The sequence below is a fragment of the Callorhinchus milii genome, unplaced genomic scaffold, assembly GCF_018977255.1.
Source record: "Callorhinchus milii isolate IMCB2004 unplaced genomic scaffold, IMCB_Cmil_1.0 Scaffold2, whole genome shotgun sequence".
Taxonomy (NCBI): Eukaryota; Metazoa; Chordata; class Chondrichthyes; order Chimaeriformes; family Callorhinchidae; genus Callorhinchus; species Callorhinchus milii.
Genome location: NW_024704743.1, coordinates 78,374,747 through 78,440,706, shown reverse-complemented (window position 1 = coordinate 78,440,706; position 65,960 = coordinate 78,374,747). Strand labels below are relative to the sequence as shown.

The window sequence follows — 65,960 nt, the reverse complement described above, 5'->3', positions numbered from 1 at the left end:
AATCTTACAGTCCACCCTGAAATGGGTTAAGGTTACAAACTTAAACCCAATTTTATTACTGTAATTGATGTAAAATTGATACAATTCTCCATCTACTTCACTGCATTCGATCTTCAACCTATTTTAACATTTTTATGATTCTTAATTGTTCATAAAAAAACATTTTACATCGTTTTTTTTATCGGACGCATAATCCAACAATTACAGTAAATCGTTAATAATTATATAAATAAAAATAAACTAACAAGGTCATACTTAAATTGTATTACCACAAAAATTAAAATATTACTTCAGTCCATTTTCCCATTTATCTACCTTTTCCCATTATCCCTCAAATCACTCATTTTCAGATATCTATTATATTCCCTCCTGAAAACTAATGTGGATTCTGCCTCAACCAACACTTCTGCAAACCCAAACAACTTTGCAAAACAATTTCTCCTAATCTCCCCTTTGCTTCCATTTGTTATAATTAAATTTGGCAATTTAGCTCAGTAATGACATAATCATCAAATCAGAAGAAGTTTTCAATTTAGAAAAGTACTTATCTCCTCTTTCCCCATCTTCACATCGCACCTGAAGACCTTCCTCTTCGACCGTGCTTACGGTCATCTCCCACCTCCTCCCGGCTCCGCCACTGTCAAATGTGCTGTGATGCTACCCTGGTGAGGGGTGTTATATAAATCAAGTTGTTGTTATAGATTTCAAAGTTTCTAAAATAATAAATACTTTCATCAAGCATAATGGCTTAAGTCACAATATCTTCAAGCACTTAATGACAACAACAATTTATACGTCAGGAGAATCTCAAAGCGTTTCACACCACAATACCAACAACTTGCATTTATATAGCGCCCTTCATGCCGGAAGGCATCCCGGAGTGCTTAACAGTGGCGGAGCCCGATGCGAGCCGGGGGAAGGTGAATGTCAATGTCATGGTCAAAAAGGATGGTCTTGAAGAGCGATATGAAATTGGGGAGAGAAGAGGCAAAGCAAAGGGACTGAGGGAGCTTTGGGGCACAGTGGCTGAAAGCACTGCCACCGATAATGGGGCAGAGGGTCTGGGGGATAAGGAGGAGGCCGGAGCCAGTCGAGTGGAGGCAGCGGGTAGTACAGAGAGAGAGCAGGTTGGAGAGATAGCGGGATGCCAGGGCATGAAGAGATTTAAATGCAAGAGTGAGGATCTTGAAATCGACCCAATGGAGTTTGACAAGGACTGGGGTAATGGAGGTACGGAGTTTAGCACGGGTGAAATTGTGGGTGATGGAGTTTTGAATTGGTTGAATTTTGTGGATAGTGGAGCAGGGGAGACCAGCAAGGAGGGCGTTTAAGTAGTTGAGGCGGGAGGTGCCGAAGGCGTGGATGAGGGAAACGGGCTTCGCTTCACTCGGAGACCCCACTGTTATGATTGTCTGTGTCTCTCTCTCTATGTGTTTGACTGTCTATGTGAGTGTGTCTCCTCTGTATGCTATTGTTAGTGTCTGTGTGAGTGTCTCTATGTGAGTGTATCTGTGTCTCTCGTTCTTTTGTATGTATGTGTGTGTTTGTTTGTGAGTGTGGCTGAGTGTGTCTCCTCTATATGTGTGTTTATGAGGTGTCTGTGTGAATGTATGTGTGTCTCTCTCTGGGATGTTTGGGGATTTTGGGACGTTCTCCCGACGTGAAAGGCGCTCTATAAATGTAATTTTTAATAAATGTAATGCGTGGAGTCCTGTAGCTCAGTGGTTAGAGCACTCGCTTTGCAAGTGAGAGACCTGAGTTCAATTCCAGGCAGGGCGAAACCTTGGGCAAGTTTCCTTACTCCACACGCCTAATAATAATCCCTCCAAAACTAAAAACAATAATTAAATTGGTCATTTTCAATCTACGACTGTTTGTGGGACATTGCTGTGCGCAATTGGCTGCCGCGTTCGCCCACAAATATACAGTCAATTCACTTTACAGTGTGTTCTGTGAAGCGCTTTGGGACGTCCTCCCGACGTGAAAAGCGCTATATCAAATGCAAGGATTATTATTATTATTATTATTTTGTTGTTGTTGTAATAGTTGCTCTCTGTGTGTATGTCTCTTTGTGTTTATGAGTGTGTGTCTCTCTCTGAGAATGTGTGTCTCTATCTGTCTGTGAGTGTGTGTGTGTCTCTCTCTGGATCTGTGTCTGTGTATGGTGCCAGACCTTGAGAGGCAGGAGGTGGTGAGCTCCTATAGCCCAGCAGTTTCCTCAATGTCTTTTTTCAGCGATCTCCAGGCCCTTTGATGTGTGCACCCCACCATGGGCCACCCAGTTTTTGTCAAAGAATTTTTTTTTATTTTTTTGCAGCAATCTGATATATTATTTCCTCATGTTTAATTTTTATCAATAAAGTGAAAAAATGTAGGTTGGCAGTAAAATATATCCAAGTGCTGGAAAGTGTTATTGCCTCCCAGCAGCCCTTCAGGATAGTGTCCTAGAGCTCCCAGTTACACTACCACATTCCCGAGACCTTTCGGATTTCACTTTCTCTTGAATATTAACCATCTCTGTCCCAATTTTACTCCCAGTGCTGAAATCCTCACTCACTACTTTGTCACACATAGACTTGATTTTTCAAATGGTTTCCTCACTGCCCTCCTTAGCTTTACATTTCATAAACTACAATTCATCCAGAATTCCATACACAATCTTCTCTCCTGGTTTTCATACCTCCATCCTTGCCAGACTCCACTTCTTCCCTGTCCCCCAGCAATAAGTTATAGAAGAAACAAAGATAGATGCTGTATCTAAATAGCAATGAAGACCCAACTCAAGATTACATGAGGTTGAGAAAATAGGCATTTTTAAAAAAAGTGTTTCCGAGACTTGTACTTTCTATAAAATTGAGAATACTTTGAACAATAAATACTCTCTTTTTCTTTTAAAGGTCAGAACAAACACCAGTTATAATTTGCATAAACACTGAAAAAATAACTTAGTTCCCTCTTCTTTTCACTTGCTAGACTCCCAAAACTGTTATTCATACTAAAAGGCCATTATCACTGGCATGGATCATGCATGGGTTTCACATTGCTATTCTGACTGACTGCTTGTCAAGACACCAAGCCCTTGATGTGTGTTAATTTTCTTCAACTGAATGCTATCAAAACTGAAACAATCTTTTTTTTTAGCTCTTGACAGTGCCTTCTTTCCTTTGGTTTGAACTCTGTTCGTCTCTCTGGCTACTCACTCCAGCTAATCAAGCCAATGTGTTCTCTCCATCCTCGCCTCCAACTCCAAATACGAGATGATGTACTTCCTTGGGTCTACAATCAAGCAGATTCACTCAGCTGCCTCTGCCACCACCACCCCTTCTCCAAATCTTCCCTCAAAACACGACTCACCCCTCTTTCCACACCTTCAACCCCGTTGTCCCCTCATCCCTCTTCTTCCTTACGAAACCCACCACTTTCTCCCTTGACCTCTCCCCAGTTTCTGGCAAACCAGAACCTTGCTTTCCTGCTGGCCAACCTCTTCAACCGCCACAATACTGCCTAGTACCACCCACTTTCATAACTACCGTTACCACCCATCTCCTCAGGAAGCCCTTACTTGACCCTACCATGCTCTCCAGGTACTGACCCACTTCTAACCTGCCCTTCTTTTCCAAGATGAAAAATACTGCAGATGCTGCAAATCTGAAGTAAAAACAGAAGTTGCTGGTAACATGCAGCAGATCAGGCAGCATCTACGGAGAGAGGCAAATGAGTTAATGTTTCAGGTCTATGACCTTTTACAAGATTCTGGAATGAATCTTACTTCCCAGTTTCTCTCCTTCTCTCAGTTCTCCCTCAAGTCACTCCAATCTGATTTCCGCATAACCCCTGTTCGAGTTCCCAATCCTGTGTGGGAAGCACACTGAAATGTCCTCTCTTGTGAAAGGCACGATATTGGTATCTGATTTATGCGTGTTATGAATTTGCCTTCATGACACTCTATGGATGGATGTATTTTGATGTTCATGTATTTTTTCCTGCAAGCTTAGAGACGCTTTTCTGTTCAATGTGAAAACAATTTAAAAACAGAGACACAAAGGATGTGTACGTATTTGGTGACATTCATTCCTATTATCTGGAACTCAAGAAACTTACTGCATGTTTGTCATAAACTTATTATAATAATTATTCTTTCATTTGATGTAGCGCCTTATTACATCGTTGAGATGTCTAAAGCGCTTCACAGAATATAATACTGTAAAGTGTAGTGACTGTGTATTTTGTGGGTGAAATACGTTTGACCTAAAAGCTGTTTTTCTTTCTTGCAACCAAATAACAAATCTTAGTGATAAAGAAAATTGACATCAATTATTTTTATTAAAGCAATTGATCAATGGCTAAATGGAATGGGAATATTAGTCCTTTGATTACCAGGAATGGAATTAAAATGGAACAATAGATCCTACAAATTGCTCTTGGACTGAATGGTATTAAGAGATCATCAATCAAAATTTGCGTAGCCGTTGTCGCCATATACTTCTACACAAGTATACTCTTTGATAACTTATTTATGTGTATGTAAAAATTCAGTTTCAGCATCCGTTAACATGTAATTTTTATTTAGTAACAGTAAAATCTGGCTGTGCATTAAAACTGATGTGAAACCCCTTTGCTACTATATTTAATCTACTTTGTGGTTTAAGGCATTATGTAAAAATCCTTAGTAATCTGCAGTTAAAATTGATATCATTCAGCTCTTCTGCCCCCACTGTTTGGAACTCCATCACAGTCCTTCCGTCTTGCTCCCTCCCTTGCCTTCTTCAAAACAGATCTCAACCTTCCTCTTCACTTTGGCTATTTTAATTGCTTCTCCTCCTCCCAGTCAACAAGAGTCAACAACAACAATACATTTGTATAGCGCCTTTCACGTCGGGAGGACGTCCCAAATCAGTGTTCCTCAGAGCTCTATTGTAAATTCCCTCTTTTTCATCATTTATATGCTCCCCTCGCATCATCTGTAGAAACGGGGCTCGATTCCACATTTACAGATAACACATGACTCTATTTCTCTGCCCCTACCCAATTCCTGAGGAGTCCTGTAGCTTAGAGCACTCGCCTCGCAAGCAAGAGACCTGAGTTTGATTCCCAGCAGGGTGAAACCTTGGGCAAATTTCCTTACTCCACACGCCTCCACAAAAACAATAAATTGGTCACTGCAATCCACAACTGTTTGTGGGACACTGCTGTGCGCAATTGGCTGCTACATTTTGCCCACAAATATACGGTCAATTCACTTTACAGTATATTCTGTGAAGTGCTTTGAGACGTCCAGAAGATGTGAAAAGCGCTATATCAAATGCAAAGATTATTATTATTCCGTGATCACTGCTGTTCTGCTCATTGCCGAGTCCTCGATGAGTTCTAACTTTCACCAGCGAGTTGTCAGCAATACTCTCTCTGTGGTGTCTCTCTCTTTCTCTCTCGGGGAGTGGCGGGGTCTCACTCTACCTGGGGGTGGGGGTTCTCTCTGGGGAAGGGTTCTCTCGGGAAGGTGGGGGGTCTCTCGAGTCTGGGAGGGAGGTCTCTCTCTGGGGGGGCTCTCTCTCTCTAGGGGGGTCTTTCTCTCTGGCGGGGCTCTCTCTCTGGGGGCTCACTCTCGGGGGGGTCTCTCTGGGGTGTTCTCTCTCTCTGGGGGGTGGTCTCTTTCTCTAGGAAGTTCTCTCTGGGGGGGGGTCTCTCTCCAGGGGGGAGGGGGGTCTCTTTCTCTGGGAGGGGTCTCTCTCAAGGGGGGTCTCTCCCTCAGGCGGGTTCTCTCTCTCTCAAGGAGGGGTCTCTCTCTTGGGGGGGGGGGGAGTGGTCTGTCTATCTCTCTTTCTCGGGGGGGGGTTGTCTTTCTTTCACTCGGGGTGGGGGTCTGTTGGTCTCTCTCTCTGGGGGGTGGTCTCTCTTGCTCTCTCGGTGGGGGTGGGTGAGTCTGTTGGTCTGTCTCTCTCTCGGGGGGGGGGGGTCTGTCTCTCGGGGGGGGGGGGTTCTGTCTCTCTCTCATAGGGGGGGTCTCCCTCTCTCTGAGCGGGAGTCTCTCTCTTGGGGGGGGGGGGGAGTGGTCTGTCTATCTCTCTTTCTCGGGGGGGGTGGTCTCTCTTTCTCTCGGGGTGGGGGTCTGTTGGTCTCTCTCTCTGGGGGGTGGTCTCTCTTGCTCTCTCGGTGGGGGTGGGTGAGTCTGTTGGTCTGTCTCTCTTGGGGGGGGGGGTCTGTCTCTCTCTCGGGGGGGTGCTGTCTCTCTCTCGGGGGGTACTGTCTCTCTCTCGGGGGGGGCGGTCTGTCTCTCTCTCGGGGGGGGGGTTGTCTCTCTCTCGGGGGGGTCTGTCTCTCTCTCGGGGGGGGGGGGGGGTTGTCTCTCTCTCGGGGGGGTACTGTCTCTCTCTCGGGGGGGTACTGTCTCTCTCTCGGGGGGGGGTCTGTCTCTCTCTCGGGGGGGGGTCTGTCTCTCTCTCGGGGGGGGGTTTGTCTCTCTCGGGGGGGGGTCTGTCTCTCTCGGGGGGGGGGGTCTGTCTCTCTCGGGGGGGGGGTCTGTCTCTCTCTCGGGGGGGGGGGTCTGTCTCTCTCGGGGGGGTGTTCTGTCTCTCTCGGGGGGGGGGTCTGTCTCTCTCGGGGGGGGGGGTCTGTCTCTCTCGGGGGGGGGGTCTGTCTCTCTCGGGGGGGGGGTGTTCTGTCTCTCTCGGGGGGGGTCTGTCTCTCTCGGGGGGGGGGGGTCTGTCTCTCTCGGGGGGGGGGGGTCTGTCTCTCTCGGGGGGGGGGGTCTGTCTCTCTCGGGGGGGGGTGTTCTGTCTCTCTGGGGGGGGGGTCTGTCTCTCGGGGGGGGGTGTTCTGTCTCTCTCGGGGGGGGGGTCTGTCTCTCGGGGGGGGGGTGTTCTGTCTCTCTCGGGGGGGGGGGGTGTTCTGTCTCTCTCGGGGGGGGGGGTGTTCTGTCTCTCTCGGGGGGGGGGGGGGTCTGTCTCTCGGGGGGGGGGTGTTCTGTCTCTCTCGGGGGGGGGGGTCTGTCTCTCGGGGGGGGGTGTTCTGTCTCTCTCGGGGGGGGGGGTGTTCTGTCTCTCTCGGGGGGGGGTGTTCTGTCTCTCTCGGGGGGGGTGTTCTGTCTCTCTCGGGGGGGTGTCTGTCTCTCGGGGCGGGGGGTGTTCTGTCTCTCTCGGGGCGGGGGGTGTTCTGTCACTCTGGGGGGGGGGGGTCTGTCTCTCTCTCGGGGGGGGGGGCTCACGCTCTCTCTGTGGCTGTGACCCGGAAGCTGTTGTGTTCAGTCTGCCTTTCCCGGCTGGTGAGGCCGAGGCTGTGGCTGAGGCCTGGTGTCTCGGGGTGAGGCTGTGGCTGAGGCCTGGTGTCTCGGGGGGGGGGGGCTGTGGCTGAGGCCTGGTGTCTCGGGGTGAGGGCGGGGCTGTGGCTGAGGCCTGGTGTCTCGGGGTGAGGGCGGGGCTGTGGCTGAGGCCTGGTGTCTCGGGGTGAGGGCGGGGCTGTGGCTGAGGCCTGGTGTCTCGGGGTGAGGGCGGGGCTGTGGCTGAGGCCTGGTGTCTCGGGGTGAGGGCGGGGCTGAGGCTGAGGCCTGGTGTCTCGGGGTGAGGGCGGGGCTGACAGTGTTATACACAGTGACGGGCCCTGGACCCCGGGCCCCAAACCCTCAGCTCCAGTATAAACCCGCTCGCCCACTGTGAGCGTCTGTCCCCGCCGCCGGGCCCCGGGAAAGTTCTGGTGTGGGGCCGGGGGGTGTGAGTGTAACCCGAGGCCGGGGCTGTGCGGTTTGTGCCCGGGACAGATGGCGGCGATGGAAGCCAACATAGAATATTCCAGACAGTTGCAGAGCCGCTGGGAGCGGGTTACGGAGTTGGCGGAGTTCACCGAGCGCTGCGCGGCCTCGGTCCAGGATCTCCTCACTCGGCTGGGCTGGAGCCTGGGCCTGGGCCTGGACCTGGACCCCAGCAACCCCGAGCCGCCGGCCGGGGGCCCGGTGAGAGCTACACGACAACTCGCTTAAACAGCGGTGTGTTTCAACACCGAGTTGGGGGAGGGGGCACAGGCCCGGATTGGAGACGGGGCAAAGCGGGGGGTCAAGATGGAGGGGTTCGGGCAGAGAGTCGCACAGACGAAAGTCTGGGAGGAGGGAAGGGAGGGAGGGAGGGAGGGATGGTGGACACCACAGCACGAGAGGATATTCCTCACTCACCCAGTGAGCTGGAAGCTGTGGGGGGAGGGAGGGAGGGAGATGGCCGAGGAGGGCAGGGCCAAGAGAAATCCAGTGCCGAGGTGACGAGGCCGCGGTTGGGGTGAGGGCCGGGGATGGAGGCCGGGCCTGGCCATGCAGCACACCTGCAGGTACAGACAGGGGGGGGGACAGCCTGGAACACAGCCTGAAACACAGCTGATGATTGAACAAACTCCCAGGCTGGAGCACCGGCCGAGTGACTGCAGAGAGCAGCCCGAGAGTGACACATGTTAACATGACGATATTATTATTATTATTATTATTCATTAAACTGAATAGTTGTGTAACTATTTTTTGAACTTTCCCAGCTTGAGCCAATGGCTATTTGCCCACTTGATGCAGGTCATAGAGTTCCTAAATCATCTCTAGAAAAACACGTTACGTCCTGCAGACTAAGAAAACTGGGATATTCCAAAGAAGAGGAGGTTTGTATACAAGTGCGAGGCGTTCATTTAACTGAGCTACTGGCCCAGGAAGTCATTGTAAGATATTTGACTTAAGATCAGTTTCTGTATCATGACCACAAACGGCTATTCTGATGTACACAGTTAGACATGTGTTCACTTTCTGAGAAAAAGAATGTAGATATATGACAAAGACAATCTTTGCATTTGATATAGCGCCTTATCACATTGGCAAGATGTCTCGGAGCACCTCACACAAAAATTGAGACTCAGTCTTACAAAGAATTACGTAGAATGATATAACACGAAAACAGGCTATTCAGCCCAATTAGTCTGAACCTATGTTCATATTCCACATAAGCCTCCATTCCTCCTTATTCCTTCACACCATCTATTTCTCTCTCCCTCGTGACAAACCTTAGTGTGCTTTTCAAAGACCTATTTCTATTTTGGGACAATAGCAATTTATATTATTTTGTTGAAGTTCATTTAATATGGCTCAGGCTTCTTGATGAATATCACGTAGGTCATAAGTAAAGCATATCTCAATATGCCAAGAGGGAAAAAATTCTTGAGCATGTAAATATTTACCCATTGATTATCCAAATATATTTTAGTTTATAATTGTGCATTTGAAAATCATACTTTCATGGTTCTGGTATAGTATGCTGACTAATATTCAGACACTTGGAGCATTTGAATTGCATAATATTGATGTTATAGTGAAATGTTTGTTTAATCCCCCCCAAAATCTTATATTTTAGTTCTCTCTCCGTGCATGCAAAATATTATGAAATTGATAGCATTTAGTGATCTGTGAAGAAGCTCAATACATTTTTTTAAAAAAAATTTGAAATGTAAATTCTGGGTAGTAGGGAAGGGTTTTTAAAAGAAATGTTAATAGATTTTTTAAAATAATTATCATACATTTTCATGCCCTTTTAGGATAAAATGTACGATTCCTCATTTTTCTACGAGAAATTTCTGCTGCCCACTCTGAAAGTTGGTAAGTTCATTGTATCTGAACCATTCACTGAAATTACAGCTTTGGAAAGGGACATTTCATATTTTCCTAAATTAGTTTAACATTAGAGATTATTGACATTTGTTTAGTGTGAGTAACAATTTGAAGTATGAAGCAAATTACTATTTTAAACCAATCAATCACATCGAGTAATTTCTCAAACGGATCCCCCAAAATACCCAATGAGTCAAATGTATTATTTTTCCAAGGCCATTAACTTATGACAATAACTGTTTTAATAGCAAAACACAGTAAATGTTCTATTAGCACTAAATATATTGGAAGGTGACCCTGTTATTAAGTGTCACTGTGTTACAACTAAATTGCCCAAAACTTAAAACTTGAATTATTTTGAATACATTTTCCAGCTCACATGTGTGTATTATAATTTATCATGCTTATTTCTCAATGATGAATACAGTGATTGCTTGTTGAAACTAATTAAGTTGTTTTTTGTACAGCATTCCTTAAAACTTTTAATATTTTTGTCCCAGTGACCCATCATGTCACAACTACATGTTGCTGAGACAAGAGCCACAGGTTGTGTACTATTGTTTAAGATTATGAGACTAATTTGGAAGTATTTGAAACTGACAGTTTATTTTGTTTAGATAAAGAACTACAGGCTCAGATAATTCAGAAGGCTAGAAATGATGCTCCAGTTGGAAAAGAGGAAAGGCTGTTCTGCCAAAGTGAGTAAAATCCAAATTAGAATTTATATTACTTTTAAGTCGGATTATATGTGTAAATAGAATTTAATACAAGGAGCTAACATTGGCTGACTATTCATATCTGTGTTTCCTATTTTACAATAACAATGTTATCAGTGTTCATTAATACATCTGAGGCATTGGTTATACCTTTACTATATCTTTATAACATCTATATGTTCTGTAAGAGCCACTTAAGTTAGCGTATGTATAACAATAATAGCATGGTAGATAAATACAGATGAAACTATTATAATTACATAGAACAGGAGTAAGCTGTTTAACCAATGAAGCTTATTCCACCTGTTTATTAGATCTGGATAGACTTTTAATCACAATATCTCTTCATTTTCCAATATACCTTAAAGCTTCTACTACCCCAATATCTGTTTACCTCTTTGATGAGGTAGCTGAAAAGCTTATACAGTGCCAGTAATGATGTGCTCTAATTGGATCTATGATTCACCTACTTGCTTAGGGAGTGGTTTTAGTGACAACTCACCACAAAAGTTAAAATGTAAAGTCTAATTGGAATTGAAAGTTTAGAATTTACTTTTTTTTAATTACAGTGATTCTTAAAGCTTTAGTACTTTATACCCCCGTGTTGCTATTAAAAAGCTTTGACATGAGTTAAATATTCTGGGTACCAGTTTTCCTCGTGATGCAGTGCAAATTATCTTTTTGTCCAATTGTGGAACTTTGTTCTTGCTTCCCAGTAGTAGAGGTAGACAGCCGATGGACAGGTAGAAAGAGCAGTATTAAAAAGGTGGTTGTACCTGAAAGGTATCAGATGAAAACGCCCTTCTAGTACAGAAATAGCTAAAACAACTGGCAATAATTGTTGAGAGAGAAAAAAAATATGAATGCTTGAAGTACCCAGAAAGTCATTCAGCATATGAAAGCGAAATATAGATCCTGCATTTGAAATGCTCTTTCTTGAACCTCTCCAGCAAGATTCTGAAAAAAAAATCGTTGTCATTCTTGTGCGCACACACATACACTATCATTCAGATTTTAATGGGGCTTTGTGTACATTTTCTGATATTATTTTGGAAATAATTGTTATATATATTGTTTGTGGTTCAGCGATGGTAATGAACAGGAGAATTGCTACCTCATTCTAATTAATCCCTGTCATTACTAGATTGCTGCACAACTAGACATGGTGGTCTATTTTAAAAAAATCAGAAAAGCTATTTAGAAGAAATACATGAGATTATAACTTTGCCTGGTCAAATAAAGTTGGTGACTTTGTGAAATGTAGCAAGCTAAACTCTGAAGGCTGCAGTCTTGTTATTTACAGGCAGCTGGTCATTCTGTTTGTTTAGATATCAACTATTTTTGTGTGTGTGCATTTAATTATTTCTTAAATGGAAATAGTATTGTCACTGAAATCAGTTTGGATGGAGGGGAGAATTGTTCCAATGAAATTCAGTAGAAGTGATTCATATTATTATTTTCCATAGATATTTACTACAAACTCCAGGTGTAATTTCATCTTGTATTTCTACATAGAATGTAAAAGATCTGAACTTTACTTATTTATCATCAGCTTGTGATTGTTTTGGAGTACTTTCTGAAATCTTACTTAACAAAGGTAAATTCACCTGATGCTTTTGAACAGATTTTCAGAAACAATCAATCTTTACATAATTTAAATTGTGTTGGTGCAGATTTCACTCAGTATTAAATTTCTTTTGAATGTGATAATTTAAACTTTGGTTTTTCTTTTTCAGTAACAGGGGTGAGTATATTTGACAGAGGAATGATGAACATGAAAGAATGTTCTCCTCATGTACAGATTTGCACAGACTTTTACTTGATGTCTGAAATACAGTATCCTTTCAAAATTATATCCTTTAAATATGAACCTCAAAATAATGGAATGGTTAACTATCTTAATAAAATTCCTTTCAATTCTGAAATTGAAGATCTGTGCTTGATTTCTACTAAGTAGACCTATTGCCAGATTAATATATGGACAGTTACTTGCGGGTCTGAAATATAATTGAGGTTTTATTTTCTGGGGTAGCAGATGTCTCTGACAATTACATTTACCCACTTGTGCTGCATTTATATGACACCTTAGGAAGTGATATGCACAAATATTCAATATAGGTAGTGGTTACTTCCTGACACCTGAAGGAGGGCATTCGGGAGTGTTGATTCTCACCTACTGCAATTTGTAGATGGTGGATATACACTGGACGGAGTTTGGACCTAATGGCTGCCCTAATAACCTTCAACAGGCTGATTTCTAATGCGATTAAAGAGCCGGATGGGAGATTGATTCCTTAATGTTATTGAAAAATTAATATCTGAGGTGCAGAATTCTGAAATAGTTTGTGTTTATACTACTCCGATTCAACACTGAACAGTGTAGCTATGTTATAATGTGCATCTATTTGATTTAGTTATTACAGGGTTGCACTGCACTGTGGACCCTATTCACTGTGAATTTGCATAGCTGGCCGTTTCCTACTTGCCAGCCATCTTTTGCGCTAAAATGACCACATTCTACATCATTAGATCACCCTTGACATTACTTCCTAGGGATCTTATGACCTGGAGTGAGGTTTTTTTTAGTGTGGGAACAAGCCGGCAGGGAACAAGGCAACTGTCCAGCCAGCTGACTACATGCACATTGAAACCAGCTATCACGCCTCACTATACAGTATGAGATTTTAGCAACCCTGTTATGAGGCTCTACTGAATAAACTTAAGTTCCAACTCCGTAATGCTTTATGGCTGAGACTAATGCATAAATGCAGCATTAATCAAAACTACAAATATAGATTTTGGATTAATGTCTAAAAACTCATTTGCATTCTGGGAAGAAATGCGATAGTAATGAAGAGAACATTATCCTATTTAACTAGTCATGAAAACATCAAAAGGAATTGTAAATTAGAGGAATTCCTTCCTGTCTTTGTTTAATTTTTACTGGTTTATTGGTGCTGTAAATTCAGCACCTGGTGTAAGATGTAAATCTTCACTTGTCTTATTTGTAACACATTGTCAGCTGCTGCATATGGTGTACAACCTCTGGCTGGTATGGTTGCTTCAGCTAAAGGTGTTCTGCGACTTTTTTTGGGTGAGGAAGAGGGGGAGAATTATTAATTGAGATGAAAATACCTCCTATTTTGGGTGATTTACTTTGTTTGCTGCTCTTCTGCTTAGTGCTATAACCGAACCTGCAATATGAATATCCTCAAGAAATTCTCATGTTCCTGTTTTTTCAGACTGAAACAATTAATTGAGTTTTTTTAACTCTGTATAATACACTTTTGTGATCTATAAATCAAAAGAAGTTTATTTTTGTTAGAGGAAAGCTTGGTATATGGTTTGCAAACAATCACGTTGTTCTCCATAATTTCCCCTTGCCGTTAGCCCATTCCGCCAGTTGGTGGGATAGATCAGTAAACACTGCTGACTTCACAAGCATTTCAGTGTGTCAGTATGTAATGTAAGACATTTGTTGTGGAGTAAGGTAGAAGAGGCTTCAGTAACAGTGTTCGAGAAGGTACAGTATCACAAGAGCTTCACCGAGTGGTCTGGCAAATAAATGACAACCTTCATCATCAAGGCTGGCAGATTGGAACAGTGCTGTGTGGATTGTGAATTCACTACTCGTATAGTTATAACAATGAACTGCTTACAAGTGCTAACATGCAAATCTGTTGAACTCTTATTTGAAAATGTGTTACTGGTTGGTGTGCACAAACTAAACTGTCCAGTCTTTCCTTATGAAGAAATGCATTGAGAAAGAAAACAGGCATGAATGCTTTTTATTTTCTTGGAGAAAATGCATATGATGGTTCATTTTCCTATACTTAACTGGGAATAGGACCATTGCACTACGATTTTAAATTATTCACAAATAACTGAACAAACTGTTAATATATTTAGGTGATTATTCATCAGCACCTTGTGAGGTTCCTCAGAATCATAAGCGTTTCGTCTGTGACCTAACTCCAGCGGATCGTCTCGCTATCTATGAATATGTTGTGCAAGAAACCAATCAGCAGAAAACTCGAGCTTGCTCTGTTGAAAATGACAGTGATTTGTACGTGGACCTAGCTGCAAAACTCAGTCGAGGTTTGTATTGAAATTTGTGTTTTACTTGGGACAAAATTGTTTGGATCACTGCACCACATGTTAGTGTGTTACAACTTTAATATTGAGTCCTGTAGAGTATAAATTAGAGCACTCGCCTCGCAAGCGAGAGGACCTAGGTTTGATTTCCAGGCAGGGCGAACTTTTAGTAAAGTTTCCTTACTCCACACGCCTCTACATAGCAGTAAGTAGTTGATTGGTGGATCGCTTTCCGGGGGTAATAATCCTTTCAAATAAATGAATACATAAAATTATTTGGTCACTGAATCCACGACTGTTTGTGGGACACTGCTGTGGACAGTTGGCTGCCATGTTTCGCCCACAAAATATACAGTCAATTCACTTTACAATATATTCTGCAAAGTGCTTTAAGATATCTCAACGACATGTTAAGATGCTATATCAAATGCAAGGATTGTTATTAATAATATTCGGTGAAAGATTTTGAGAGCATTAGCAATCTCTATACTAGTGAAATATAACCCTTAATCTCATCATATTTCCAACATTCTGACCATTATCTCTCTTTTCTCACCGTAACCTGCAGATGAAGAACAGAAGGAGCCTAAGTCTCACCTGGAAATTCTTGCTGAAATGAGAGATTACAAACGTCGTCGCCAATCTTACAGAGCCAAAAATGTTCATATAACAAAGAAATCGTACACAGAGGTGATTAATTCAACCAAGTTATATTGTGATACTGCACTGTTTAAAACTGCTGTGCTTTATTTGTTTTGAATATTGTGCCCAGTTTGATAGAAATATTTTGGCAGGAGCCCCTCCCCAAACTTTCATTATTCTTTCTTTCGTAAAGCTGTATATTGATGTGTTTGGCCAAGCTTGTAAATGTACAAGTGCTTTCAAGTCTGGTGTAGCATGGGTTGTATACAGGATAAGTCTTCCTTCATGATGTACTTTCATCCCAACTTCATACCCTCCTATGTGGAAGCTTATAAATGTATATTTTAGGGATCTGCTACACAGTATTCTCTCCAGCAAATGAACATCTCTGATCATAGCCTTTTTCTCTACATAGACTATTATGCAATACCTTTAATTGATGCTACTTTAATACCTTCCTCACCAGTCATTCCAGGCCCAGTGCCCACAATCTACAAATGATTCAGAATTCCACCAGCTGTATTCTCACCGATACTAAACCTTGTTCCCCCATCACAGCAGACCTCGCCACAGGCTCCCTATCACTGAACGGATCGATTTCAAGATCCACTCACTCATCTACCAATCCCTTTGTGCCCTGTCACCTCCCTACCTTTCTGACCTGCTTTCTCCCCACTGCACTACCCACTGCCTCCTCCCAGCTGGATCTGGCCGCCTGTTTGTCCTTTGCCTCCTCTGCTCCATTATTGGCGGCTGCACTTTCAGCCACTGTATACAAACAGGAGTAGGCTGTTCAGCCCCTCGAGCTTATTCCACCATTCTATAAGATCATGGCTGATTAACTCCAATTACCTGCCCATAACCCTTATCCCTTGATACCCTGACTTAACAAATATCTATCCACCTCACTCTTTAAATGTGAATAGATCCAGCATCCACAGCCTTTTGGGGGAGAGAGTTCCAAATTTCTACTAAGTAACGAAAATACCACTAACCTAAATTTAACTGAGCTATTGTGGGTTATTCATTGAATGAGCAGTTCACTTGGTTTCAGTAGATAATTAGTGTAGCCTGCAAAAAACAAGCAGAAACCTGTAAATAGGTGTGGTGTAAACTGATTCACTCTACACTACTCCAGTAGAGCCTTTTTACTAAAATGGGTTTGAGTCATAAATGGGAATTTTAGCCACACCAGTGGATTAGGTCAGAATGGAGTTGCACAAGATTTAGGTGGGAATAGAGCACCCATTTCTTTTACTTGTCTTTACATCAAATTCTTTAATTTGTTTTCTATAGTTCTTCTATTTTTGTCTTGAATGAATTTGCACTTTCTGATTCTATTCAATATAAGAAATTTTCTTACAATTAAGTACAGTAACAGAGTTCTACTATGCACTATTTAAAAAAAATCAGTTGCCTTTTCCTTGTCTTCATAAAAACTGATCTCTATAAGGAACCTTGTTCCCTTCCAGTACTTGATGTGATTTAAATTATTTTTTGATTTGTGGTTTACATTTTAGAATTGTATAGGTATAGTGTTCTTTTTAAATTATGCCCTGTTTTACTGTGCCCAAATAATTTACAGATTATTAGGGATGTTATTAATGTACATATGGACGAACTCTCCAAATACTGGAAAAACCAGAATGAATCTGATCACTCTGAAGAACATGAAGAACCCAGCCCTTCCATATCATCAAAAACTTCAACTTCTCGACGGTAGGCATGCTACTAATATCACTATCTGGATTTGGCCGAGAAATCGCAGGTGAAATCCAGGTAGTTTACGGTAAATTTCAGAGTAGAAGGAAATTGAGACATTTGGCCGCTCTAACCTTTTAAGGTTTTCTGTTTTGCTCCAGTCAAAATTGACATTTAAAGTGACTGGAAGCTTAGTGAAGTTGACTAAAACAGCACCTTGCACATACAAAGCGCTTTTTACTGAGCAACCCACTCATTGCCAATCCAATATTGAACAAAAAAACACTTTCTTCATTCATTAAATTGTGAGCATTAGTACAGTTGGAAATGCGGCAGCCAATTGCGCACAGCAGTGTCCCACAAACAGTCGTGGATTGAGTGACCAAATTATTGTTTTTTTATTGTATTTTTGGTGATGTGTGTGCTCAAGGGCACCACACTGATACCAGTAATGCAGTATAAGAGTAATGTAACTTGCTTAATATATAAATTGGAATCTTAAATGGTAGCTGTGGATTGAAGAGATGGGCTACTCTGCTACACAAGCCCACAAATTGGCCTGATAGGAGAATAGCCATTATTTTGCAATGTTTTTCTGGAAATATTTTTCTTTTTTCTAGAAAAAGATCTGACGATCGAAGGTCGCCGTCAGTGGAATCTCGACTGTCTACTGGGAGCAGTAAAGCTGTAGATCGTGTCACCCGCAGAAAAAATCGAAGCAGAAGTCCACATGATCAGAGAAATCCAGAACGGGGGAGAGAAAGAGATGGACGAAAAAAACGAGAGAGGTATATTTAATGGAGGAATCACTTAGCTTTTGGATTACTTTAAATTTTTTCTAACAATGGAATTCTCATTCAATTAAAAACAGTAAAGTATTTTTCATGCGCAATTTCAGGAAGCATCACTCTCGAGATGAAGATCGGAATCACAGTCATAAACGACGGAAATGAAGTACAATGGAATGGATAACTGAAGTAAAAGTTATGGAAAAAAGTGTTTTGCATATAATGTGATGACTGTCTCAAACAAGTATTCTTTAAATTTGTAGTATTTAAACCTGGCTATTAACTTGTCAAGCATCAACTGGAATACATGGCACAATTCTAAGGCAGTAATCTTATCTTGGGCTTCAAATAATGTATACAATCTGCCTGTATCATTCTTATTCTCTGTTGCCTCTATCATATGCTTTACAATAACTAACGCACCAACAGTCTCTGTCTGAGCCTCGGAATCCTCAGTCTTAGCACTGACTTGAGCATTACTGCAGAGTAGACTGGATGTTCCTCTGACACTTGCAATTACGGAGTCCTGCAGCTCAGTGGTTAGAGCACTCGCTTTGCAAGCGAGAGACCCGAGTTCAATTCCAGGCAGGGCGAAACCTTGGACAAGTTTCCTTACTCCACACGCCTAATAATAATCCCTCCAAAAACCAAAACAATAATAAATTGGTCATTTTCAATCTACGACTGTTTGTGGGACATTGCTGTGTGCAATTGGCTGCTGCGTTCGCCCACAAATATACAGTCAATTCACTTTACAGTGTGTTCTGTGAAGCGCTTTGGGACGTCCTCCCGACGTGAAAAGCGCTGTATCAAATGCAAGGATTATTATTATTATCATTCTTATTCTCTGTTGCCTCATCTGAGGACCTTGATATTATTGCTTCTGGCTATCATATTGTAATTCCTTTAGTTCTTAATAGTATTTCTACTGGTTTGTGGTTTTGTCATTGCCTCCCCTCTCCCTGAGCCACTAGTTGAACCATAAATTTTGCATGAGGATAAAAACTGACACAGATTTTGAATGGTTTGGTTTAAACACGAGCATTAGCAGAAAACATAAATGTTAAGTTTGTGACCCGAAAAAAGGAAATTGTGTCTTCATTTGAGATGAACATGAATGTTCATTATCTGCATTGCAGTAGCTTGTAGATGTATTGCATTCCATTCAGAGATTGACCTTTTAACTACATATGTACTGTAATCTCAAAAAGCAAACATAATAAATTGGTCATTTCAATCCATGACTGTTTGTGGGACACTGCTGTGCGCAATTGGTTGCTGCATTTTGCTCACAAATATACAGTCAATTCACTTTACAGTCTATTCTGTGAAGTGCTTTGAGAAGTCGAGCAGATGTGAAAAGTGTCATATCAAATGCAAGGATTATTATTAAGATAAGCTGCTCTTGCATTAAACACACTATTATGTTAGAGGGATAATTACAGTATTTTTCTATCCCTACTTTTTGCTGCACTCGCCTTTGTTTTTACCTTCCAATATTTGACTGCCTCGGTTTGAACCAACTATCTATTTTGATTTAAGAATCTTCACTATATTTCATATATTGTGGAGTCCTGTAGCTCAGTGGTTAGAGCACTCGCTTTGCAAGTGAGAGACCTGAGTTCAATTCCAGGCAGAGGGCGAAACTGTGGGCAAGTATCCTTACTCCACACAGAGCCTAATAATAATCCCTCCAAAAAACAATAATAAATTGGTCATTTTCAATCTACGACTGTTTGTGGGACACTGCTGTGCGCAATTGGCTGCTGCGTTCGCCCACAAATGTACAGTCAATTCACTTTACAGTGTATTCTGTGAAGCACTTTGAGACGTCTAGAAGACGTGAAAAGCGCTATATCAACTGCAAGGATTATTATTATTATTATGGGTTTACAAGTTTATATCTAGGGCTTGGAATCCACCTTGATTGGTGTGTGGAGTTGCTGTACTTCTAACTGGTGCAACTTGCTTAATAGGTAGGGATGCGTATCTGAGCTGTGGGCAGGAAAATAATGGAACACTCCAATGCATTTCATGCTGAGTTTTCCTGTTCACCTTTATGCTCTCAGGGAATTCCTGGTATTTGCCTCTCACCTAGTGAGAGGTCAAACTGCGCTGAACTAGCTCCAAGATAATGTGTTTGGCATTGGAATTGGATCAGTCCTCTGTGGCAATCTTAGTAATCTGGTTCTTGAGTCAGTGGGGTCTGCAGTATTCCAGGGCACCGCTGAATGTCAGCTCCTTGGGACATCTTTCTGACATGAAAGGTGCTGTATAAATGTAATTTTGTTTTTGTTGAAGGCAGACCAGCCATTGCTGGACATTGGCAGGACCTGGAGAGGGATTTGGGGCAGGGATTTTTTCAACTCTTCCTGTTAACCCTGCAAGCCAAAGCCCTAACAGGTATCCCAGCTGGCCAAGCAGGACATTGTTTTCAATGGCAAGCTATACAGTTTTAGCTGGTTAAACTGCAGCAGACCCCAACCACACTGGGGTCCCCAAGCCTTGGCTCTTGCCAACCTGAACCAAATACTCTCCAGAACTGGGTAAGCAGGGTGAGTCTTCTGGGGAATATTCCACTCCAAACCCGGGGATTTCCATCTGTAGGTGGCATGCGTAGAACTCATACTTGGTTTGAATGCTCCTAAGCTTGGCGCTAGGTTTATGCATGTGTCAGACACTTGCCTGACCACAAAATAGATTAATTAAAGAAACAAAAAAAACCTTCAGAACATACTTCTCACATTTTACATTTTTGGTTTGTAAGAACAAAAGAAATGCCAAATGAAAAAAGACAAGGTCCATCTAGTTCACCTTCCACCTTCCTGGTGTTTGCATGCACATATATCCCAAACTACCTATGTACTATATCCATTAATATAAATTATAAAATGAGTTTATAAATTATTTAGTTTCTAATTATTCGAATTAATGTCCAAACATACATAAAGATACTTGAATCCAAATTAAAATGAATATAATTGGTTGTGAAGGACACAAAATACTAATTGACCAAACAAAATAATTAATGTTTGTGAATTCAAGATTATCTAAATATAACTAGAAGAAGCAGCTAGAATTTTCTTAAACCAAGTTTGAAAGTTTTATCCTTTTGAATCGAAGGAATGGTTTGGAATTTTTAAACGCTTATGTGGTAGTGAACCTATAAATCATGACTTTAAACATTGGAAGTTAAAAATGACGCAAGCTGAATGTTTGCATTTAAGAGCTGAAGTATTTCACACGTCTTGATCGATGGCCCTCTGAAATGAGTCTGTGTGGAATGACATAGTAAAAGGCAGATAAAACTTGCATTGAATCACTGGCACACCAGAAACCTGGCTGATGGTTGGTCTTGAATGGAGGTTTGACAGAAAGAAGATTTTGATTAATTATGAAAGAGAACTTTTAAACTTTTAACGTGGAAGTCAGTGTTTTTTGTGTCGACAAACGTATCCTGCACATTTGAAATAATGGCAGCTTCAAAAGCAAAGGTAAGAATGACATTTACTGATATTTAACAGTGCCAAGTCTTGAGATTTCTTAGTTAAAATGTTGGATTAAGACCACCTTCCTGACAATTAAAATACTTGTTTCCTTTAAAGTGCCTGTTTGTGTTTATGGACAAGAGTATGTTTAGCTTATGAAGAACACCACAGCTTGTATTATATGTACTTGGCATTAAATGCAATAAACAATATCATCATAGGTCCTAGATCAATTGTTGTACATAACAGCCAAGGCTGGCCCGCAACATAGCGATGTGGAATAGAGTTAAGCTTTTTTTCCATTATTTGACAGTACAATGAATTAAAGTAAATGAATTGAGATGAGCACAATTTTTAGTGATAGAACCTACAATTTCCAAATGCAGAAAACTACATATGGAAGAAAAGATTCCAGATTGTCTGAGCTCACCCAATCACTTTGGTGAAGAGACCCATATTATATTCTTTATAAAATTACAAGTGGGAGTTTGGTAATGTATTGTGGCATATTATGAATGTTAATGTATCTTATTAAAATATATAGAATATATCACAAAAAATATGAATGCATTTGTTTTTGGGAAGCCAGATGTCTTGATACACTGATACCCATCACCATACTTAACAGTATCCAAGCATAGCTCCAAATTAATTGAACAATATGTGTACATGTATATTTATGTATTCCATGGCTAAAATCTTTCCAGTAAAGTCAACTTATATAGCTCTATTTAGAAGAATATGTTTACGTCTCAGCAGTTTTGGTTAATATTAGCATTGATATTTTAAAACCATAAATATTTTGTTGAATATCAAATGAGAAGATAAAAGTTTTAAAATCTTTTGTTTACTTTGAAGCTCGTAATGATGTGAAAATAAAAGGCTTTTAACTATTTAGGACGATCAAAATGTTCTTTGTGACTGATATTGAGCATAGTATGAATTTGTAGGTTTTTATAATACTATTTCTAGCAGTCAATTTCTTGGGGGGAGTGATTTTTAAAAATATATACTATGTATGTGTGTGTGTGTATATATATATATATCTATGTGTATATATATATCTATTGTATATATATATATAGAGTACTTTCACCATTATGAAATTTTAATAAAAATGAATGAAATTGGAAGAGAAGAGCTTGAATATTCTCGTTTCACAAATCTTCCTGTCTGTATTGTTAAAATCTTAAGGATGTTTGTCAGATTGTTGGTTTATTGAAAACCAAAGTGTTTTAGTACAGGAGAGATGTTAAGAAGCAAAGCGAACAATTTGGTCTTCATTCAGCGACAAACATGTTTCTTTTTTTTTGTACTAAAAGTTTATGAATATTTTTCTATAATGAGTCTAGGTTTATATTATTTATAACTTTCAAAAAAGCTATAATATATATAAGATCTTTATATAAGCTATTTAACTTTAAAAAATCCTAAGGAGGTTTATTGGTAATATCTGAGTCAAATTAGAGATTTTGTATTTAGGTATTGAGTTTGTAAATAAGTTTTTCCAGTTTCTATTGTCATATATTCAGGATATCTTGATGGACAGTGTTATTTGAATACATGCATGGAAATTTATGTTAATATAGGGAAAGTTAGACCGTTACCCTAACAAAGAATGTGCTTTGTGACATTTAACCACAATTTTAAATTGGGTGTGGAGTCCATAGAAGAAAGACCTGTCTATATTGGAACTAATAGAGGCTTTGTTTGTTTCACAAGGTGGAGTGAGCAAACTTTAACCTAAACAGTCAAAGCAATGCTGAAACAGCTTCTTTGGTCCTCATCGATGAAGGTCAATTTTTGTTAAGTGTGAAATGTTAATCCTGCATGTGAAATGTTTCCAGTGGTACAAGTTTTGCCATTATTGCTTAAACTGAATGATAAAGAATTCCATTTGCAGCTTTCCACCCAAGTCACCTGCAAACATTTACAAATACCTAAAATCTTTCATTCATCTAGTTAAGTTATACAGCATTTGTTTTCATGAAGGAATATTGATTGAGGTTTCTCTAGTTTTAAAAGCTGTAAGAAGGAGCATTAAGAACTGTCAGTGGAAGTGATCATTTTTCATTTTGGTTTGACATCAACACAATGTATTGCAGTGGGTTTGCAATCTTGAACTCATACAATATCACTCCCTATGGCTGTGATTTAAGTAGTTGTTTGCCCTTCTAGCATGTATTTGGTCGGTTTTGAGAATTTAAAAATGTACTTCTCCTATAGCCACCACACTGTCTCATGTGGAGTTCCTCAGGGCTCTGTCCTTGGTCCCCTCCTTTTCAATATCTCTATGCTCCCTCTTGGTGACATTATCCGCAGACATGGGATCAATTTCCACATGTATGCGGATGACACCCAACTTACCTCTCCGCCTCCATCCTCGACTCCAGGACCACTGTTGTCCCGAGAGCCAACTTTCTTCAGTTGAACGTCAACAAGACCGAGGCTCTCCTGATTGGCTCCTGTCAGCGCCTCCTCACCTTAGGCGCTGACAGCATCATTATCCTTGGTTGCACACTCCACCTTACTAAGCCAATCTGGAACCCCCATCCCCGCCCGACTCCACTGGCTTCCCATCACACAGAAAATACACTTCCAGATCCTGGTTTTCACCTTCAAAGACCTCCATGGCCTTGCTCCCACCTACCCCTGCGACCTCCTAACCCCAAACCATTGGCATCCTCTGCTCAGTGAGCTCCAGCCTGCGTCACGTCCCCCACCTTGCCTGCCCCACCATTGGCGAGTGGGCCTTCTGCCACTTGCCCAACTCTGGAACTCCATCCCGCAGTCCCTCCGCATCGACTCCTACCTTGCCTCCTTCAAGAACCATCTCAAGACCCTCCTCTTCGGCCATGCCTTCAGTCACCCTCCTTACCCCCCCCCCCCCCCCCCCCCGATCCTCCCTATTCTCGACCCCGAGGTCAGGTCCAAAACACTGACTGTCCAGCGCTTTAGGACTTCACAAAGTGAAAGGAGCTATACAAATGACGCCATGGCACATCTGCATGGTGCTTTCAATTGAATCATTTGGAATCATGTAAAATGCATAGTAATTTAGTAGCAACATAGAAAGAGAAGTACATGCATTGTACAGTTACAATAAAAAGTATAGATATGAAAATAGTTGAATGAATAACTATAGTATTTGAAGACAATGACTTTTTCTAGACTGACATTCCGGGTGTGCTGCATTGTTTTCATGTTCAAATCCATTCACTCCCTGGCACCTCCCTACCTCTTCAACCTCCTCACTCCCCTCAACTGGCACCAATCACTTGACTGGCACTGGTCTCCTGCTCGTCCCTCGCACCCACGGCCCCACCATTGGAAGTCATGCTTTCAGCCATTACACCACGAAACACTGGAACACTCACCCTCAATCCCTCCGCCTTGCCCCCTCTCCCCTCTTTCAAGTCCTGCCTGAAAACGTTCTCCTTCATCCGTGCTTACGGCCACCTCTCCCCGGCTCAGAGTCAGGCTCCGCCACTGTTAAGCGCTCTGAGACACTACCCTGCAAGTTGTTGGAGGTGCTGTCTGTCGGATAAGATGTTAAACCAAGTTTGCATCTGCCTGTTCCTGTGGACATTTAGCCATGGCACAATTCAAAACAGAAGGGAATTTCTCCCATTGTGCTGACAAGTATTCAGAGAAAAAATATTCGACAATCACTTTGTGGCTGTATGTGGGACATTGCTGTGTGCAAATTGGTTGCCATGTTTGCCTAAAATACATGGCCACATATTTCACAGTAAATCCTGTGAAGAGTTCGGATGGCATGAAAAGCCTATATCAAATGCTATGATTGATATTGCTGGGTAAGCATCTGAATAGCAATTTTACTTATGATTAACACAAATACTTATATTGTTGCCAAACAGCAGAAATGTTTTTTAAAAAGTCTTGTAATCGATTACATATACTGAAAGAAAGTTATTTTTTTTATTCAGGTGAATGGACCCTGCATGCCAATGAAAAGATATGTAGAATGTACATCCAGATTGTAATATTGTCACATCTATTTTGCTGAGTGGGAATAAAAATCCCCAAACCAAAAAAAGGAGGTTTGTTTTCCCTATAGGATTTAATGTCAATTTATACAAAACTATTTCCTCCCAGAATATCTTATTCACTGCCATGTTCTTTCAATTCTGTGAGAAATCCCCCAGAAGAACACTACAATATAGAAGTATTGGACCTGTGTGTTGGAGGTGGCTTATTTTGGATGAGACTTCAAACTAAACACTGTTCTATCTGTTCAAGTAGACACTAAAGATCCCAGGTCACTATGTGATAGCATACTGTCAAAAGAGAAGGGAATATCATTTGGTGTCCTGGCAATCAAATTAATTGGCTATTCATCTCATTCCTGTTGTTGGATCATTCTGGAACAAATTCCTATCATGTTAACCTGTAAAAATCGTAATGATTTGTTAAGTACTAAAGATGTTTCAACATGATAATACCTATAAAATGCAAGCTCTATCCAGAATTAATAGAGTGGTAAACTGTCCCATATTGTCATCACTGACTTTAAAAGGTCTTCCTTGTGAACACAAAAAAAATTCCCTCTTTGACAGTCTAATTTTGTTTTATACAAAAAGGGCATCTAGAAATATTTAAAAAAAATTAAAACTCAGTGAAATGTGTCAAAAATGAAAATTTCAGCCGAATTAGCAAAATTATATACAATTGAGAGAATTTCCTATTTTCAACTTTTAAGATGGTATGTAAACAAGTGTAAACACCCAAAATTTCCTTTGGATGATTTTTGTTTGGTCAGCCGGGTATCTGGCACATGCAGAAACCTATCATCATGCTTAAGAGTATCCAAACCAAACTGAGATTTCCATATATCCCACCTACACAAGGAAATTCCAGAGATAGATTGTTGGAATGGAATGCGCAATCTCTCCCTGGAGGGACGCATCCTGCTAACCTAATTCAGAAAGTATTGGGCGCAGGTTGACAAGAGCCAAGACCTGGGGACACCAGAGCGTGCATTGGAATCTAACCAGCTAAACTGCATAGTTTGCCATTGATACTGCTGTCTGGCAAGCTTTCCTGCTGCTTGTCTAGCTAGGACCACCCTACACATTAGGGCTTTGGCTTGCAGGGTTAATAGGAGCTGAGGATGACTCCCTACCTTGACTGGTCTGCCCTTCCAGGTCCTGCTGATGAGCCAGGCTGGCTGTACTGTGAACCCGCCTGACTCAGGAACTGGACTACCAAGCCAGCCACAGAGGGCTGGCTCGAATCTAACATCCCATTGCCAAGAATGTCACCTTGGAGCGAATTCAGTTCCAAGGAGACCCCGTTGGTCATTCGACATCTGACAAGCGTGGGTTTGAGCCCTCACTAGGTGGGTGGTAGGTACAAGGAACTCCCTGCGAGCTTCCCAGTGAGCAACACAGCTCAGCATGAAATGAGCATTGCCACTATCTTCATGTCTGCAACTCGGGCACCCATGCCTTCCCATTGAGAAATGGTTCCACCAATTGTAGGTGCGGAGTTTAAGCAACAGCTGCTTGCCTCGCTGCAGCCCAGTCAAGGTGGATTCCAGGCACGGAGTTAGTTAGCTGTAAGAGAATAAAAACAATATTATTAATGTTAACACATTAATTTTAAGATATCACTGCTGCTGTATCAGGATGGTTATTTTCCGGCCTGTCTCCAGCAAGCTGTTCAGATTCACACATTTTAAATGTTTTGTTTTACACCTAATAGAAACTCCTGCGTCTCCCTATGTTCTGCACTATCTATAGCTAAATGGGAGGGCAGACAAGTTCCTCCCATCAGACTGCCACTGTAACTGGCAGCTAGGAGATATGGAAGAACAGCTGGTGGTAGTACTTTTCTCACCCTTTTGTGAGTGCTGGGCATTCACTTGGTTTCTTCCCATTAGAGTACATTTGAGTTCAGTAACTCCAGTATAATATGGAAGATATGCTCCACCATTACAGTAATGTTGTTCCTTGGTGACTATTTTAAAAAAAGGAGCTTGTGATTCCAAGTCATAAAACAGATGGAAAGTTTAGGGATGTTTGTAAGAAAACACTACACTTTGATCCACTGCTGAGCAAAGGAATGCTACCTGTCAAATGCAATAGATTGAATAATGTTAGATTGCTGTCCTCAGCTTCACTTGATTGCATTCATAGTCAGGAAGAATTTCACAATTTTCTTTCTGTTGCATCCCTTAAGAAACTCAGTAATGTAGGATTTCATATTATTCATAGGTTTAAAAAAAGGTTTTTATGATGATAAATAATTTACAACTGTAATAATTCTCAATCTGGCATCAAGAAATGTATAATTAAAATATCTCTCGTCAATAGAGAAAATGATTAGTTCACAAATGACTTGAGGATGGAAGAGCACTTTGCTCTTTAAAAGAAAATTTGTGCAAGAATCAATCTCAAACCTAGCTCTTCCTTTATCTTAAAACAATACAAAACACCTGTAATTGTGATCAATTATGCCAATCCATTCAATTACACACAAAAGATATATGTGCTGAACACGTAAATTATGGATGTTTTTGAACCAACTGTTTGTTCAGCGCCTTGTTGATTGCCAATGGTTATTATTTCATCCATATTATCCAGACACCCTTCAAAGAAGCTGTTTGATTCGTTGTCATTAACTAAGATATATTATTGATCAGTTGATTTCAATATTATAATTGAATGTAGTCATGCTAGATTGAAAGAAAGGCTGGATGATTCACTGACCAGGCTTGTGGAAGTTGGGCAAATTACAAAATGCAACCATGTCCCAGAGATGGAAGCACAATATTATAATTTAGTGTGTCAAACCAATTATCTAATTCTTATATCGTTTTTAACCCAAACTTGCAGATTTTTACCATACCTGGGAGGATACGTGAACTGTGTCTAATTATTTATTTCCTCATTGTTCTGCATTCACTTCATGTTAGTTGTGAAGAGTATTCCGGCTATGTTTCTGGTGAGTAAAGATTGAACAGCTTACATTTATTATCAATTAATTTAAAGTTCGTTGTTTCTCTTATGTGTCCTATTTGTTTTTATTGTTCCCTGGAATTACATTTTATTTCTATTAAAATATAGTAATTCGAAATCACTTGAGATTGATCACCTGAGCACATACCCAATCATTACTGGGGCAACTTTTCCATGTCTGAAACCTGAAAGATTTTTATTATCTAACACATATAAAGCATTAACACACTATTTTGGTGATCTATTTTGCAGAAATGTGGCTACTTTTGACAACCCTGTCTTCCTAATATCAATGATACCTTTGTTTTCCACTCAAATGCATGTGGAGGCGAATGACGGAATTTATCTTTCTGCTAATGTCACAATTAGGTGGTTACAAAACAATTGATTTAAATATTAAGCCTAAAGATTTTAAGTACTTAAATTTAACTGTGTTCAATTTAATGCCTGCAGCATGCAACTAACAGCCCAATTTCCAGATTTTCTCTAAATGTTTTCTATTTTGCTAAATCAGGTAAAGCTATAACAAATGTATTGATATTTGTTTTATGATCACGTGGAGATAATATAGAGCATGTTAAATGCATAGAAAGTGTTTTGCATTATATTTAATGATATTTTTCTGATGTTTTGCAGTTTATTGTAGGAGATATTGTTTTATAATTTTATTAAGTTTCTAGCTCAGTCTATATCAAACACACATATTGCTTAACATCAAGACTGTTGCATCATATTGGTCCATTAAGAAACTGGAAGACAGATGGTGGAAAAATACTTGCAGTCTGCCTGAAGGCATTCTCTGGTAGATGGTCAATGTTGAAGATTTTTGTGGTACAGTACTGAGGTTGTCTGTGTTCATTTATTTTTCAACATCTCATTTTCTCATTTCTTTCCATTGAGCTGAACTTGTGAAAAATTCACAAGTACACCCACATATCCTGTACAGTATAATTCAGAAATGCTTTTACGCTCATTTTAGATTGCTGTCTTGGGTTGGCTGGGCTTCTCATAACTAACCAGTCCACAGTGCAAACATCCTGATAATACATGTGAATTTCAAGGGAAACATTTATTCTGTTTGTCTATATCAAACAGCTTCCTGCGTAATAGAAGTTAGAGAAATGACAGAAGATGTAATATATTTTGAAAGTGATGTGTAGATCTTATGAATAATTAGATCCTTCATTAACATTTTTCCTATCAAAAACATATTACTGAGTATGTTTTCTATTTTTAAAATATATTTTTAAAACGTTTGAGCAAAATCATACAGATGGGAGTGGAATGTGGTAAGGATAAAAAGGGGATTTTTCTAATGCCAAATATCATTAGATTTGTGTCCTGCAGGTTTAGATTGATAGCTGAAGGGATTTATTGTCACAGTAGTAGGTCATCATGCAGTTATTTTTCTTTGAGATTACTATAAAAATATGAGGTATAGTTTGGTACTGAAATCTTTAATATAATGACCAATGTAATATTCATAATATTCAAACTTGGAGTAAAAACAAGTATCTAAATCAAAATGTGGACAATTGGTAAACCATTAGAGGCTGTGTGAATATGTTAAACGTTTATTGAAAATGACAACTGGAAAAACAGACAGAAAAGTTGGAGATTTTGAGAAACCTTAATGTTGCTGGTCTCCTTTGGCATCAATGTTGTACAAAGATTATTCTGTAATGGAATATTACATTGCTGTTTGGACTGCAGAGAAGCCTCATCTCTTGCTTCTGGACTACGTGCAGTCAATCCAAAACCATAAAGACCATTGGATTGGATAAGATTAACCTACTCATTACCAGAGCCTATATTCTGTAATCCTGGAATCCGGCCTGCCAGCCTTTTACAGGACTCACAGATTGGAGTAACATCGCATGAGTTGCTAGCACTTATGCTAGACCGCTACTAGGAACACAAGAGCTATTGCATTTGAATCCCAGCCTGTTGCATCAATTGAAAATCACTACTGCATATCGGCAGTGAAGCTTTACACAGCGCTTCCCCTGGCAGGCAATGTTGCCACCCAAATCGTCACCTTTGTATGTAGAGTACTAGGCTAATTCAGTTATAATCACTATCTGCTTAATTTGTATTGTTGGAGTGAACAGTGGCCAGCATGAACTCTCTTGGCCTTTCACACTTTAACAAACCATCGGGGTGAAGTTCCTGAGACTTCCGGCCTCAATACAGTTGCCTCTGGTTGAACTCCATTTTAAATATCCTCATTAAATGCCCTGTAACTCCTCAAACCCAGCTTTACTCAAGGTTGCTGCTGAAGTTAACTATTTTTCCTTTAGGAGATGGTGACAAGCATGCCTTTGAAGGGTCAGTAGCTGGAGACTTACACAGAGAGCCATCAGAATTCATCGAGTCAGGAAGCGTTCCCTTTGAGGAAGAAATGTCTGGCGATGACTTTGTAATCACAGCAACACATATCCCAGATATTACTGAAAGTGGATCAGGACTTTATCCTGAAATGTTAGTACCAGATCCTGATGACGTTTACGCCATCGCTTCTGGATATCCAGACATTTCAGAAACTGGTTCCACTGGGCCCGCGGTAGAGATGAGCACAAATAAAGGCTATCCTTACACTACCCCGACAGTTTCTTATACTACTGCCAAAGAGGTCATCACCAGCACAAGAATATTCCCATTCAGCTATTCCAGAGAAATGCCGCAGGTGGAGGAGGAGTTGCTGCCAGTCCCTGATGTGGGACAGAAGGAAGGTACGTGACAAGGCTGACAGGGGCTGCCACCAGTGCATGCAATAAAACAGAAAATATGTGTTTGCGTTAGTAAAATGAAGAAGGAAGCGTTGGAATGAACCTTGGTCTTCAAACCAAACACACCTTGCAGCCGAAAATAATTCAGTCGCCTAATATTTTAATGTGTTCTGTAATCAACAGCTTTTAGATATGGAGGGACAAGGAGCAGGAGAAAGGCATAATTTCAATGATCCCATGTTTCTCTTCTGTTCTCCCTTTGGTAATTTTATTTGACTTTGTGTCTTGTGCCACACACCATTCTCATTAAGAGACAGATGGATAATCTGTGAGTCGTGCACTACCAGTTGCCTCTTGATCCAATTGCTAGGCCTATCAAGAAAAGCCCAAGACAAACCCACCCACCAAATTTTGACACTTCACCAATGCTCACCTTGCCTTGTGATAATATGACTTGGTTTAGGAACCCATGGGCCCCTCATCATTATGCAGTTCAACATACATGACCATCAACACATTGCTCTTCTACACCATCTTCTCTTTGCTACTCTTCAGGAGGAGTGAAGATATATTTCTTAATGCTCAAATCTGTTTGGCACATCGAAAAGAAAATGCACTTCATATTTAAACTATTCTTGAGCTAACATTGAAACTTATTTAAGACCAATTCAGAATAGATGACCACCATTGAACAACATCTGGAATGTTAAACTGATTAAATAATTGTAGTAGAGACTTAATGGTTGAATTTCAACCCTTTGATTTTTCTCATCAATTAAGACTAATGTTCATTTTAAATTGCCAGTGATGCTCTATACTTGCTTGTGTGGAAACATAAACATTTACACCTGATTTTAAAAACCTTTGAACCTATAATTTTTTGTTCTTTGAAAAATTTGGAACAATATGCCTTTACACATTGATTTGAACTACTTTACTAAAACCCAGGATTCACATTGAAGGGCACATTGCCACAATCAGTTCGATCACAAATTATTTCTGACAGTTTCAACTCTAACAACAATGTTCAAACATTCTGAAGTTCCTAGGATTACAAAAGACTTGTGAATATTGCAGGAATAGGTGATGAATCTGATACATTCTCCTGTTGGTCCTGACAAACTGCTGTGGAAAATCCCTAAGGACAACTGAACTCTTGTTTTGGATGGAATAATGTCAAAATATGAAAAAAAACACAAAATGTGTTTTTAAATGCCAACATTAGATGGGAAGAGGTAGTAATTTATTGATAATCAGAAAGTTAAATAAGCCCCAAAGGACTTGAAACTGAACATTCACAGTACTCAGGAAAAGCAAACACATTTCTAACCTAAAAAATACATAAATATGGAATTTCAAAATTAGAACCGTTTATTTCTATATATTATAATATTTCCATATATTTATATATAAAAACACGTATTGTGAGGCACAATTCTGTCAAACATTACAAAGCGAAAACTGATCCATGTGCAGTCAGTTCACTGAGATATCACCTTACCTAAAATACACTGCAGGATTGGAGCTGTCCAGGTGCAATGTTCCAAGCTGGATTTCTTCATAGCACAGCAACATGTGGTTCAGAACACTTGCCAGAGGATTGTATTTGTGAGTAAACTATTTAAAGTTTACAGTAAAAGAAAACCGAGTTCACTTTCACCTTAAAAGCGATACACTGTATTATCATTCATTCATACTCACCATTAACACTTAGCTCATTGCATCATCGTCACTCATATATCATATTTTTAACTGATCATTATGATTGTTGCTTTTTTTTGTTAGTTTTCATTTGAATTTGCAACAGCTTCTTGCTCACAGCCTGTAAGTACTGCCCATTGCTCATTGCAGACATTGTTCACTGTTCAGTACCAGAAAATGCTGATTAGAACAGTGAATGATGCATTTAAAATATTGAATTATCTTTTATTCCCAGAACAGACTATATTAAGATTTTTTTTGTTATTTATAATAGATGTTATTATGTTATATTTTAAGACTGTCTTTAAAAACTGAAATAACCTTGCAGCCATCAAAGGATTTAGACATCCAAAATCAAGACCTTCCATAACAATTGTGCATTTCCTAACTATAAGCTGTGTTCTGCCTGATATTTCAATATAATAATAATAATTATCCTTGCATTTGATGTAGCGGCATATAATGTTTGAGGTGTATCAAAGCGCTTCACAGAATATACTGTAAAGTGAATTAACTGCACATTTTGTGGATGAAGTGCGGTAGGCAATTGCGCACAGTGATATACTCAGAGTACTAAATAATATCCATCTGTCAATTTTGTTTACATTAAAATACTGGTTGATGGAATTTAAAAGAGAATCGTGATTTTGTTAATAGACACATTTACCCTCTGTTCCAGTTACTGATGTGCTAGATACATTAAAAATATTGAGCATACCAGGAATTAATGTAGTGGAAGGATCCAAAATAGGCCTAACAGCCTATCGCCTAGAAAGAAGTATACAGATTGGGAAAGAAACAAGGTATGTGATGTATGAAAGGGCTATCATTTAAAGGTTGAGAGATTTGTAATATAGTGTGTTTGCTTTTTTTATTCATTCCCTTCTATTTAGCATAGGACCTCTTATATCAGAAAGACTTCACAGGATTTAGTGCACAGCACATTCTCCAATGTTTAGTTTCCAACATTCACTAACATTATTTTATTTACCAGTTTTTAAGATGAGTGTTTCCCAATTACCTACTTAAAATGCATACATTGCTTACAAGAAATCAGGAGCAACATTTTAATAATTCTTGTATTTTATACAGCCTGGCAAGACATCACACTCCATGGTGAATTCCTGTGAAATGTAGTTACCATGTGTTTGTAGATAATCCAGGAGCCATTTTAAACAAAGCAAGGTCCCTGTGAAGGGAATGAACAATTTATCTGAAGGATTGTCGACCAGAACATTGGGAGAAACATCCTTCTCATTTTGAATAATATTCTGGGATTTTTAACATACACTTGAACAACAGATGTGACCCTGGTTTAACATCTTATCGAAAGGATGGCACCGCTTACACTATTGTGTTGCACCAACATTGCACTGGAGTGCCTATCAGCATTAGGAGCCATCAAGCTTCAACATAGAGTTTGAACACACACCTTTTTAACTAGAAGCAAAAACGTTGAGCTCATTTTATTACTGCCATGAGAACAATGATGGTACAATGCTTGGTGCTGTTGAGAAAATGTATAATGAAACTGGAAACATCGACTTAGCAACTACAGTTGGACTGTAATTTCCACAAAAAAGAGAACAGATCTCTGTATTTCCATCATTTGCCTTCTCACCTCCAGGTTTGACCTCCTTGGCTTCCTTCAAACTCAACAAACGAGTGTGCAACATTGATATTCAGTTTGATCTTCAGCTGACATTCATTCCCAAACCAATACTACATTTCTTCAACCTCTGCATTATCCATCTTTATCCTATCTCACATCAAATCTGTAGAAACCCTCATTCATGTCTTTGTTATCTCCTGACTAGACTTTTTAAATATATTCCTAAATCCAGCTAATACAAAACTCCACTGGCTGTACCCTCACCCGCACCAAATCCTGCATTCTCATCCAGGGGCCAAGCCAGGGTTTACAATTGTGGTTGCTGGGCGGGATGTCATTAGTGAAGCCACTTTCTTGTTGCTCTCTAAGCTGCTTCATGCTTCCCACTCTGGCTCTCTTCCTGTCGCTCTCCATGCTGCCTCTCAAGAGATTGGTATGAGGCATGAAGCAACGTGAAGAGCAACATAAAGAGAGGCAGAACGGGAGGTATGAGGCAGCGGGTAGAGCAATGGGACCAGGTATGAGGCAGTACGTAGAGTGACAGGAAGAGGGGAGGAGTGGGAGGTATGAGACAACAACAAATTACATTTGTATAGTGCCATATCAGTGTGCCACCAGAATGGAATTTATTATTTCATTGACAAGTTTGAAAAAGCTTCACATTCACCTTTAAAATATGTTTTCAATTGTTCAGCAAAAATATTATTTACATTTTACAGATTTGTTCATCCATATGGATTCCCCAAAGAATTCTCATTGGTCTCGACCTTCAGAATGAGAGAAGACACTCCTGAGATGGTGTGGAATCTATGGGAAGTGACCGATAGAAACGGGGATGAGCAGCTCCGACTTCGCCTGTATGGAGAGACGAATGCAGTTGAAGTCTACAATGTGGCAGCTGTGGGAGAGGAGATCACCATCTTTGAGAACATAGGACAGCTGTTTGATGGGGCCTGGCACAAGCTGTCATTAAGCGCCAAAAGGAACCAGTTAACTTTGCTTGTTGACTGTCAGCAGGTTGGCACAGCCCCCATTAGACAGTATGGATCTATTACTACTGATGGATTTACCTCTCTAGCTACAGCAGCAAAGGCTGATTCTACACTACTAGTAAGTCTTTTTCCGTATATGAAGTCTATTCATTTTATTAACTGTTAAATATATAGGAGAGCTATTCTGGTAGCTCGGTTGGTTCAGCAAGGGGTAGGATTCTTACTGTTTCCACTCAACCCTTTATTCTTTGGAGCCTGACAAAATTTGTATCATATCAAAAATGCCCCCTCTTGAGGAGAAGTAAGCAGGGTCTGCTTGGGGGAGATGCCTCAGAAAATCAGGTGGGTCTGCAGTAATATAATGTAAATGTAGAGGTGACATTATTTTAGCTCACAACCTCCATCAGGGTAACATCCTAGAGAGCTGAGTGGCATTGGAGGAAATGTGTGAAATGACAAATTTAATGATAATAACAGTGCAATGAATCAATAAAACAGCTTCTTCTTTAGTTTTCACACTCACAAAGAGCCAGATTGAGACTGGCCATAACCATTTGATTCACAGATGTCTGGGAGAGGAGATTTTCATGCCATCAGTTTGGTCTGGATATGAAACCTTGATTTGAAGCAATAGTTCACTAACCCACTGAAATGTACCTCCATTCACCCTACAATATTGTTTCTGCTTCAGGTGGATCTACAACAGTTCAAGATTTATAGTAATCCAAATAAAGCAGCTGATGAAAGGTGCTGTGAAATTCCAGGAATTGTAAGTACTGTGCAAAATGCCTGAGAAAGGAAAATCTTCCTATTATATATTTTCTTTCCCATTTGTTGTGTTTCCTTATATCAATGCAAGTTATTATTTATTAGAATAAGAGACTAACATTTGCTTTAATTTTCTTTTAATTTCTTCATGAATTGCACCTTTTTTTTGGAGGATTTACTGCTCTCTTTTTACCTGAATTAGTTTCTGTCATGAGCTTGTCTGTCGGACATCAGGAACTGGATGAGCGCAAATTTCCTGCAGTTGAACGTCAACAAGACGGAAGCCATACTCTTTGGCTCCCGCCGACGTCTTCCGTCCCATGGTTCCGACCTCCTCAACCTACCCGACCTATCTTTAATACTCTCTGAACCTCTGCGCAACTTAGGCATCAGGTTCGATCCACAGTTATCCTTCCTCCCCCACATCTGGTCCCTGACCAGCACTGCTTTCTTCCACCTCCGCCACATTGCCCATCTCTGACAATACCTTACCCCAAAAGCTGCCGAAACCCTTGTCCACCCGCCTTTTTCACCTCTTGGATGGACTACTCTAATGCCCTCCTCGCTGGTCTCCTCTCCTCCACTATTCACAAAATCCAGCTCATTCAAAACTCTGCCGCCCGCATTTTCATTCGCACCAACTTCGTAGCCCGATTACTCCAGTCCTTGCCAAACTCCACGTCTCCTCCGAGTTCCCCGAATCCTCCGCTCCACCATCGGTGGCCATGCCTTCAGCTACTACGCCCCGAAACCTTGGAACTCCCCCCCTCAACCCCTTTGCCTTGCCCCTTCCTTCCCCATCTTCAGGTCGCACCTGAAGACCTTCCTTTTTGACTGCACCTTCGGTCCCCTTCCCCCAGGCTCAGCCTTGGGCTCCACCATCGCTAAGCTCTCTGAGACCCCAGCCGTCTTGGAGGGCACTATATTGTGCAAGTTATTGTTGTTGTAGCATCTAAGACTGACTGCTGTTCTCCTGCTACTGCCAAGCATGCTCTTGAACAACTACTAGGAGGCATGCGAGATTCACCCAGAAAAGAGCATCGATCAGATTATTTCTCACCTGTGCAAGATGTGTATCATAGCCTTTGCAAGGTGCCTTTTGCACCAGTCTAGTTGAGATCAAGAACTCAGTGTAGAGGGGAGAAGGCTGGAATCAGACCTGCACACATCATTGCATGACTCTCCATAACAACGTTGGAACACATAGTAGTACAGAGGGATTGGGTTCTATTATGGCAATTCATAACAGGAATTGTTAATATTGCAGCCACAAGTAATAAATGAAGGATCTGGCTGATAAATGTAAGTGTGTCGTGCCCACTGACGGATAATCTGCTCTGACTGTGATACACTTCATTATACCAGCAGGGTACCCTAGTTTGGGACATGGAGTTGCTATTAATTCCGCTTGTTGCTAATTGTTGCTAACCCTATTATATATTTCATGGCGAAATGTTCTTTTACATTTCATAATTGTTTTTGAACTTTCACAGAAATAAAAATCTTGAAAAAAAAATTCTATAATTCAGCACCTTGGGATGTGCTCCTGACATGAAAGGCACTATATAAATGCAATTTGCTTTTGTTTCGTTTTGGATCGTTTGATTCATTAATTGTTATTCAATGCAGTGTGACGCTCTAGGAATTGAAACCGCCTCAGCAGAATGTGACTGTGTGGCTGCTATGTCTGGTTTCCCCGGTTTCCCTGGTTCAAAGGTAATATACTTCCACCACTTGAAGAATCTTTCCGGAGTTGGTATGCACAAATCAATAATGCTTTTGTCTGACGTATTGAGGTATATGTCTTTGTTATAGGGTTATGAAGGTGAGGAAGGTACCAATGGATTTCCTGGACCTCAGGGCAGAAAGGTATGTAAAACCACATCATGTTAGGTCAGAGTATTAAGGGATAAGGGGTAAGGGCAGGTAATTGGACTTGGTGTACTGACCAGCCAAGATCTTATAAAATGGTGGAATGGGTTCCAGGGGCTGAAGGCCTACTCCTGTTTCTACAACAAAAAGTTACACTTATATAGCGCCCTTGACGCAGGGTAGCATCTCAGAGCACTTAACAGTGGTGGAGCCTGACTCTGAGCCGGGGGGAGAGGTGGGGCATGGGGGTTGGGGGGGGGAGGTGGCCGTATGCATGGTCGAAGAGGAAGGTTTTCAGGCGGGACTAGAAAAAGGGGAGAGAGGGGGCAAGACTAGCGAGAGCCAGAGCAGAATAGCTGAAAGTCCATCTGTTGATGGTTCTGTGGAATTGAATATAATCCAATTTCTTGCAAATAATCCAATTTCTATTCTTTTGCATCTATTTTCCAGCAAGTAGCACTGGAAAATGGGAATGGGCATCAGAGCTGGTTAGATCAGGCACTTCAGCACAGTGCAAGGAATCCAACCTTATGGTTTCTGTGGCTTAGTGTTATGCTATTCGCAAGTACGGTCTTCTCCATGAGCTCACTCAAATGAGGGAAATGCCACCTATATATACATGTTTGAAGCAAACCCTAAATGAATTTATTTTGTTGTAGGGTTACCAAGGTTTTAAAGGTGCCCAGGGGAGAAGGGGTGATCAAGGGGAAAGGGTAAGTTTCATTAACAATAGATATATTACATATATATCCATATATAGAATGCGCACATTACGTGTCTGATATGTGCAGTTAGATACTATTTGTCAGAAGTTAAAAACTTCCAGGGAGGATTCCTCATCTATTTGTGACCTGAAAGGATTTACACTTTTTAGGTTAACTGGAATTTAGGAGTTGTGTTTTCATTACCACTAATACAGTTTATTTTGTTATAATGTAATAAAACTAAACTATTTGTTATCAGTTATTAAATATTTAATACTTAATTAGATTTGCTCATTTTCATTCCTATAACAATAACTTCTCTGTAGAGATTAGTTAGATACCAGTTGAGTTGATCTTTCTAGGTTTATTATAGCGATTGCATTCTATGGTTTTTGCACCAGAAATTATCAGTCTGTGTATCACTGTGTTGAGCAAATCTCTATATATCGTACCACAGAGAACTACCAATCTATAAATAGATTTTAAACCTGAATTTGGATTATTTTAATGACAAACTAGTATTTTATTATTGATTCCAGAGATTTACAGAAATTTGTATCAATAAAAAGGGAAAATTATGAATGTATAAATAAAGGAACAAAGGAAGATGATAAATAGTGAAACGTAAAAGACCTAAAGACAAAGACACTCAAAGTGAAAACAATCTTCAATTCCCTGTCTCTTCCCTTTCTTTTCTGTGCTTCTTCTCGACTTTGTCTTTAGACACTTTCCTTAATTTTTATTATTTATTATCTTCCTTATCCTTTTTATTTAGATGTTGATATTAATTCTGCATTTAACTCAGGACAAATACTGCAGTGCAGCAATGGAAAGAAAGAAGCCAGGTTTGTCCTGAGGTGTCAGAAATACCCAATAATATAATTTTAATGTTGTGAGCATAGAGATTTTAGCACAACCAGCTCTTTAATAGCATTAAAAATAAGTCATTTCAAAGCTGATGAATTGTTCAAGGCTAGGAATGGAACATGGCAGAGTAAATCCGGTGTGAGTTACACCCACCACATTTATACTGTGCAAGTGTGAACCGTGCTGCTTCTGAAACCATTTTTACAACGTGTTGTTGGGAGCAGTGCTCCAGTATGATTGGAACAGCCTATGTGCCTTCACGCTTAAATGTTTGGAAGTGATTTGTTGCCAAATATACTGTATAAATGGCGCATTAATAAGATTTGGAAAGTAGCATTGTTGTGAACTGATGTTAGTGAAACTTGATTAAATTGAGCATTTATTATCTAAAAGCAAGGAATAATTTGTTAGTTCATATTTATTATGTTTACAGCACATGTATTTCTGCAATATACAATAGGTTTATTTTATTATGCTTTTCTTAGGGCGAGGAAGGAATAGAAGGATCTGAAGGGGATCCTGGTTACTCAGGAGCCATAGTAAGTATGAACCCACCTTTGCTGAAAGATATTTAAAATCCTTGAAGAATGCTTTACTATTTCTAATGTGTGAAACACTTAAACTAAGATTGCTTTGCATCCCAGGGACTCCCTGGTCTCCCTGGAGAGAATGGTGTTGCTGGAGAACCTGGGCAAAAGGTACAGCAAATTTTTTGTGCATAAACTGAAGTTTGCAAATGGATAAGAGAATCTACACCTCATGTACATATACTTTGTATCAATTCATCTTCTTCTCACCAATGGATTTATAGAGTATACATAATGTGGAACAGTGGGTATGTGCACTGTATTCAAAGACTGAAGATAGTCTGAAAGATTCCTGAATAAGTAGTGAAGGGTTACTTGTGGTTGGGATAAACTCTGCAACCCTGCATCAATAATTTTCATTTGCTAAGTGTAGCCTGGAGACTACTGAGATAATTTCCTGACATTTAATCTTGTAATTTCGTGAGTACATAAAGCCCGAATCTCATGTATCTTGTAAAAACATTTTGTTTTAAAATGTAAGGTTGCGCAGAATTGTGGAAAATTCTTAAATTTAGACTTGATTTGGAAATCATTGTTTCTTAAAAGGAACTGACTTATGGGTGAAGATGAGATGTGATTTTGCACCGATAACTGTTGACTTAAATACTGGTTTTAAGAGTGAATGGACTAGGCCAGGAACAGCGGTGAAATTTGCTAAATATATTCACTCATGAGAATAGCAACTGTTTGTGAAACATTACTGAGTTAACCAGAGTTCCTAAATGCCTGTTCTTCAGGTGGATATTAAAAATATGGTGATATTATTCAAAAAGATAAAAGGCTTATCCCAATATTTTGCTCAACAATTCTCCAGATTATTTGGTTATTCACCACATTGGCAGTTTCTGGGTCACTAGGTAGTTGCTGATATCATTTCCTGCACATAGTGTGTCTGTGCACAAGCAGGAAATTACATCACGACGCTCTCTGCTTGTTCAATGCACAGGAAGTGATGTCGGCAGTGACCTGACAACCCAGAAGCTAGCCATTTTTAGCATGGAAAGTTGACCAGTCACTGCCAAAAGTCAGGTGTTCTGCGTGTTTCAGTTAGTACAGATTCATTGTTAACTCTCACCCCCCCCCCCCCAAAGCTCAATTTATCCATTTACATAATTTCAAATAAACTCCCTCAAACGACGTTGTCTCTAATTTCCTTTAAAATGCATTTCATTTAAGATGGTGGGGAAGAAGCTGTTGTAATCTCTTCAACAATACAGGAGGCAGACAAATTAAACCCATTCACCAGTTTATTTGGTATATATTTTATGCCCTGAAAGGATTAAAAAGACAGTTTGTCTTTTTTGGGAATCTTTTAAGATATTCAGTGAAGAACCTCAATTATCTAAATGGTTTATGTATATATTGTTAAAAAGACAAGAAAACAAATTTGCAGGAATTAAATACTGTTCTTATCCTTCCAATTGTTGCCACCAACCTGAATGTCTTTTGTAGTGTGTTCAAACGATGTATGTTTTCAGATAAAACTAAGTCAACTTTATGTTAAGAAATATTAAGTAATTGAAAGTACAGTTGCATGAACTAGTTCATTTTTTGCAAAATCCCCACTGTTCCTTCCAGTTTGAAGTAACTTAATGAATGTAAAGATATGAACATAAGCACCTCTAAAGTCACATGCATGAAGGGAATGGATATGGAAAAGGCAATTAAGAGGGTTGGAGGCTCATGTGGTGTATAAACACTGGCCTGGATTACTTGGGCCAATGGCCTGTGTCTGCGCTGAAATATTCTATGTAATTTTATGTAAAGTCTTGCACAAACAGCGTACTTGCCATTATCTTTGTGGAGTCCTGTAGCTCAGTGGTTAGAGCACTCGCTTTGCAAGTGAGAGACCTGAGTTCAATTCCAGGCAGAGCGAAACCTTGGGCAAGTTTCCTTACTCCACACAGAGCCTAATAATAATCCCTCCAAAAAAAACAATAATTAAATTGGTCATTTTCAATCTACGACTGTTTGTGGGACATTGCTGTGCGCAATTAGCTGCCGCGTTCGCCCACAAATATACAGTCAATTCACTTTACAGTGTCTTCTGTGAAGCGCTTTGGGACGTCCTCCCGACGTGAAAAGCGCTATATCAAATGCAAGGATTATTATTATTATTATTATCTTGCAAATTGTTATGTAAGCGCAATAGTTTTCAAACTTCCTAACTAGATTGAGACAGATCAGGCACAAAACTTCAAATATTCTTAGGTTTGCTTTAATAGTAATCTTTTAGTGAAAATCACACGAATAAAATTGGTTATTCACTTCATGGCTATTTGTGGAACACTGCTGTGCATAAATTCGCTGTTGGTTAGCCTACAAAACACAGTCACTCCACTTTACAAAACAAATTTTACAACAAATCCTGTGAAGTGCTTTGAGACATTCTCCTGACATTCTCCTTACATAAAATGCAAGGATTATTATTATTAATAAAATAAATTGGCTTTTGTTTTAAAAGTAGTCCTGCATGTGATCTATAAGAGAGTTATTTTGGGAAGAGCAGAGAACAATTTTCACTTTGACAAAGTGTCCTACTGTTTGTCCAGTTAGAGCCATTCTACCCATTAAAGCTTTGTGTTTGCAGTGGAAGAATCCCTGCCTCAAGTCTTGCTTGTGAGTCTGTCATCCACAACCAAAATTTAAACAGTGAACTGTGTACTACGTTCAGATAATCATTTTAACAACTCCTAACTGTAGGGTTCAGTTGGACTTCCAGGCCCACGAGGGGAACCAGGATCCAAAGGTGAAAATGTAAGTATTCCAGTGTGCACTATTTTATTGCTGTGTCTTGATGTTGCAATGTTTCAGACAGATTGCAATAAATGTTGCATTTATTCTCAGGGTGATATCGGAATAGTTGGTGAAGAAGGCAGACCCGGTCCCTCGGGTGAAAAGGTAAGTGTTTCTTCGGGGAGCGAGTGGCCGATAATCAACAACAGCTGCAGGCGAAAATAAAAAGTTACTATGTTTACTTATTAAAAACTCCACAGTTTTCACTTATTGCTGTGGGCAGTAAGAAGACATTGCCATGATTAAATCAATTTTATTTGCTCTTTATAACAGGGCTCTCGAGGCAAACCAGGTGCAATTGGATCTCCTGGTGCCATGGGACCAAAGGTTTACTACGTATTTATTATTGTTCTGCTTAATGTTTGAACAGGATTCTTAATAATGCAATCTGCACAAAATAATTGTTCACACTGGATTATTATCTTTTCTATGTATATGCGAATATGACAGGGCTTCCCTGGTGAGCTTGGATTCTCAGGAGATGCAGGAGACCACGGCTATATGGTACGTTTGCAGAGTTCAGGCTGGTTTCTTATGATAGATTTAGTTCAAAATGTTAATTATCTGAAGATATTAATTTTCCTGAAGAAGTTAATAATGTGATTTTGTTTTAAAACAAAAACATTGGAAAATTATAAGGAAGGCTTGGATGTAGATGCTGGTTTGGCCCATCTCTACTTTCATCTTTTGCCAGAGTACCAATTCTACTGTCTTCCCATTTTGGCATCACGCCATGTCTTAAATCACTACATTGTCTTGGAATAAACTCCCATCCCCACCATTTCAGCTTTTGAATGCCGTCTGTGTACAGAAATGTATTGATTCCAAAATTAACCTTCATAACCCGAAGCTTATGGCCTCTTTTATTGCTGCTTCAAGCACTTTAAGTTGATCTATTATTTGAAAGGTGCTAAATAAATGCAAGTTATTATTGCTTGGTAGTAATAATAATAATAATCCTTCCAGTTGACATAGTGCCTTATCATATCTTTGAGATGTCTCAAAGCCCTTCACAGAATATACTGTAAAGTGAATTGACTGTATATTTTGGCGAAACATGGCAGCCATTTGCACACAGCAGTGTCCACACATAGTCGTGGATTGAGTGACCAAATTATTATTATATGTATTTTTTGGTATATCTGAAAGTATTGGATTTATTATTTTATATTTATTTATATCCTTTTAGCATCTTATGTACCCCTAGAACATCTTCTCTGAGATGTTTAGTTTCAAAGCTGAATAACCTTAGCTTGTTCAGTCAATCCTAGAATTCATCCCTCTAACACTAGACATATTGCCATATGAAAATAAGCTAAACAATGATTTTACTTGTGGCCTCTCAAGGATATTAAAGAAAAACTATGGGGTTAATTTGTATGCAGAATGTATTACTTTCTTATTGATTATTAACTATTTAGTAGTAGGATTTTAGACAATGAACTATGGATTAGCAATAGCAGTTTTGGACCATAGTTGTGGTGAGTGTATATATTAGATTTTATTGTGTGCTATCATTGGTGATGTGTCTCTTATGACATTAATTTTATTGGTAAATGCAACATCATTTTACTGTTTGTCTTTTATTTCCCATTCCTGTTGAAGGGATATCCAGGATTAATAGGACAGAGGGGACCACAGGGCAGAAAGGTGAAATCAAACAGACATTTCTTTACTGTTATCATTAATAGTTGTATATTGTGGATTTAAATCTAATTTTAGATCTCTCTTCCCTTCAGGGTGCTGTTGGACTCAGTGGAATCTCTGGTATAGATGGGGAGCCAGGCAAAGATGTAAATTGAAATTAATTAAGTAAAATGTTTTAAATCATTTTATCATCTTTTGTTACAAAGAAAGTTCTGATGGAAAGTGTTCAAAACATATTATGTGATCTGACTTCAGGGTCTACTGGGAGTTCCAGGTTTAGCAGGTGAAACAGGACAAATAGGAGCAAAGGTACTTTTTATTCCACACTAATTTGTTATGCTATTAATTCATTGTTACTCTTAGACCATGCATGTGAATAATTTACCTAATGAAGGATGGCTTCTATTTAACCATGTAAATATTAATATTATGTTAATACCTATGTAGGGAAACAGAGGGGACCCAGGGCCAAGAGGGCCACAAGGGCTGCGTGGTTTGCAAGTAAGTTTCTTGTTATTTTCCAATTTAAGTTACTGAGCTGGAAGAGAAAATGTAGCTTTTACATTCATTTATGAAATAATTTTCCAATTTTATATTCATCCCCCATTATGCAGGATCATTTCACAGAGGAGTGCGAATGGGTCATGAACTCCTCCACAAGTTTGGTTTCTACCATATTTATTTTGTAACTGTATGTGTACTCTACTGGAAACCTTTCACCTCCACTTGCCCTGCTCTAGTGGAAGGCTAGGATGGTCCTGTTTCTGGACTTCACTGTCATCAATCTTGCTTTCAGATTATTTCAGAAAGATGCACAACTCAAACAGAATGAAATGGAGAAGGACATCTTTCTGCCTCCCCCAGAAGTGAAATGGAATGACTTGATTCTATGCATTTCTTGATTTCTTTATGCAGTGACTGACAAAATAAAATTCAGTGACTCATGCGTACACTTGGGAGTCCAGTGATAAACTGCTTGAAGAAACCACAAAATTATTGTTCACACAGAGGATAATTAACAACTGGAGGAAGTGTAGTTGAGGCCAGAATGCTGGACTTGTTTAAGAAACTGTTTACTATTATGGGAAGATGATAGTAGGTAATCAGTATTCTGGAAGTGTATATTTTGGTCAGCCTGGTGTCTGACACATACAGAAATGCATCACCCTGCTTAGGAGTATCCAAACCAAACTGAGAATATCACGTATGCATGCCACCTACACGTGGAAAGTCACATGAAAAATTTTACTCTCATTGGAGAGCCCTCTTGCAATTATTTCAGCAGAAGGGGAACTATATTAATGTACCATTTCTTAATTTTCCATGAAATAAAGAAACCAGAGGATCCACATTGCTCAGAAAATCACTCCCAATCTATAATACATCAGAAAACCCTAACCAAGATTCTTTATAAATGCACAAGAGAAGGGAAATGGTCATGGGAGGAGAAAAATATGAGATCTTGCTCTTTGTATTTGGTGAAGTAATAATTTCACTTCTGTAATTTCTGTTCTGTTAAATGACATGAAGTCGCTACTATTTATTTTATTTCTCATACTGACAAAGATAGGGTAAATGAGAAATAACAACAGCAAAAATACATTATAGAGTATCTTCAGAAGGAAATAGAAACATATTTTGAGGGAATTCTGTAAAGTAATTCTTGAATCATTTTGCTTACCATTCTGATCTCAAGAGTACTATCACCAGTATCTCTTTCCCCTCTTACAGAGACTGGGATATCAGCCTATTAAAAAAACTGCAGATGTAGTGTGGATCACTCAAATAGTAGCGTATTGAGCACCAAACCAAAAAGTTGTGAGAACTCCTCCCAGGGTTGCCTGTCACTCAAGTTTATTTACCTTGAATTCAATGAATAATGTTGTAAAAGTGAAATCTTAACACCGATCAGATTGCTTCTTTCCAAACGCAATATCCTTGCGTTTTGATAGTGAAAGGTTACTCTTGACTACTTGTCAGCCAGGTGTCTGATGCAGGTGGAAACTTATCACCATGGTTAAGAGTATCCAAACCGAAATAAGAATTTCATGCATGCTATCTACCCATTGGAAGATCATGAAGAATTCTGTGAATTGAACTTTTCCTTTCTTATAAAATAGATTATAATAGACAAAAAAGTACATAATATATTTTATATATTATGTAGATATATATTATATATAAAATGGAGGATGGTGAGTGACATCAAGGATGAGGTGGAGCAGCAAAATACAGTCACCATGCTTGCTACTCTTTTTAACTTCTTTCCAGAAGAAGACTTTGTTTTTAAATGAATGCACCCCTGGCTAAGAGAATTGTTGGCAACTTGTTTGCAGGCTTCTGTTGTTATTTGTTGTTCTGAAACTGGCCACAAGAAGGTAGAAGAGAGTGGCCTGGCAGACCCTATTCTTCAATTGTCTCTGGTGCCTGCTACAAGGGCATGGAAGATGTCAAGTGTAATCTTGCATCTTATTGCTCCACAGTGTAAAAACAGACAAGGGAAGGATGTACCAGGCTAAGGATTGGTTTGAAAACCGAATTAGATAAATTCTGAAATGTTTTTATTTTTCAAAGCTGTCATATTTAGCTAACAACTGAAAAGTATGAACCGGTGTCAGCGTAACTCAGATGGTAGGAATTTCAGTGTCAGAAGAGTGTGGGCCCCAAATCGGGACTTTGAAGTCGTAGTCTAGTATGACACATTAATGCAGTACTTGGAGAATGCTGCATTGTCAGGGGTAGATGTTAGAGATACCATGGCACTATTTGAAAAGAGGAGGGTCACCTGGTCAAGAATCTCCCAAATAAAATTAGCTATTCACTTCGTGGCTGGTTGTAGGAAATTGGTGTGTGCAAATTTGCTGCCGCAATCACCTACAAATACAGTTACTACACTTCACAGAAAACCCTGCGAAAGACACCATCAGGAATTGTATCAAATGAAAGGATCATTATTTGTATAAATTAGATAAACAGTGCCATTTTTAAAGGTTTTTTTATTTCAAATATGATTTAACTTAACCTCAATTGGCCCTTTTAAATAATCTTTGTATTTGATATAGCGCCTTATCATGTCTTCTAGATGACTCAAAGCGCTTCAAGAATATACTGTAAAGTGACTTAACGTTGTGGGTGAAACATGGCAGCTAATTGCACACCACAAACAGTCGTGCATTGAGTGACCAAATTTTTTTTGAGGGATTATCGGGGAAATGTCTGAGAATCACACATTTTTTTTTGTTTGACTACAGGGACCTAAAGGCAATGCAGGGGAACCTGGAATACCAGGAAAGCCAGGTGCTCAAGGAATAAAAGGTTTACCTGTGAGTAGATTTCACAACAAAACCATGCCAATGTTTTTTTTGTAAACTTGACTTCCAAAAATATATTTTACTACACGTTGTGTTTGCTTTGTAATAGGGTCCACAAGGTGAAACTGGTCCCGATGGTCAAAAGGTGAGCATTTCTTCAGCAATATACAATAAGCGGGTCAACAAGGGAAACCATATAAGAAATTACACAGTACACTTCTTTGTAAGCTCCTGTCTCAGTGGCTCAATAAAATTGAAAGGTTAAGGTGAGGTTAAATTACACATATAGGTCTCATGATATTATTATCAAATGAAAGCAATCCTTCCACCTGAAGTTGTAAACTCACATGACACGTGACCCTTTGTTAGTGTGCAGTGTGCAATGACAAGGACAAAAATATCACATGACTGTTATCCCCAAAAACTGTTTATCCATTACTTTTTTCACTGAATGCAGTACTTCTTTAATTCACTTGTTGTGCCTCATTTGGATCAATATTTCAATTAAAGTACAGCAAATGTCACCCAACTATCTAAATGTTTATTTTAATTATTTTTAATTGAAGCTTTTTACATAGAAAGTTACACACGGGAACAGGCCATTTAGCCTAACTAGACTCTGCCTGTATTCATACTCCACACCAGATTCAGGATCCAGGAGCACTAAGGCAGATCACGTTTGAGGGCCCTTTAAACTATGCACACAAAATATACAGCAATATCTTTTGTGACTTTGTAGTTGCAACGTGAAATCTGAAACAGATTTGGCTGACTTGGCTAAATTGAGCCGAGGGATCTGGGGTCATCAGACGACTAACATTGTGACCTCAAAGCCTATAAGAAGTGCCATCTGTGAGCAGCTCCACCCTTCTGCCACCTCCCAATATTTCTCTGCCTTTGTTTCGTGTCAGACTCAATGAAATTTACTGAGGTCAAAGTGATTAGGGTATCATGAACCCCCTTCCTTGTCCCCAACCGATCCCCTCCACTGGCTCTCAGTATATCCTGTGAAGCGATCTAGGACGTCTCTCTGACGTAAAAGGCACTGTACAACAACAGCTTGCACTTATGCAGGGTAGCATCTCAGAGCACTTTATGTCAAATGTAAGGATGATTATATAGCTTTCATAATCATATTTAAGCGCTCCGAGACACTACCCGTGTGAAGGACGTTATATAAATACAAATTATTGTTGTTATTTTGTGTAAGTTGAGATCAGGTGAAGATATTTGTTATTTGTAAAAATGCTAATTTACAATTCAAATCTTTTTCTAGGGTGAGACCGGCAAAGTTGGTTTAGAAGGCAAACAAGGGTCTCAGGTATTCATATGTTTCAGTCTTGAATCAAATGCCAGTGTTTTTTCACAAATATCCCCACATGTCATCTCTTTTTTTTCCTCTATGTAGGGTGACGAAGGTGACATAGGTGATGAAGGCCAGGTTTGTAATTTTTTGAAACAAATTCCATTAGATACAAAATAAATAATGCACATTATTTACATTATTTGTCAGTCTATATGTGTCAGCCTGGCTCGGTTGGTAGCACTCTAGCCTTTAAGTCAGAATGTTGTAGGTTTAAGACCTAAGACAGGGTCTTTGAACTCACATAGTCTAAGCTGATACTCCAGTGCAGTGCTGGGGGTGGGGAGAGCGAGTTACAATGCTGGAAGTGCCATTCTTCAGATGAGACATTAAATTGAGGTCCCATCAGCCTGTTGAGGTGGGCATTAAAGATCCAGTGGCAGAGAAGGGAATTTCTCCTGGTGTTCTGACCAACAATCTCCCAAAATAAAATTGGTCTTTCAATTCATGGCTATTTTTGGAATTTGCTGCACAAATTGGCTGCCGTGTTTGGCTACAAATACAGTCACGCCACTTTACAAGATATCCTCTGAAGCGCTTTCAAACATCCTCCAGACATGAAAGGCACCACATCAAAAACACGGATTATTATTAATAAATGGAGAATCTCTTGCCTAAGTATTTAACAAGAATATTTCTACACTGTATACATGGCACTGTTACTTTTTATTTAAATGCAAAGGGCATTTATGAATATAAAACAAGTATAATTCACCTTTTAGTGAAATCCCATTTCAGTTAAAATATTCATTGGCAACTAGTTTGACTGTATTAAGAGTTGGACTATAAGTGAAATAAAGGACATACATTAAATTAGTCATACCTTCAAAATAAGGGCAAAAGAGAGCATAAGAACATAACAGAAGAAATACCTTTTTTTAAGAAAAAGAAAAATGTGATAGTGAAGAGAAAACAACCAGCATAGGTAGTGGAAAAAGAAACTATAAAAAGTTTTCAAAAAGGAACTAGATAAATTCTTACCAACTAAAATAATTCATGGTTATACTTCCAGAACAAAAATGTCAGATACATCAAGGTAGTAGAACAAAAGGACACAAGGTAATGGTTGTGAAGCTGATTTTAGGACAGAGCCCAGAAAGTATTTCAGTGGATCAATCAATAGTCAGGATGAGATACCAGGAAGGGCAATTGAGGCCACTGGAACTATTTAAGAATCAGCTTTAAGCGGTAATAGCAAGATTGTAGGAAGGCTATTCTGGAAGGATGAGATCAAAAGGGCAGCAGGGCTTTGTTTATCCATATGTTTGTTGTATTCCTGTGATTCATTAAGTTATACTATATGAAGAGGCAATAGAAAAATGATTTGAATGTAATGGAAATTGAATAAAAATTTTCCTCTGAAGAACATGAAGAACTGGAGAAAACTGAGGAGAAACAGTTGAGATAATAATAATAATAACTGTTGCATTTGATATAGTGCCTTATCACGTCATTGAGACGTCTCAAAGCGCTTCACAGAATATACTATAAACAAAAACAGCAAAATTACATTTGTAAAGTGACTTGACTATATTTTGTGGCTGAAACGTGGCAACCAATTCTACACAGCAGTGTTCCAAAAACAGTCGTGGATTGACTGACTAAATTTTTAAAAATGTTTTATTTATTTTCGTAGGGATTATTACCCCTGGGAAAGCGATCCGCCAATCGACTAATAATCGGGTTCCTACTTACTGCTAGGTAAACAGAGGCGTGTGGAGTAAGGAAACTTGCCTAATATTTCGCCTTGTCTCCGAATTGAACCTGCTTGCGAGGCGAATGCTCTAACCAATACGCTACAGGACTCCATTTAGGCAGCAAACATTCCAAAAAGGATGACAAAATTTGAAAATGATCAAAGAGAGATTGAGACAGTTTCCTGCACATGTTAATAGACCTTATCACCTTGAGTGGATATCAATAGCAGGGCTGCTCAGTAATTTCATCACACCAGCACAATATTTGGAATTGAGATATTGAAGTTGCTTTACTGGAAATTGCTTTGCCATACTTTCTGTTCTCTTTAAGCATATTCCATTAAACACAAAGAAAATGACTGCGCCACACTTTTGCTTCATTAGATAAAATAATAATGTTTTATATTTGAATGTCAGAACGGTAATTGATATGCAAATAATTTTGTTGGTTTTTAACTTAATGCCATTTATGTAGCAAGGACAGCGTGGGACCCCTGGTTTGTTTGGAATAGATGGCAGAAGAGGCGTTCCTGGAATCCCTGGACCACGTGGTTTTCCTGGTTCCATGGGAGAGTCGGGTGAACCTGGGCCAGCAGGAGAACCGGGATCTGAGGGCTCTCAGGTATGTTCAAACAATCCCCAAATATTACTTCTCAGGTGTCAGCCTGGCTCAGTTGGTAGCACGCTCCCCTTTCAGTCAGTGGGTTCAAACCTAATGTTGGGATTTTGAACTGATACTCCAGTACAGTGCTGCGGGAGGGGTGCATTGTTGGAGGTGTCATCCTTCAGGTGTCAAGTTAAACCAAGATCCTATCTCTCTTTTCAGGGAGACATTAAAGATCCCATTAGCACTATTCAGGAGGACATTCCAAGGTGCTGGATAATCTGTGTTTCGGACCCAAGCTGCGGTTTGGGATTGGGGAGGGTGGAGGGCAGGGGGGGAAGGAGGGTGATCTAAGGCATGGTCAAGGAGGAGGGTCTTGAGATGGGACTTGAAGGAGGCAAGGGAGGGGACGAGGTGGATGGACTGAGGGATTGAGTTCCAGAGGGTAGGGCAGAGTGGCTGAATGGTGGGGTGGGCGAGCCAGGGGACGTGAAGCTGACGGAGTGGGCAAGTTGGTAGGGCGTTAGCATGTCAAAGGAGTAGGGGGGAGTAAAGCCATTGAAGGCTTTGAAGATGAGGACCAGGATCCTCTGTGTGATGGGAAGCCAGTGGAGTTGCTTATTCCAAAGATAGGTGGAATTCTTCAGGAGGTGGTTTTAGCAATACTTTGATTCACCTCAATGTTTTATAAACACAATAAGTATGAATCGATTCAGGCTTCTTTCTCAATTCTTCAAAAAAGGACGATTTTTTACTATTGTTAGAGATGGTTGCACAATTGCTATATTTTTAAGAACACCTGATAATCTGATGAGGAGTAGGAGCTTGATGGCCGAAATGACCTGTTTCTGTACAGTCTATGATTCTCTGCTCTGCATTGCAAAGCAATATTACCTTGCTTTCCAGTAATAGATATAGGGTGGAAGAAGTTCTATGTTCAGTTATAGCGTGGTAAAATCATCAATTTTTTGGATCAACTGTTTAAAAGATTTTTGTGTTACCACCAGGGTCCAGGAATGCCTGATGAACAAGTATATGAGTTATGTAAAAGTGTGATAAATGAGCAGATAGCAATCTATGCATCAGCAATCAGACGGACATGTATGACAGCTTGTCCAACCAACAATGTAACACTGATGGGACCTCCTGGTCCTTCTGGGTTGCCAGGGAAACCAGGAGAGCAAGTAAGTCACTATTTATTACTCTATATTGATCAAAGATCAACCAATGTTGACCAAAAATTGGATTAGTTGTTTTATTTCCCTATTTATATTTGATATGATTATATATTTTTATGCTTTATAATTATGATGAGCAGTGTCTCTCTCACCTTGGCTTTCTCTTTATTGAGTTTTTGGAAAAACTGTAAAAAACAGTGGTGTCTCCAGGACATCGTGGGCTGATTCTTTTCTTTTGTTTATTGGCCTTATTTTCTGAAATGCTTCAGGCTAAATCATAAATTGCAGCTTTAAATTTAAAGTTGATGCGGAAAATACACATACCCAAGTTAGTTGTTCTTAAAAATATGGCGATTTTAAGAATATTTTGTTTTATTTTCTTTAAAAATAATAATTTTTTGAAAGGGTAAACCTGGTCTTGATGGATTGGAGGGTGAACGTGGCCCAAGGGGTAGAATTGGATTTGCTGGATCACAAGGAGCTCCTGGTGCTAAAGGTAATATTTATTCAGGTTGGTGCTTAACTTAAAAAGATTTCCTGTCTAGAACTATCTTTGGTGATGTTTAAAGAACCATATTTTTATCATTTTATAGGAGATCAAGGTGACAAGGGTGAAAAGGGAGCTCAGGGAGTTGGTCTTCCTGGTCCAGAAGGGTTTCAAGGCCCTAGAGGTAGGTAGCTTGATATGCTCAAAGTCAAACAAGTCAATTTCAGGGCTTCATGTTCGATCAGAATGAAAGAAAGATTGGCTTAATGATTTAATGGCAAACACTCTTTTCTTGCCCAGAGGGAGGAGAGACAGAAGTCGTTTGCTTCATTGTCATCATCAGAATATCACATACATAAGTGATGAGTTTTGTGTGATGAATAAAGATGAGTTTTGATCATTGTTTCACATGCTCGTAAACCAATGAAAGGTTTTCTAAACATGTTTTCAGGAAGATAGTACCATCTATTTTAGTATAATTGCACCATCCATTTAAACATTTATATACAATTACTCGCTCGCTCGCTCAAATACATACATACATACACACACACACATACTAGACAGACACCCTTATGCACACATACATTCCTGACATTAAAGAATTTCCAAGATATGAATTTTCCCCCATTCATTTAAACGTATGTGTAGACATAAGATTTCCATGACCAGTCGTGACCATACCATAGGATAGATTTTCTCCCCTTCTGGGTACCTTCTTCCCAGGAACAGAACTGCTGTTTAAGGCTGTTTCACAGCCACCATAACTTAATATAATTAAAATTCAGAATAGAGCTGTACTTTCTCCTCAGACAATATTTTATATCTGGGAACAGGAGACACCATGGAAAGCATTCAGACCTCCACAAAACCTCATTTCAAAACAATGCTACTAAGGGGGAGCAGTATGTTTGAATTGAACTTGTGGTTGAATATATAACTGGATGGTGAGAAGGTTAAAAGGCAAATTAAACTTCATGTGTTGATAGATCCTCATGAGAGACACCGATTTCATATATTCTCTTAACTCAAGCACTTTCTTTGTTTGCCTGGGTTGAACAAATGAGAAATGTACTGCTCAGGTGACCCCTATTTCAAAGCTACTTTATCTTTCTGTGTCCTGTAGGGTATCCTGGGTATCCTGGTGTTGACAAAGAAGGAAAGCCAGGTCCACGGGGCCCAGTGGGGTACACTGGGGCTCCTGGCCAGCTAGGATTGCCTGGTAATCCAGGGATTCCTGGGATTTGTGAAGCCAGAGACTGTGGAATTCATGCAGCTGCCCTTCAGGCTCAACAAGGACTCTTGAAAGGGCCGGGTTATTAACATTCAGCCGGTGACAAAGGTCATTTTAGAGTACAAAATAAACCACCGTACTTTGAAAGTTATAGGAGCTACAGGTGTATATCCAATACAAGGATTATCATTATTACGAGCTGGTGATGAAGCCAAGTACTACTGATCAGAATATAACATTTGATGACCCTAAGTCCCATAGTAAATCAAGTAATATTCAGGATGAAAAATGTATGTATTTCCTCGTTGTTTTTGAAATAGTCCATTTCTTATTAGAATGGTGCTTTGTTCTTGAAATTATGTATTTATGTAAATAGTCAAAGATTCTTCCTATAAAATTGTTGCTAACTTTTTTTTATCTGTTACTGTGTAAGCTGTCTGATAACAAACATAGCAAACAAAAAAACAACCTTGACTAGTTATACTTCTGACTTCTGAATGGTTGTGAACTCCTGTTCTTTTGTTAGTGGTTCTATTTAATTCACCTTTTTTAGAATTAACAACTAAATAAATGCAAATAATTCAACTGGGAATTGAAATGCAGAAGAAGCATTAGCTGACATGTTTTTCATATTTGGGTGAAGTTTTATCAAAAGTGACCTTTTTCTGAAGGAGCAACACAAATTTTGTATGGAGTGACTCGATAAAGAGAGACAATGGGATTCAAAATGTAGTCACTACATAGATTAATAGTGACTCCTGCTGGTAACCAGAAGTAGGTCCCGGGTAGAAACCTGCAGAGGATTGCTTTACAGCAGAATTCCATGGGGTCAACGAGACAGATTTCAGGATCACTACTTGCAACTCAGAGAATCACGATCCGTGAACCAAGATAGTGTATTTTCAACCGTGTTGAAAGAGCATATGCTGAATATAAAATGTCACTTTTATGGCTGTTCAGTATTTTCTTCAGGACGTTTGGTTTGCTGAGGCAAGGCACGTTCAGTATTTCACAGTACAATACACCTATGTCATTTCATGGTGGAGGACATAGTAGCAATTTTGGGCAGGAGTAGATTGGTCGACTTGGTCTACCCCTCCTTCTATGTATTTATCTCTAAATCTCATAAGCCTGAATCGGTTTAGCTGTTCCTTTTTGTAATTCTGTGCAATTTCTTCTTCATGTGCTAGTAGTTTGTTCCTCATGCTGATCACACTTTAACGGTTTCCTTTTTGTTCCCGTAATTTTGAAGTTATTAATCTTGTTTAATATGTAACCTTTATTTCATTTATAGTTCAATTTACCAGCTCTTAATAAAGTGAAGCTGCTTGCCTAATCAAACTCTTTCACAGCTAACAGGATTTCACTATAAAGGGTCTTATATCAAAATAGCTTGTGATAGTCAAACCAAAAGTACAGTACCTGTATCACACAATTGAAACTATTCACAGTAAATACTTGGGCTAGAGCCTGGGATGGTCCTATTCATAGTTTATTTAAATAAAACTTAGCCATAAATACTGCTGCTATTATTTTATCTTGTTTATCTCTAATATTAAATTGCAGATGACACAAACATTTCCATTGCAGAATTTCAGCTCCTTTAAGTATTTAATATAATTTCTTCATTCAACTGTTCCAGTGCTTAATGAGTAATTTAGTTTTCATTCTGTCCCTTAGTATATTCTGCTAACAGTTCAGCTGCTGTTAACTATGTACAATACGTCTCATATAATTTCCCTTTAAAGGAAAATTTAAAATCTCCACTGATATGTAATTTTATTCAATAAATATTGCATATTGTACCATCTCATAAGGACATTTTTCATCTTTCTGCTACAATCATATATTATAATAATAATCATAATGCTTGCATTTGATATAGCACTTTTCACGTCTTTGAGACATCTCAAAGCACTTCACAGAATATGCTGTAAAATGAATTGACTGTATATTTGTGGGCAAAATGCGGCAGCCAATTGCGTACAGCAGTGTCCCACAAACAGTCGTGGATTGAAAATGACCAATTTATTATTGTTTTGTTTTTTGGAGGGTTTATTATTAGGTGTGTGGAAAAGGAAACTTGTCTAAGGTTTCGCCCTGCCTGGAATTGAACCCAGATGTCTCGCTTGCAAAGCGAGTGCTCTAACCACTGAGCTACAGGACTCCAAAAGCACCACATAATTATTTTTATGTTTCACTTGTTCTACTGTGTTAGTCACATAACGGTAAAGCAGTGTTCTATTATTGTACATTACACGTCTCTAAATGACAATTGGATCCGGAACTATAATATATTGATAAATAATCCTTGCATTTGCTGTAAATTATTGTCTATTTCCACAGTAACAATAGCATATGAGAGTCCAGTTTCTACATAATAATCATAATCCTTTAATTTAATATAATACTTTTCATGCCTTCTAGATGTCTCAAAGCGCGTCACAGAATATACTGTAAAGTGAATTGACTGTATATTTGAGGGCGAAACTTGGCAGCCAATTGTACACAGCAGTGTCCCACACATGTTCCTCCTCCTCCTTGCCAGGCAAAAAGAAAACTAGTCTTTAGTTTCAAATAATGTTATTTTCCTATATTTCTGCCAAGGTTGCTCTGCTACTAAATACTATTAAAGAGATTTAGTTTTCTTTTGTATCTACATGCAAGTCATTTCAAATTATTATTCTTATTATAGATTCTTCCAGTGAACCCATGAAGAAACTTCCTAGTTTCTGAAACCAAGTGCAATTAGTCACTAACTTGCCAGATCATAGTATCATTTATACAGTGCTCATGATCACTGGTTCTGACAAATTCAATGGTCTCAGAGTTACCTTTATTTTGCTACACATGAAATAATGTCTGTTACAAACCTGGGGAAGGTACAAAACCTCAGCAATGTCAAAGAGTATATAGGAAAACGTTCCAACTCTTCACGTAACGAGCAAGTGCAAGCCTATTTATGCTCTATCTTATGCAAGTTACATGTGATCAGGTATGCATTGTGCAATGTTTTAAACTGAGTCTCATATAATCTTCAGTGGAATTGTTAGCTAGGGTGAGATGTATATATCCTACTACATTGTGTTGGTATAGGACTGTCAACTCTCCAGCAAACTGCTACAAAGTGATGGGATACAGGGTAGTGCCTGTATTACTTAAATGGAAAGATCTCAATCACACAGTTGAGTGAATAATCATTATTGTAATACAATCTTGGTCACAACTTTCAGCAGCATTTGGCTAGAATGTTATAAGATGCAAAAGAGCTGTGTCATGCTTTTGATTTACAAAAACAAGCACTCAAGAGATACTGCAACCCATTCATTACCTGATGACTTTTGCTCTCACTATAACAGTAGAGACAATGCCCTTGGTGAGCAGTCAGGAGTGTCTTTTGGTCATCATAGTCCCAACAAAGACTAGTAATATGTAAGCTACCCAAGGGTGTGCTTGAACAGAGGAGAGTAACTAAATGGAATAATAAAACATATTGTCTGTCCATATATCATTTATACACAACATTTCTGAGCTCAAAGTTTAGGCTGACACTCCAATATGCTGCTGGGGAACTGTTGCATTGTTGGTGATGCCATTCCTACAGATGAGGCATTAAACCGAGGTCCAATCTGCTTACTTAAGTGTCCATTAAAAATGTAGTCATTCATGGTTGTTTGTGGGACAGTGCTTTGTACAAGTTAGGTACCTCGTTCATCTTCAACAACAATTTGTACTGATATAGTGCCCTGCATGCAGGGTAGCATCTAAGAGCGTTTAACAATGGCGGAGCCTGACTCTGAGCTGGGGGTGGGGGGGTGGTGGCCGTAAGCATGGTCGAAGAGGAAGGTTTTCAGATGGGACTTGAAAAAGGGGAGAGTGGGGGCAAGGCGGAGGGATTGAGGGAGAGTGTTCCAGAGTTTTGGAGCTTAGTGGCTGAGAGCGTGACCTCCAATGGGTGCGAGGAACGAGCAGGAGGCTGGTGCCAGTGGAGTGGAGGAACCGGGTGGTGGATTGGGGAGTAAGGAGGTCGGAGAGGTAGGGAGGTGCTTGGGAGTGAATGGATTTGAACACAAGAGTGAGGATCTTGAAGTCGATCCATTTAGTTGTGGGGAGCCAGTAGAACCTGGCCAGAACTGGTGAGATGTGTGTATGGAGTTTGGTCCAGGGTCAGTATGCGGGCAGCAGAGTTCTGAATGAGCTGGATCTTTTGAATAGTGGAGTAGGGGAGACTAGCGAGGAGTGCGTTGGAGTAATCCCGGTGGGAGGTGACGAATGCATGCACGAGGGTTTCGGCTGCACTTGGGTACATTCGACCTACAAAATAGTCACTGCCTTTATTGTAAAACCCTTTGAACTGCTTTGAGATGTCCTCCTGACTGAAAGGCATTACCTTTGTTTTCTTTTAATGGCACATACCACAAAGTTTCAAAATGACCCTAAGGTGTGTTGTAATTTGCTCAACCCTTGAGTTCAGGTATATTGCTCCTCTATAATGGCCAATTGTGTAATCCCTTTGGGAACGTTTTAGCATTAAGTCTGTCAGAAACGATCACGCTGTGAATCATCATATCTCTAGGGCAGAAATTGTCTGAAAAGATGTGAAGACTTGTGGAAACATAATTTCACCTTTGACAGTAAATTGCCACCAATCGGAAATATTTGTTGTCACATTGTTTAATTTTTATAGTGAACAGGTCAGAATATTTACAGTTAAGTGTTTTTGAACATTAAATTGTCCGTGAGGATTGACTGCAGTGTCAATTTAATGCTACTGGCATGAATGAACAGCACACAACTGCCTGTGATTCAACAATAAAATTGACTAGTTAGTCTCCCTAGTGTTAGAAATGGAATTGTTACAGTGTGCAGTACAGAATAGCTTTCTGAGTTTGAGGTTAAAGCACACCATTGGGAAGAACAGAAAAAGCTTTACTACCATGTAACTCAAGTTGGATCAGATACAAGTGTTTAACCCTAATACTACATAAATAATTAACAAGTTAGGAAATGTTCCTTCCCCAATGTTATTGTCTGTCATCTTAATGAATCGTGTGTGTGTTTGTGTGTGTGTGGGAGGAGGGTGTTGTTGGGGCGAGGGAAGGCCTTGCTGTAAGGGTGCTATGTAAAATGAAAATTCTACAATATAATGGTCATAGTGGGCCCATAAACAATAGCATTGTTCATAACCAAAGAGTAAATTGGACTAAATTGCTAATCTCACTCAGAGAGGCGAGAAGGATAGACGTTGGGGAAAGTTAAAATCTAGCACTCGTGCAGTAAGGAACCTCTTTAGATCTTGGAATTACAATTCTTGTGGAAGAAGATTTACTGTGCAGTAAATCTAGTCCACTCTGCATTCAGTGCATGATTGCTTAAACTTGGTACAAGAAGTGCAAATTGTTGATAAACATGATGAGTCTTTTTCCTTGATAAACATGATGAATCTTTTAAGACTATTTCTGTTGGTAACACTCTCGCCTCTGAGTCACAAAGTTGTGGGTTCATGCCCTGTGTTGGGTTTTTGAGCTCACAGTCTGGGCTGATACTCCATTGCAGTGCTGTCAAACTACATCATTGTTAAGTGCTCCAAGATGCTATCCACATGAATGGTGCTATACACATGCAAGTTGTTGTTATAGGAGGAATGTCAGAGGTGCCAACGTTTGGGTGAGCCGTTAAAGTGAAGTCCCATCTGTCTACTTAGTTGGTCGATGAAGATCTGTCTGTTTAGATGGTTGTTGAAGACAAAGAGAAGTATGTTTCTCCCAATATCTTTGCCAGCAATCCTCCAGTTAAAAAATGGTCATTCACTTCATGGATTAATAATAATAATAATCCCTGCATTTAATACTGCACTTTATCATGTTGACAAAGTGCTCTTGGACAATATCCTATATGAAGGACGCTATATAAATGCACAATTTTTTGTGGATCATTGCTGTTTGCAAATTGATTGCTGTATTTGCCAAACATACAGTCATTGCATGTTCCAGTAGATCCTGTGAAACGTTTTGAGATGTTTTGTTGGCGTTATAAAGTTCTATATCAAATGCAAGGCTTATTATCTAACTAATAAAGACAAAATGTCTGTTCAGCGCCTTGGGACGTCCTCCTGACGTGAAAGGCGCTTTATAAATGGAATCTTGTTGTTGTTGTTGTGTAACTATCTGTCTATCTGTCCGCCAAGAACACAATAACCAATTGATGTAGAGATATGATTTATACCTCATCGTAAAGGTCTTGTATGGGGGAATGTCATGGGCATATTTTTGGGGTATCTCCTATCATTGATGAGCTATATTAAAAAATGTTTAATTAAGCCCCAAAAAAGGTATGCAGAGTGTTCTGCAACAAAATAATGATAGAAGAAATCACACACCCTTCTAGAGAGATACATCTGCACTAATAAAGACAAAATGTCTGCCCGTGTGTCTGTCTGTTTGTCAATAACCAATTGATGTAGAAGCATGATTTATACTTCATCGGAAAGGACTTTCATTGGGGAGTGTCATGGGCATATTTTTCTTCGGGGATCTCCTATTGTGAGCTAAACAAGCTCATTACACATGTATGAACTCTAATAAGGAGTCCCACCAACAGGAGTCCTCCCAACAGAAGTTCTCCCACAGGAGTCCTCCCACTGAATCTTCCCAACAGGAGTCCTCCCACTGAGTCCTCCCAACAGGAGTCCTTCCACAGGAGCGCCCCCAAAAGGATATGTGTGCAAATAGGTAAACAAGTGATGCTAATGAATTCAATAGCACATTTTCTTAATCTTAAGGGATAGAGATGCCTAAGAAGCAAAGATCAAGCCTTTCAAAGACAAATACAAATGCTGGATGAAAGAGAGAAGGCCGCTTAAATTAAACTGGTTGCAACAGGTACAGCTAGTTATTTAGAAACTTTTTGTTAAATATTAACACATTATCTACTACAGTCAATGTCATTTTGTCTTGTGAATAGCTGTTGTATTGCAAATTGGAAAGTCCATTTTTCTTTCACTTGACACATTGCTGAATTACTGAAGGTCACAGTTGTGAAGAACAATGTTTGCCATCAACAATTATTACCAGTTTATTATTCTTCACAGTATCAATGATAGCAGCCTCAGTGTGAGTATGCGAGGTAATTATAATGATAATAATCCTTGCATTTGGTATATCACGTCCTCAAGATGTCTCAAAGTGCTTTACAGGATAATAATAATCCTTGCATTTGATATAGCACCTTATCACGTCTTCTGGACGTCTCAAAGCACTTTACAGGATAAACTGTAAAGTAAATTGACTGTAATTTTGTGGACAAACACAGCAGCCAGGTTTTACACAGCAATGTCCCTCAAACATCCATGGAGCGAATGACCAATTTTATGTTGGGGAATTGTTGGTCAGGACACCAGGAGAAACTCCCGTACCCTTTCAAATAGTGCCCGGGGATCTTTAATATCCACCTCAACAGGCAGATGGGACCTTGGTTTAATGTCTCATCCGAGGGAGAGTATCTCCGTCAATTCAACACACTCCCAGGATTGGAGTGTCATCTATATGAGTTCAAAGTCCCAGCTTGGGGCTTTTAAACCCACAACATTCTGAGTTCGAGGCAAGAGTGCTATCAACTGAGCCAGGCCAACACAAACCCTTATGAGCAGGCTGTTAGTCAAACTACATCTAAGAAAGTGACTGAACTGTATAAAGATTCTTGTACAATAACTGATTACAAACAATACCGTTAATAGGGAAAATATGTTTGCAGAGCAGAAAGTGATATTTTATGACTGAATAGAATTATTTATGAACTAAATGTGCAATTTAAGATGTGATACTCTAAAGAAGAACAAGAAAGTGTCTATTGGCTCCATGGGTAGCACTTTACACCACTCTTGGAGGAAGTTATGTGGCTTTTGTTTAAACAATTTGACACCCCAAACTGATTTAGGATGGACAAAATGGATACAATAACTTGGCCACAAGATGGCGCTGAATATTCAAAACTGTTTCATCATGAATTGGGCACCGACTGCAGCCAGGCACAAACCTAAAAAACTTCCTCTCTTAACGTGTTTTACTGTTTGACCACCTTTCAACATTGTCTCTCTCCTCCTCTCTTGTCAACTAACCTAGCTCTTCAGTTGACTCTGTCTGTAAGGTATCAGTCTGGCTCAATTGGTAATACTGTCACCTCTGGAAAGATCAAAGCCCCACGTCGGGATTTGATCACAACAACAACAACTTGCATTTATATAGCGCTCCTCAGGCATGGTAGAGTCCCGGAGCGCTTGTCATATAGTCTAGGGCAGCCTGACACCCCAGTGCAGTGCTGGGGGTGTGCTCCATTGTTGGAGGTGCTGTCCTTCGGATGAGATGAGATATTCCTGTTTGTCGGTTTAGCTGGATGTTAAGGGACCCATGGCACTATTCAAAAAGAGAAGTTTCTCTTGGTTTCCTGGTCAAAAATCCTCAAATAAAATCAGTCATTGACTTTGTGGAAGTCATGAGACATTGATGTGTGTAAATTAGCTTCTGCGTTTGCTTACAAAATACACAGTCACACATTAGAGTATATCCTGTAACAAATTTGAGACATCCTTTTGAAGTGAAAGGTGTCATAATCAAGGAAAGCCACCAGTTTTGCTTCAATTTGCTTGTGACTGCAATTCATTAAACAGATAAAATATCTGGAAGATTCAGTCAGTCCTTGTTGCCATTAATAATGTTTGCGCTAATGATTCCTGCTCCTGTCGAGTAACCCATCCTGGAAAGTGTCTGTTGTGTATGGCAGCTGAAGTCACGTCCATAATTGTAGAATAATAGAATATTACCGGACAGAATGAGGCCATTCAACCCATCATGCCTGTGCCAGCTCTTTGAAAGAGCTACTCAATTAGTCCAACTCCCCTGCTCTTACCCCATATCCCTGCAGATGTTTCCTTTTCAAGTACATATCAAATTCCCCTTTGAAAGCTACTATCAAATCTCCTTCCACCACCCTTTCATGGCATTCCAGACCGTAACAAGTCTCTGGGTAAATCAATTTCTCCTGGTCTCCCCACTGGTTCTTTTACCAATTATTTTAAATCTGTGTCCTCTAGTTACCACAGAGAAACAGTTTCTCCTTAATTACTCTATCAAAACCCCTCATAATTTTGAACATCTCTATTAAATCTCCCCTTGACCGTCTCTGCTTGAAGAAAAACAACCACAGCCTCTCTTGTCTTTCCACATAACTAAAGTCCCTCATTCCTGGTACCATTCTGTTACATTTACTGTCCAGTCTCACATATTAAGAATGGTTATTTGGGCAATGATTTTTCAAAACACTGTCTACAATTCTTCATTTACATAGAGAAAAAAAACAAGTTTCTGGGATAGATTCAAGTGTTACACTGTTCTTTCCTCTTGGAACCTGGTCATTGCTCCTTTCATCTACCCCCAAGCCTCACTCCCACCTCACCAAAACCTATTAGATTTTATGGGCAAGGCAATTAAAGGAGAAAGACTATTTAGAAGTAAGAAAATAATGTGACTTTCTCATTCTCCTATCGCTTTTCATGACACAATGGGAAGCTAGATGAGTTGTAGGGTAATCTTTCATACATGGTCACAATTTCTGTTCACCTCTTGTTAATCTTTCGCTGAGGTACTGGTTGAACCCAATTAAATACTGTAAGTACAATGGGATCTTATTTGAATGCTCTCCTAATAATAGAGGTGTGGGGTACAAACTGGAAGATTTCCCCTGCCTTCTGTTCACATAAAATGCGAAGCTATAGAAATGGATAGGGCAATTTTAATTTTTTAAAAAAATGTACATAAAAGAAAGGAATATAAGGGAAAAAGTAGTCAAATGGTGACATGGGATCCTTAATGTCCACCTGAACAGGTAGAGGGGACCTTTGGTTAAATGTCTCATCTGAAGGACAGTACTTCCAATAATGCAGTACACTCCCACCACTGCATTGGAGAGTCAGACTTGACTATGAGTTCAATAACCTTCTGATTCAGGGTGAGAGTATTACCAACTGAGCCAGGTTGACACCAATATGAGACTATCTTGCAGAAATAACATTTTTTTCTTAACTGAACTGTTAAGTTTGAAAGCTTTCACATGTTTTTGAGATGAAAGCAAATTTAATTCTCTCTGGATTATTAATGGGTCGATTTAAATTAATTCTGAGTTGTATACAATTCATGTCCCTTGATTAGTTCGTTGTAAGGAATAACTCTGTAAAATGATTGTGATTTGTTTGTTCAGGATTTGTGGCTAATAAATCTCCACTTGGTAATTACTGGAGTGGGGAGGGAATATATTACAGGAGCAGCACTTCATTTTAAGAAAATGTCTTGGAGCGCTTCACTGTGAAAGGGTTGGATGCTGAGCAAGGCGAAAGGGCTGGAAGAAATGATAAGTCTGGTCAAAGAGGTAATAATAATCCAAAATAATAACCCTTACATTTGTTAATCCAAATAATAATCCTTACACTTGATACGGTGCCTTTCATGTTGAGAGGATGCCTCAAATCGTTTGACAGGATATACTATAAAGTGCAGTGAGCAATATTTTGTGAGCAAACAGTTGGGATTCAAAGATGAAAAGGACGCCAGGCAGAGGGCTAGAGGATAGGAGTTCCAGAGGTTGGGGTGCAATGTAATAACTGAAAGTTCAACTTCTCAGGCAGGTTTGGACACATGACACATGTGCCTGAAGTTACTGCAGCTAAAAACTATACACTAGATGCATGTGACAAGGCTGAGACCTTCACAAATAACATTGTAAGTGTTCTGATTATGCTGTATGTTTACTTGGTTTGTTGATGGATGCTATGTGGCTCAAATCTTTTGGGATGGTATAGGTCAATGCAGATAATTTCTACTGCTATCATAACTACTGCATAGATTTTGACTTGGGGGGTGGGGGAGGACTTCATATGTTTTTTTCCTGATGAGGCTGCTTTAAGAATATAACAATCAACACTGCTATACAGGTGTATATTTTACATAAAGTATTTTATTGCATCAGCTGTACATACAATTGTGCAAAATAAATAGATAAAACAGGACAAATGCAGCACCAGTAGGCCGTTCAGTGTCAGTCTGGCTCAGTTGGTAGCATTTTTGCCTCTGAGTCAAAAGGCTCTTGGTTCAAGCCCCACACTGGGACTTTGAGCATGGAGGTGAAGTTGGCAATTCAATATAGTGCGTTACTGGAGATGCCGTCTTTCGGATGAGATGTTAAACCAAGGTTCCGCCTGCCTGTTCAGGTGAACTTTAAAGGAGCTACGACACTGTTTGAAAAGAAAAGGGAGTATTTCCTGGTGTCCTGGCTAACAATCCCCCAGATAAAATTATTTATTTGTTTGTGGGATATTGCTGTGTGCAAATTGATTGCCGCATTTGCCTACAAGATACAGTCACTACACTTTACAGTGAATCCTGTGAAGCGTTTTGAGACGTTCTCCTGATGTGCAAGATTTATACTTTATTATTGTTCATCAGAGAGATTGGTATTTAAAAATAAGTTGACTGCTCTGAGGTAGTGCAGTGAAATATCTGAATATGATCTGCACGGCCCACATTGTGTTTATCAGCTTTATCTTCTGTCTCACTCGATAGCATGAATTCAAAATGTGAACAGCTGCAACAACAACTTAACAACAACAACTTGGATTTATATAGCGCACTCCACTCCGGACGGTCTCCAGTCTGCAAAGCAGGATCAAACATACATACCTAATGTGTATCTGCTGTGGAATACATCAGCCAAAGTGACCTACAAAAGATTT

The 65,960-nt window shown here is 39.5% G+C and overlaps 2 protein-coding genes across 3 annotated transcripts; both read left to right on the top strand.

Moving 5' to 3' along the window:
* The first annotated feature begins 7,687 nt into the window (after positions 1 to 7,687).
* Positions 7,688 to 18,127, top strand: snrnp48 (small nuclear ribonucleoprotein 48 (U11/U12)). Of its 2 annotated transcripts, none has more exons than XM_007903419.2 (9): positions 7,688 to 7,942; positions 8,506 to 8,622; positions 9,547 to 9,607; positions 10,237 to 10,317; positions 14,245 to 14,433; positions 14,999 to 15,120; positions 16,658 to 16,791; positions 17,394 to 17,561; positions 17,672 to 18,127. In XM_007903419.2, exons 1-9 carry the CDS (start codon positions 7,751 to 7,753, stop codon positions 17,724 to 17,726), a joined length of 1,119 nt encoding a protein of 372 aa, XP_007901610.2. In that variant the 5' UTR covers positions 7,688 to 7,750; the 3' UTR covers positions 17,727 to 18,127. The 2 variants fall into 2 exon arrangements, with proteins under 2 accessions (XP_007901610.2, XP_042188200.1); XM_042332266.1 differs by lacking the exon at positions 7,688 to 7,942 and adding an exon at positions 8,193 to 8,307.
* A 2,907-nt stretch (positions 18,128 to 21,034) lies between these two features.
* On the top strand, positions 21,035 to 54,555 carry LOC103185078 (collagen alpha-1(IX) chain-like). Its single transcript, XM_042346994.1, has 28 exons — positions 21,035 to 21,055; positions 27,910 to 28,018; positions 30,333 to 30,764; positions 33,142 to 33,265; positions 34,794 to 35,184; positions 35,758 to 35,835; positions 37,464 to 37,550; positions 37,650 to 37,703; positions 38,366 to 38,419; positions 39,763 to 39,816; positions 39,922 to 39,975; positions 42,568 to 42,621; positions 42,712 to 42,765; positions 42,934 to 42,996; positions 43,111 to 43,164; positions 44,266 to 44,310; positions 44,400 to 44,453; positions 44,563 to 44,616; positions 44,755 to 44,808; positions 47,559 to 47,630; positions 47,728 to 47,763; positions 48,895 to 48,939; positions 49,027 to 49,059; positions 51,154 to 51,300; positions 52,290 to 52,466; positions 52,866 to 52,956; positions 53,054 to 53,131; positions 54,074 to 54,555. The coding sequence occupies exons 1-28, from the start codon at positions 21,035 to 21,037 to the stop codon at positions 54,268 to 54,270; spliced, it is 2,766 nt and encodes a 921-aa protein (XP_042202928.1). The 3' UTR covers positions 54,271 to 54,555.
* Positions 54,556 to 65,960: the final 11,405 nt, after the last annotated feature.

Excerpts from the sequence above, each read along its gene's own strand:
- snrnp48 (XM_007903419.2), top strand. The coding sequence starts at position 7,751 with ATGGCGGCGATGGAAGCCAACATAGAATATTCCAGACAGTTGCAGAGC. Across the intron at positions 8,623-9,546 it reads GATATTCCAAAGAAGAGGAG|GATAAAATGTACGATTCCTC; the intron begins GTTTGTATACAA and ends ATGCCCTTTTAG. Across the intron at positions 10,318-14,244 it reads GGAAAGGCTGTTCTGCCAAA|GTGATTATTCATCAGCACCT; the intron begins GTGAGTAAAATC and ends TAATATATTTAG.
- LOC103185078 (XM_042346994.1), top strand. The coding sequence starts at position 21,035 with ATGGCAGCTTCAAAAGCAAAG. Across the intron at positions 42,997-43,110 it reads TGGGACCAAAGGTTTACTAC|GGCTTCCCTGGTGAGCTTGG; the intron begins GTATTTATTATT and ends CGAATATGACAG. Across the intron at positions 47,764-48,894 it reads CTGGTCCCGATGGTCAAAAG|GGTGAGACCGGCAAAGTTGG; the intron begins GTGAGCATTTCT and ends ATCTTTTTCTAG.